This window comes from Lycorma delicatula, chromosome 4 (assembly GCF_047948215.1).
Source record: "Lycorma delicatula isolate Av1 chromosome 4, ASM4794821v1, whole genome shotgun sequence".
Classification (NCBI taxonomy): Eukaryota; Metazoa; Arthropoda; class Insecta; order Hemiptera; family Fulgoridae; genus Lycorma; species Lycorma delicatula.
In genome coordinates this window covers 142,933,266-142,992,685 of record NC_134458.1, presented here as the reverse complement: position 1 = coordinate 142,992,685, position 59,420 = coordinate 142,933,266, and the positions used below count along the sequence as shown (strand labels likewise).

Here is a 59,420-nt window from a genome sequence, read left to right as displayed (position 1 = left end):
ACATGCATAACAAAAATTGTTAGGATGATTTAAACAAACTCTAGACATTTTGTAACTAATGACTAATTAAAAGAAATAAAATTGTAAATATATAATACACAATAATTCAGACACACAAAGCACTCACAATGATGTGTTTACTGGTTCACTACTATTTTACAACTGGTACCATTCTAATAATGTGTGCTACACTAGTTCACATTTGTATATGTCTATACACATCTGAACCTGCATAACAGTAGCAATGCTACTCTTTGAGTTAGCTCATTTGGTAACATAATATTTACAATGTTCTAGGAGCTTTTACTTAACAATGGACAAATGAAAGTAAAAATGTTTTAACATATTTAAAGATTAAAATAACAAAAAAATTGTGGGCGATGGAGAAATTCTGAATACATATTTGAAAACAGGATAAAGAACTGCATTAAGTACATCTATTGGAACTCGTGAGACAAAAATCATGTTGACCAGTGTTATCATTTTACCTTCTTACCATTTCAAATGCTTTTAGTGTCATTATTCCTTTATTTTGAAGTGCAATTAATGAATACATATCTTTTCTACTTGTTGTCTGAGATTCATTCAATTTTTTCACAAAGTTAACAAACAACTGTTTACTTGTGTAGTATTTTTTTAAATAAATAAATATAACTTGTCTTCTTTAACACTTAGGGGTTTTCTTTTTTTATGTTTTATAACAGACTCATAGTAGAAAGAAAAAAAAGGAACAAGGTGTATGAACTTAAATTCCAAGGAATAAAAAATATTAACTTTGAAAAATAAGATTAAAAAAATTAAATAATGAAATACTAAAGAACAATATTGGAAACACAAGTATTAGAATATGTTTACCAGACTTAAACATAATTTAATAACAATGTTTTTTTTTTATTATTTTGATCAGCATTTATGCATTTCATTTAAATTATATACCTCCTCTATGAATTATAGGAGATCTTGCCAATGGTGAGGAGGCATGAGTGAGAGTAGCTGGATCGAAGGTACAATTTTATGGGAGAGGTATCTGTTGAGAGACAGACTAAGGAATGATTCCTGAAAGAGAGCAACAGCTCTTTCAGTAGTTGTTAAGGGTGTAGGTCAGGAAGACTTAAACAGTCATATCAACATCACTCCATCATCTTCTGAGTACTGCACGCTGAAAGCAATGGAAAACTACAGCTGTTTTTATTTTCAAGAAAATGTAGTTCTCTGTATTTTCATGTAACAAAGATGGAAACGCCTTTATTGGTAAAATATTCCGGTGGTAAACTAGTCCCCCATTCGGTTCTCTGGGTGGGGACTGCTAAGGAAGGGATCACCAGAAAATTAAAAAAGACATTTTACTAGTCAAGAGCGTGGAATGTCAGTAGTCTAAAAAAGGTTAGTAGGTTAGAAAATTTAAAGAGGAAAATGGGTAGGTTTAAATGTAGATGTAGTAGGAATTAGTGAGGTTCGGTGAGAAGAGGAAAACCACTTTTGATCAGACGATTTTAGAATAATTAACAATGTGTCAAATAAAGGGCAGGCAGTAGCAAGTTTCATAATGAACAAGAAGATAGGGAAGAGAGTAGAGTATTTCAAAAAGCTTAGCGATAGAATCATTGTAATAAAGATAAAATCAAAACCTAAGTCAATGATTGTTAACATCTATGTGCCTATAAGTGCCCATAATGATGATGAGGTAGACAGTGTATACGAAGAAATTAAACACATAAAAGAGGATGAAAATTTAATTATAGTTGGAGATTGGAATGCAAGCATCAGAAAAGAGAAGGGATGAAATATTGTGGGTGTATACGAGCTGGGCAAAAGAAATGAACTTAAAGAGGGGACCGACTTATTAAGTTTTGCATGAAGTATAATTTAATAACTGCCAACACCCAGTTTAAAAATCATAATAGAATATACATATGGAAAAAGCCAGGCGATACTGCAAGGTATCAGATAGATTATATCATAGTTAAGCAAAGATTTAGAAATCAACTCGACTGCAAAGCATATCCAGGAGCAGACATAAATGGTCACCATAATTTAGTGATAATGAAATGTAGATTGGAATTCAAAAACCTGAAGAAAAGGTATCAGATGAATTGGTGGAATTTAGAGAATCTTGAGAAAGAGGAGGTAAAGACAATTTTTGAGCAGGACATCACAAGAGGTCTGAGTAAAAAAGATAAGGTAGAAAATAAAGAAGAATGGAAGAATGTTAAAAAAAATTCTTAAGCGTAGAAAGTTTAAGAATGCTAGTGATGAAGGTAAAAGGACCTATTGACAATTAAGAAATACTACAAACAGAAAGTGCCAATTAGTGAAAAAGAGTGGATTAGAGAAAAGTATTCAGAAGTGGAAAGAGAAATGATGATTGGTAAAATAGACAGAGCATACAGGGAAGTTAAGGAGAATTTTGTCGTACGTAGTTAAAATCTAATAATGTGTTAAATAAAGATGATACACTGATTTATAATAGAAAGCAAAGGTTGATAGGTGGGATGCAATATAAAGAAGTTATACACAGGAAATGAATTAGAAACTGGTATTATAGAGGAAGAAGAGGAAATCGAAGAGGATAAAAAGGGAGATACAATACTGAGATCTGTATTTAATAGAGCATTAAAGAATTTGAATGGAAGATAAGACTCCTGGGATAGACAGGATACCTACAGAATTACTGCACAATGCAGGTGAGGAAGCGATTGATACATTATACAAACTGGTGTGCAATATTTATGAAAAAGGGGAAGTTCCATCAGTCATCAAAAAGAGTATTATTGCCATGATACCAAAGAAAGCAGGAGCAGATAAATGTGAAGAATACAGAATAATTAGCTTAACTACTCATGCTTCAAAAATTTTAACAAGAATTCTGTACAGAGGAATTGAGAGAAAGTGGAAGAAGTGTTAGAAGACCAACTTGGTTTCAGGGGAAATATAGGGACAAGGGAAGATTAATAAAGTAGAAGGAATATTAAAGAAAAAAAATCAATATACATGGCATTTACAGACTTAGAAAAGGCATTTGCATTTGATAACATAGACTAGAATAAAATGTTTAGCATTTTAAAAAATTTAGGATTAAAGTATAGAGATAGAACAATTGCTAACATTTACAAGAAAACTGCATTGGTAATAACTGAAGAGCATAAGAAAGAAACAGTAATAAAAAAGGGAGTCAGACAAGGATGTTCCCTATTCCCATTACTTTTTATTTTTACATAGAACTAGCAGTTAATGAAGTTAAAGAACAGTTTAAATCCGGAGTAACTGCAAGGTGAAAAGATAAAGATGCTACAATTTGCTGATGATATAGTAATTCTAGCAGAGAGTAAAAAGGATTTAGAAGAAACAATGAATGGCATGGATGAAGTCCTATACAAGAACTACCACATGAAAATAAACAAGAACAAAATGAAAGTAATGAAATGTAGTAGAAATAAAGTAAATGGACCACTGAATATAAAATATATTATAGGACGAGAAAAGACTACGGAGGTAGAAGAATTTTGTTATTTGGGAAGTAGAATTACTAAAGATGGACAAAGCAGAAGCAATATAAAATACCGAATAGCACAGGTGAAACGAGCTTTCAATCAGAAATATAATTTGCTTACAGCAAAAATTAATTTAAACATCAGGAAAACATTTTTGAAAGTATATGTTTGGAGCATAGCTTTATATGGAAGTGATACCTGGATGATCAGAGTACCCGAGAAGAAAAGATTAAAAACTTTTGAAATGTGGTGCTATAGGAGAATGTTAAAAATCAGATGGGTGGAAAACATGTGAAATGAAGAGGTGTTGCAGCACACTGATGAAGAAAGAAGGATTTGGAAAAATCCTTCTTTAAGATGCCATATCTTAAGGCATCCTGGAATAGTCGCTTTGATATTAGAGGGACAGATAGATGAAAAAAATTTTGCAGGCAGGTAACATTTGGAATATGTAAAACAAATTTTAGAGATGTAGGATGAAGGAGTATACCGAAATGAAACGACTGGCAATAGATAAAGAATCTTGGAGAGCTGTTATCACACCAGTCAAATGACTGAAGAAAAAAAAATAATTGTACTGCAAGTCAGTTGTAATACAGTGTTAAACATAACATAAAAAAATTCAAGAAATTTAGTACACTAATTAATAATGCCCCAGTCTCAAGTCATATATGTCTCACCTTACTATAAATTAATGTTGTTAATATTTTTGACTTTAACCTTCAGTTCTGAAGCCTTTAGAAATTTTGTAATAAAATTAGTTACTTATTGCTTTGTGTTTTTTGATCCCCAGGAAAAGCGTAGTCTTTTATATTACATTACAATTAGGTAAGTAAATTTAAAAATTGTACTGATTTGATGTATGGTGATAAAGTATTGATATGATAGAAAGTAATTAATTTTATCACATTCATAAATTGTTATAATTTAGCATTATAAGTGAATCGCCAAATATAGTAACAAAAACTTCTTTTCAATAATCTATATTGCATCAGTAACTGTTTTTTTAATATTCAGAAAATTCTCTCTTGATTCTTGGTCCTATAATCTATTTTACTACAGAAACAATTCTGGGAAAAAGAGAAAAATAGATACCTCAATTACAAAATAAATACTTCCATTAAATCTGTTTCCCCATTAAATAAATGAAACAACAGAGATTACATTCTTATTGAGCTTCAAACTTATTTCAGGAATTGATGGCTTACTAGACAAAATTATTAAAATAGCTCTTCCCTTTCTTATTATTTCCAACTGAAAATATGTGGGATATCTCACTACAGGAAGGACCAACTTCTTGTTTGGTTGTCATCATGCTATTACCCAAAAAATAGGATAAGTTAAACATGAAAAACACAAACCTAATATAATAGTATTTTATTAAGATTTTCAAAAATGTTTGGTAGATTAATGCTTAAGAGAGTCAACTATTGATGATTTTATTTCTGGTGCTTTAAATAGTAGTTACAGAAAATAATAGGTATAGACATTTTCAAAAGGCTTATAATGCTTTTAGTATTTTTACTCCAGATACATGGCGAAATAACTAAGAATGTAATTACTAAGAATGTTAGTTATTCTAAATTTACTCACATCCTCAAAATTAATCATGTTTCCATATTAGTAGATAGTGTAATTTTAGTGTAAAATATAAAAATGGTGTTACAGTTACAATTGATTTAATTCATATTTCACAAACAGACAACAAATTGTTGAAATGATTCCTAAATCCCAATCAGCATTGTATGCAGGTGATAGAAATCAGTTAATTGCTAAAAGCCACAACATAATCTTTTTATAAAATTCAAAATTACCATGTATTAGTGGAAGAAATTAATACTGAATTCTATACAATCAGTACCATACTCTGAAGCTGATTTTATAGTAATAAACTTCAAGAAACTCTTAAAATGTTTTTAGCAAACTCAATGCAATATTATGTGGCAATTTTAATATTAATTCTGCTCTTGAATGAATCAACTGTTAACTCAGTTTAAGTGAGCAGGCTTAAATATACCTTCCACTAAACAATATTAAAATTACCTCTGCCACTTCTACTGATAAAAAAAACAAATTGGCTGAAGTGAAGATTGCAGTTTGGAATACTCTGCAACTCAAAATTACCTGTTTAAGTTGAGAGAATCATACTTACACGAGCAGTATGACCAGCACTTCTGCGTGGATTGGAATGCTGGGCAATATGAAAAGCTGAAGTACAAAAATTGCATATTATGAGATGGGCTGGAATAGTAACAGGTTAGATAGAAGTAAATACAACGGATCTTTCAAATTTGTGCCAATACAAGACACACTTAGACTACTACCTGTGCTGGTATGGCATATTATGTGTTGAGGTGATGTCCATATGATAAGTTCACTTTTTGCAATGGAAGAGGTCAAGGCCATCCCCCTGACAATTTGGACTAAAACCATAGAAAACGTTAGGTGTCAATGTAAAAAAAAATCCTGAAATCGTTAAAGATAGAGCAAAATGACCTAAAAATAACTAGAAGGGCCAACCCCAAATGAAATGGGATAAGGCCAGGGCAAACAATTTTACTAGTTCTGTTGTTTTGGTGCATTATCATACTTTATGTAACTTAAATTATGAACAAAATGCACAACATCAATCAGAACTACAGGAAAAAATATATATCAACATTAATAGGAAAAGAAAAAGTACTCATAAATAAAAACAATTAGAAAGTGTAGGAAGTATGATATATTAATAAAAACACTAAAAATTTATCTTCATATAATATATAACCTAAAATTTTCTCAGCATTATCACTTAAAAGTATTATTTTAATTGCACTAAACTGTACATTGCATACTATAATTTAATATACAACCAAATGAAAATATGAAATTGATTTTCTTTTTTCATATTTAACAATTTCTTTCTTTTTATACAAACACTAATCAAGTACAAATCAATAGCATTACAAACATAAACCTTTTAAACACAATAAGGTGGCAGTGTACATTTCTTCTATTTTACAAAACATATTACTTAAACTATTTAATTTCATTCAAGCACTGTAAACAACAACATTATTTTTATATTATCACAGTCAACATAAACATATATATATATATATATATATATATATATAACAATACATTAGTATGAAACATACAAAAATTTGATAAAATTATACGTTATATTAAAGTGATGGAACACTACCATTACATAGTGCATAACAGCGTATATCATTAGCAAGTCGATGCATATTTTGAATAAATGATGGTAAATCCTGAAACAAAAAATTATTTAATTACAACTTTTTTTTATAAAAATTATTTTCTGTATAGATTACTTAATATTAAGATATTTTTATATAGTTTTTAATAACGTACATTTTTAATTTGTATGTTTGAAATCTTATTATTGTACTCTTTATAGCAAATGAAGATACACTTAATTCTATCAAACACAGCACATAAAAAATCACTACTATTAAAATTGGCTGCTATCTCCGTAGATGTAAAATCAGCTTCTTATATAGTCCTAGATACCAGTTCTATAACATAGACAAAGTTCCAGTTTTCTGTTTAACTCTCTTTGCTTAACCAGTATCCATCAGGCAATATTTATTTTGTTATACATGCCTACATTACAAAACAGGTGTGATTCCTACTGGATAGAAACCTGGATACTAATTTAAGTGAAAATTTTCATTTTTTGATAATTTTAATTTGTTCAATTTGGTTTTTCAACAAAATTAAGTAAATTTTTATTTTTTATTTTAATATAAAATGACAGTAAAGGCATAAATTGTAAACTGTATTAAAAATTAATTAAATACACTTTATTACTATAAAACATATTATCCAGTCATGACTGAAGATGTTCAATGAGCTTCTTATGCAGTATTAGTTAAATTTGGAAGATTTAACTTCTTCCATTCACACCAGTAAAAAACTTAAAAGAACAGAACTATTCCCCTTTATTTCCTCAGCAATCCACTGCCCCTTCTAAAAAAAAACAATCTCATTTCTTCTCATTTTCAAACAACTCTTCTTCCCATGCAACAACATTAGAATTAGTAAAAGTACAAAAGCTTAATTGTATTCTAGCACATAACACTTATTTGTAAGATTTTTGGTAAAATTTTGTTATTTGAATTTTTTTTTGTATTCAGAAAATGAGTTCTCTGAATAATATTAAATGAAATCAATACAAATGGTACGCATAAAACGTTTTTATAAATTATAATTTCCACTTACCAGCAATTATTAATAATGATTATGTACTAGTGCTTTCAAAAAATATTATTCTCATCTTCAGGAACATATGTTAATTAAATATATATTATAAATTCACTTCACATATTAAACTGTGTTAGCTTAAAATAAAATAAAGCTTATATAAAACATAACAATTGATTGTCAAGTAAAGTCAAGTCAAGCCATATGTACATGAGTCTTGTCATTAAAGAATCTCAACTGCTATGTTTATTGTAATGAAATCAATTTGACCAACGTAAGAATCAACAATTATTGTTTAAAATCTGTTTGAATAAAATATCATTATCAAAATTCGTTTATTTGTTTATCAGATTGTTGTTATTTAAATATATATGAAAATTTTCTAAAATATCTGTTTTATAAAGATTATTAGAGTATCTGAGAATATTAATAAAATTGTTTGGGTAATTATGATTCTGTTCTAAAATATGTTTGGCAATATACCATAATATAAAAATGAACTATCTAATTTTGCCAAACATATTTTAAAACAGAAAAATTTCGTATATATTTAAATAACAACAATCTGATAAATGAACAAACAAATTTTGATAATGATATTTTATTCAAACAGATTTTAAACAATAATTGTTGATTCTTATGTTGGCCAAACTGATTTCATTACAATAAACATAACAGCTGAGACTCCTTTAATGACAGATGCATATACGAATGGCTTGATTTTATTTACTTGACGATCAATTGATATGTTTCATATAAATTTTATTTTATTTTAATCTAACTCAGTTTAATATGTGAAGTGAATTTATAATATATAATTAACTAACATATGTTCCTGAAGATGGAAATAATATTTTCTAAAAGCAGTAAAACATAATCACTACTAATAATTGTTGGTAAGCGAAAATTATAATTTATGATAACTTTTTATATATTATATATACAAATGGGCCATGCTAAATAAAATTAATACAGACAGTTGATTTTTATGTACTAGCAAGCATAAAATGCACTGAAAACCTGAAAAAAATAAAGTATGTTGAACAAAGTTAACTTAACTCATTTCTCCCTGATGTCCCAGTCCAATAGCAGTAAATTTAACGTAAAAATTTAATTGTAACTTTCACAAAATCACAGAATATAAATAAGAAATGTCACACAGCACAAGAGAAGTTTTTGACATAGGTAACTTCTGATATTTTAATACCTTTGTTAATGCTCAGAAATATGTTTAATTTTTTTATAATGCCACAACAAAATTTTACAAATATATATTATATACATGTATATTATTTTATACATTATTATGCTATGTAAAATCAAGAGACATAATAATTTATTACAAGAAAGAAAAATTAATTTTTTTTGCACATCCAGTCAATTTCAGGTCAAGTTGCAGATCAAGTTTCCAGCTTCTTCCATTCTTTCAAGTTCTTCATAAAAACTTTTACTCAAATCACATCCCTTTTTAATAAAAGTTACTAACATCTTACATATCCATCTTTTGTTCTAATCAATTTCTCTAGTCATTTCTATAACTGTTACCCTTTCTTTTACCATTCTATTAGATGTCCAAACCATTTCAATCTATTCTATTATATCCTTTTCTGCAGTCTCCATTCTTTCTTTGAAGTCCTCTTACTTTCCTTAAGATACTTCCCAAAACTTTCACCTAACTACCCATTCATTCAGGTGAGTCAATAGATGATAAGAGATATTGGTTAGTGAAGTATTGGTATATTTCATTAACCAAGTATTTGATAATTTGGAAACTTGTGTAAGTACCCTGTGAACTAGTCTTTGAAATACATACATAATCTAATACTTTAAATTACTATTGCTGAGTGGTGTATAAAAAGCAAAAATAAACATAAAAAATAACAAATTTAGTATTTTTCTAATGTATTGTATAACTTTACAAAACACAACTAAGAGATCATCCAAATCTGACATTCTATATACTTACAGTATCAGGTTTAGTTCTTTGATGTAACATTTCTCTTTGATATGAATCTAATCCTGATACTTGTGATAAAAAATGAGGAATGAAACTATTAAAATAAGTATTAAAATCTACAGCAGCCATATTATACACTGCTGTAGCAATTTCATCCCCAAGAAGAGCATGTGATTTTTCAACCAAATTATTCATTAATACAGTTAGAAATTCTCCCAAGAATGCAGATCTGAACAAATCCTGTAAACAGAAATGATTGATAAGTTATTAAATGACAAAGGCAAAAAAATATTTACTATTTATACACTTAAAAAATATTCAAATATTAAGTTTCAATTAAGTGTTACTACTTAGTTCATCTTAGATGAATAACTTTAAAGGTGTTGTCAGGACCAGATTCTGTTCAGGGTGCCATTTTAAATAAATAAAAACGATTTCTGAATTAGATTTTTTCATTTAGAAAAGTTTGTATTAAAACTAAATCATTAATTATAAAAAAATCAGCTTAAAATCGAATTTATAGTACATTTATACATAACTCATCTGTGCTCACAATGAACTCGTGTATATAAGTCTTGCATAAAAAGCCCCATCATAAACTTTTCATCGTAATATAATCTTGGGTCTTTCTTCTTTCTTTTATTTTCTGATTCTACTTAATCTAATACGTCTTTTGCAATTTTTTTTTGTAATCCAAGACTTCACTTTAGTTTGAAAATTATGTTCAAAAGAACAAGGCCTGTTTAAAAAGTATCCAAAATTTTATATATATATATATATATATATATATAAACAATTTATACATACACACATTTATACATACATAAATTTATACATACACACAATTTTTTTTAAGCATTTGAATGTGAGTGGTAAAACTTATTAGAGCACTTCAGGTGATGTTTAAAAGCCACTGTGCATGTAATATAACAGGTACTTGCAATTTTGTTTTGTGTATAATGACAGAATACATTGATAAATGTTCCCGCCAGTTGTTCTGTCACAGGGCACCATCATGTTCAATGCTTTCTGTCATTAAACATCAAACAAAATCGTAACAAGTACTTGTTACACTAACACATAAAATGGTTACTCGAAATGGCATACCTAAAGCAAAACAATTTATAACATTAAGCAAACTTAAACACTTAAACAAAAATAATACAACACTTACAGACATGACACATGAGGTACTCATGTGTCATGAAATAAATGTAACTAAAGATATATATATATGAATTATAAGACAAAAATCAAAATTAGTAAACAGTAAAGGTCACTTAAAATTGCAAACACAGAAACCTCAACTGCTCAAAGTGCTAGTAATGAAAACAGTAAAATTCTTATAACAGTCATTGTATAAAGTTGTAATAAAAAACTAGCAAAAACTCTCATTACCTTGTGATAAAGTTTCCATTTAGTATTAACAGACTCTAAAGCATGAAGATTTTGTGCAAATACTCTAATATCAGTCTGTGTAAGTGACTGACCAAATGTGACTAATATTTGACAAAACCGGTCTTTATGTTCTAATACAGGCTCACATCCTAATAACGATCCAGAATAAAAGTAGTGCCATTTATGCATTAAAATACTGAAACAAGAATCAGAAACAAATATTCAGTGCAAAAACTGAAATAACAATTTATTAATAACAATAATTTATTAATAACAATTAACATATTGGTAACAAAGACTGTATTATTAATGATCAAGTGAAAACCAGGTCTTTATCACTTATACCACAATAAAAGGGTAAATAAAAAAATATGTAAAAAATAATAAAATATTGTCTTTTCTTGGCAAACCAGCATAGTTACAGTTAAGTCTTTTAGTCATTATTTTCTTTTTTTATAACATTTCTAACCCCATTTGGACAATTAGTGACTTTATGTAACTCTTTTATTATGTGTTCATTGAATCTTTAAAGCTGTATTCTTCAGTTGGTTAAATAAGCTCTCAACTTTTAGATTCATGATTTAGAGATGAATTAACACTGCAAATATCATATATCAAGTTCACGTAAATATTTTAACATTAAAATATTTACCACACATGTGGATATATATATATATATATATACATACTTACACTCACATAAAATAAATAAGGGCAAAAAACAGCTGTATACAACGTACCATTTAGGACAAAAAACAAAGAAACACATCCACCACAACACAAACATCCTAGCAATACATTTATTTCTAGAATATATATGCTTTGACAGCACAAAGAACTACAGTGAACAAAGAGGACACAGCTTCAGACAAAGATACAATGAATGCATAAGCAATAAATAACATTTTTAATGTGTGTAGAGCATTCATTGAGATTCATAAGTTATAAGCTGCATTAAACAATACTACATCGGTATTTCTCAAAGCAGAAGAACATTTAGACAAAGCCCAAAACAGAAAAGTGATTATAAAAGGAGGATAATACTTGCACACATTTACTCAACAAAGCAATTTCTCTTAAAAAAAATTAAGTAATCTTTTACCTTTTAAACAATTGAAAGAAGGCAGGTTTAATTTGCGGACTAGAAATGTCGGCTATGTGTGGATAAATCTGATCTAGACATAATTCAATACAATTAGGTATAAACTGTTTGTAAGTATTAGCAGGATGTTCAACAATTAATGTTAATAATTCTAATAATTGTTCAACTCCACAAGAATTCTCTTTTAAATCAGCACTGAAACAATAAAAGATAATTAAAAATCATCAACATCATCTTAATTCATAGTCAAATAGAAACAATAATAAAGTCAGATTAAATAAAATAAGTTCAATAAATAAATAATAAGATAAATTAAGAAATACATCAGTGTCATTCTAGAACATGAAAGTACATAAAAAGTTATAACTTACTGTCACCAGACTAGCAGAAATTTTCATTTATACTATATTTTCATAATTTTGTTGAAAAATTTAATATTACTCAGTTTTTGTTTTTTATTAGTGTTTAGTTTTGACAAATATGGTAAAAACCAGGTTTTTATAATATCAGAAATGGTGACAATAAAAAAACAAACAGTATATAATATATATATATATATATATGTATTATTTTACTGAAATTTATTTTTTAAAGATTCATATTATTCCTCTGTACTGTTAAATTATATTTAAATTCTATTAAATAAACCACCTAGTATGGAATATTGAGATAAGACATATCTTACCTTAATTTTTTAATGAAAGTACTTTTGCAAAATCCTGCATCCTGTCATGATTGAAATAATTCCGTTATTGCATAAAAAGATTTAAAAACAAAACTACTAAAAATGAAAATTGTGTATTAATTTACACAAGTGCTGCTATCTGTTGTAACAGGGCTGGCCCTAGGCGGTAGGCAACTAACTACAGTGGCAAAACCATCTGAACTAGAGCGCAAAAAAAAAAATAAATACAACCTACAAAAATATATTTTGATTACTTGAATCTAGAAAATATTATTTACAATTTATTAGTACAATAATATTATTATTGTAACACATATCTTCCTCATTAGATACAAAGGAAAAGTTTAAAACAGGTCGGCAAAAAATTTATTTTGTAAATGATAAAACACAGTAAAAATAAAAATGGATTCATCTACAAATCTCTGAGTAGCTGCTTCTTTTTTTACCTATTTACAATAGAAATTAGTTATGTTGTTTCCTTTCCATTTCTAGTGACAATCAATTTAACTTCTGAATATTTTAGCATTGATGGAAGAAGGTGTATGTGATTACATACAATTAAAAAAATTAATTTATTAATAACAAATTATATATTTTAAATTTCTTACCTTTGATATGCTGTTAAGAATACAGTTATTGCTCTGAATATAAAATCTACTCCTATAAAATCTTGAAATAACCGAAAAGATTCTAAGAAAAATTTTAATACATCTTCAATAATTTCTGGACAAGTTTCAATAAGTTGTGGAAATTCATTTACAGACTGTTCTAGAACTGGCTGAAATAATAAAAATTACAACATATTGTAAAACAAAAAACATAATGGTTTTGTAACTATAAATTGTTTTCTCTTTAACTCAATATTTCTCCTAATAAAACAGCATGAAAGTGAATTAATAATTTAAAATAATATTAGCTTCTATTCGTTAAATACGTCAACCTGAATATTTTATTTAATTCTATTACCTACCAGGTACAATCTTGTTATTTGGCTCTTTAGCTTTTACAAGTTTATTTTATGCCATTAAATGGATTTTATTTTATTAATGCTGTTATTACAAATAGGATAACAAAATCATGTTATTGTATTAATGTTACAAATTAAATAAAAAAAATAATAAATTTTTTTGATTTCTCTTCTTAATATTGTTTTTATTTATTTATAAGTGTATAATATCAACGTTATAAATATTATATTAATTAAAATAAATATAAATAAAATGCTTATTAAAATAATTCATTTGTACATTTTCAAATGAAGTTTCTGTTATATCCTAAAAAAAACAAGTTAATTACTAAAATTTAGTTTATATATTTAAATAACTCTCAAGTATTCAGGGCTATCGATTTAGTGACTAGTTATGTAAGAAACAAACTGATCAGGTCAGCATAAATAAAATTTACATTATTTTCTGCCAGTCCAATTTGACCAACATGCTAATAAACTAAAAATATCTTTGTTTCAAATCATCTTCTAATATATACAACAAAAAAATTTTTAACTATATGAATACGTAAAATTTAATAAATCAATTAAAAAAAAATACCTGAACAGCCAAAAAAAGTAATCGTCTGGGTTCTTTATTATCAGGCTGACAGTTCTGAAGAAGCCAAATAATCTGCTTTAAATCAGTTATACCACCAGGTGTCATTTGTTTAACAACATGTTTCAAAAGTTCTAAACGATTACTACTTGTAGTATCCCAGTTCCAAAATAACACACATCGTACTAAAGCTAACTGTACTATTTTCCATGTCTATATTTAAACAACAACAAAAAAATTAAAGTAAATAAATCATATTTTTAATTCCAGCATTATAACATTCTGTTATCTAGTATTTAACCTACCTCCTTTCAACTCTTTAACACTGTGAAAGCTATTTAAAGTAAGCCATTTTTTTTCTATGATAAACTTGTATGAAAACTAAGAAACAAACTATACAATTCTAAAATAGTGAACTTAAGATCCTCTAGGAACTTTTATTTTCAATCTTCTAAAACAGTTTATTATATACACTGGTACCTAACCTCAGACCATCTTTACTCATTACATTCTCTCCATTAACTTTGCAAAGCTAACAATGATTTCAACTGTTTTATAATGCTAAGTTAATATTAATTATTATTAATAGCAATTTTTGTGATATTTCTCAATGGTTCTGATTCCAAATTGTAAGACAAAACAATTGATGGCAGTGGATTGACTGCTATCAAGTCAAGGAAGAAGGCGGCAAGAGACTACTATGTCCTGTAAAGTCCTTTTGCTTATTAAGAACCATGGAAAGTCTATGTTGGCCTTATGCAGAGTTATTTGGGGTCGGACTACCAAGTGGTTAAGCCAGGCTGTCCTCGTCTTTTTATTACATGAGGTGGAAGATCTATCTAAGGGTTTTTCTCCAGATCATGATCTATGATAAGAATGCAATCAAAGGGGCTGTTCGTCGAGATCCTCAGTATTGCAATTAGGAAAGGGCGGTTGAGCCATTCAGGGTGTTATACATTGACATCCTTCATTGCTTCCCTGAAGGAAAGTGAATGGTCACAGAAGGAAACAAATTAGTATGATATGACTTACATATTACATGTATATTTGTCACTGGTTAAATTTAAATTTGAGTGGCAGAGTAGTTTTGGGTAAAGATTCTCCAAAGTTTTAGACATCGGGAATTCAATCCCCTAGTCAAACTGATGTTGATGGTAATTTATAGAGCTCCCATAAAAACGTTTTACAAATTTACCAAATTACTATTTTTGATCCTTTTGTTCAAATTACTGCCTTTAGTAATTAGATAGTTGATCACAACTATCATAACACAACAGCATAATTTATTAATCAAAAATATCACTGACAACAATTACTTTTATTCTTGCATTAGGATATTCAATAAAGATTCAATTCAAAATTTGAGAACTTTGTGATACTAAAAACAAATTAAAAAGTAATAACCGAATTATCTTTAATGAAAAATGTAACAATTTTTTAATGCTTTTTAAAAGGCCTTCTTTCAAAATTCCATTTTAATAAAAAAAAAACCTGCACTTATTGTTAAAAAAAAACTTGTAAAATCTGGCGGTAAGCTAACAATGACATGTCTAAATATAGTTTGCTTGATAACTTCCAGAATTACTTGAAAAATTATAAAAAAAAATTTTTGCTCAAATTATTTGTAAAATTAAAAAAATTATAATTTAATAATTAATTCAAACAATAACAATAAAATTATATGGGCAGTTATCAAAAGTGAAAGTGGGTTTGGAAACAACAAAAACAGGTCAGATATTTTCATTAAAAAAATACAAAAAACTCAACTTCTGTTATCTCATTCCTTATTCAGTTAGCAGAGGGGATGATTTAATGATTTCTTTTCCGTGTATATATATGTGTGTGTGTGTTCGTGTGTGTGTGTGTGTGTGTGTGTGAAGGTCATAAAAATAACAATGATTCTGTTGAATTCTGTTTAATTTTTTACCTTTTTAATATCCAGGAAGTTAAAACTTGTACTTTCAGTATAAACAATAAACATTCAGTGAATATTGATAATATTAATCCTACCAGTATTTTTAAAAGAAGTCATATATATTACTATTGTCTCTCTTAAAAATTTTATTAACGAATCTCTTAATGATGGTGTACTTCCCAGCTGCCTTACGATGTCCATTGTTAAGAAAGATTCAGCACTTATTTTATAAAATTATAAGCCAACTTCACTACAGTTAGTTGTATTTTTTAAAGTATTCAAAAACTTTGAAAAAATAAAGATTTCTAGTATTTTTTTAAAAGCAATATGTTTTGAAACTTTCAGCATGGTTTAAGGAAAAAAAATCATTTACTGACACAGCAATTTCCCAGAGGCAAAAACTATTTAGAAATAATGTTGAATATCCCCATTTCTAAATCCTATAAACTTAAAGTTTTGGAATTTTAAATAACTTAACCCCCAAAAAATCAAAATGAAGTCAATAAATAATATGTAAATTAATTTATATGTTAAACTATTAACATATAAATTTAAAGTAATACAATATAAAACCAGATATATATATATATGGTTAAATATCTCCATGAAATTTACTTCCAGTCAGTACAGATGTATTGATCATGAAAAATCTGACGACATAAAAATAACAAATAATTGCTTAGTGAATGTATATAACTTGTAGGTACACATTTAACTGTAAATAAAAACTCATAATTTATCCTTAACAAAAAATTCTGCCACAGTACAATATAATTTCAGTATTATCACATGTGACTCTTTATAAATGGTATTATCTAATTAGAAAAGTATAACACTACATTGTCATTCATGCCATATACAGTATTCAGTAGAGTTTTTTTAGACAATTTAAAATTGTAAAATAATTACTATTAGATTTAGATATTAATACTTATAAATAAGAACTTAATGCTACTACTATGTTTTAAAATTAACAACCTAAGATGAGCCCATTTTCCAGCAAGCAAGTCTACACATTGTTGAGAGCCCATAGGTCTTCCTAAGCACTTCTAATGGAATGTGTTGAATCACAGTCATGATTGATTCTTTTAACTAATGTATACACTGGAGGTTAATTCTCAAAGACTTTATACTCGTACTTTAAGTATCCACATAAGAAGTTACACATAGTGATAATCAAATGAGTATGAAGGACAAGCTATGATGCTATTATGACAGATTTTTTTTTTGAAGGCGAAAAACGCTTTCGCGTTATCGCCTGGATTAATGTGATCGTTAAAAATCTAAAAACAAAACTAAAAAATAAAACTAGATTAAAACTAAAATATAAAAAAACTAAAAACTTAAAAAATAATATCACTAAAAAACTACAACTAATATCAAATACACGGAAAAAATAAAAAGCTAAAACTAAAAAACAATTAAAATATTAAAAAATGGAAAAAAACAACTAAAATTTAAAGCTAACACCACAGATAAGATATCACTAAAACTTAAAACTACTATCATGTAAATCTTACAACTATTACCACAGTCAGAAACTTAATAGTAAAATAAATTAATTTAAAATGAAAAACTAAAATATAAAACAAATTTAACAAAATCTGAAAGGGATGTAAAGGGCCTCTTCCAGGATAACAAAGATTAACATTCTAAAAAAAAAAACTTTCTTTTAAGAATAAAAAATACAAATACTACAACTAGGTAAATATTACATTTTGTTAAACATTTTATAATCCATAGGGATAAAAATACCCGATCTTCTACTTGCTTGTCATTGCCTAGGATACAGCGAATGTTTCTGGATAATTTAAATTTGTGATGTACGGCCGAATAACATATACAATCCAACAGGATGCGGCGCATAGTTAAACGGCAGTCGCATCTTATGCATAGTGGTGACTTTTCTACTCAGGAACCCATTAGTGGCTCTCGTATGACCTATCCACAATCAGCAGAGGACCACTTCCTCTCGGCGAATTTTCCTGTGGGAGGAATCCCATGGCAACACAGTATCTTTGGTATAGCAAAGTTTGTTGTCTGCTGTGGCAATCCTGTTGTCTTGCCACTTTGTACGAAGTGTGAGTTTTAATAAACTTGGATGTAGCAACACAGGTAGTGAAAAGGGGTTGACTAAATGTGTCTTTAGCAGTGGAATCTGCACGTTCATTACCCAGAATCCCTATGTGGCCAGGAATCCAGCAGAAACTCACTAGTATGTTGCGATGATTCAACTCAGCGATTATGTTGTAGATTTAAATGACGATAGGATGTCTGGAATAAAAGTTCTTTAAGGCTTGGAGAGCACTACATGAGTCACTGCAAATAAGGATATGACAGTATAGAGTTAATGATATTCAGAGCCTTATTTATAGCGTATAGTTCAGTAGTAAATACACTCATGATACCAGGTAGACCAAACATATAAGTTCTATCATTGACAACAAATGTGTATGTAACCAATGGTATCATTGTGTTTCGATCCATCAATGTATACTACTGTGTCTGAGCACAGATATGTTGGAAAAATAGAAGGTGTCAACATTTATAAGGTGCAGTAGATGACGGGTACAAACACCTACAGGTGCAGTACAACATGAATGGTTCTCATACCTTTGTAAAATAGGATTCACAACCACTGAGTCAAAAGCTGAGTGATTTGGCTGTCCTTTGAGACGGGCAAAATAAGATGCTAAAAGTGACTGTCTATCCCAAAGTGATGGCTCACTGCAGTCAACAAGTAAGCTGATCTAAAGCTTGATCTAGCTATAAGCTAGATCAAGTCGGGGCTTGATCTAAAGGCACCTGTGGCAAGACAAAGGAAAGCATGATGCACAGCATCCAGGGTTTTAAGCACGGTATGACACACTGAAGAGTAGGCGTGTCATACCGCATGTTTCTCACCTTCAAGGTGAGAAATAGTGTTCTGTAGTAGTCTCTCTGCTGTTGAACGGGACGTAATATATATAGCAAAATCAACAAACAATGAAAATGAAACAGGTGGCTGCACATATTTGGTAATACTGTTGATGGCTATAGAAAATAAGATGGCACTTAAAACATCCTTGAGGTACTCTATTTTCCAAGATAACGTTATCCGATAAAGAATCTCCAACATGGACATGGAAAGTTTGGTCATTTAAGAAATCCCTAATAAATGCAAGCATACGGCCCTTGAATCCCCATTCTTTAAGCGTGTTTAGAATACGACATCGCCAGGCTGTATCATACACCTTTCTGATATCCAAGAAGATAGCGACGAAGCGCTGGCGAAGTAGGAGAGTGTTTTGTATAGCTGTTTCCAATGACACTACATGGTCAATGGAAGATCATCCTTGTCGGAGACCATACTGTTCTGGAGATGAAAGGCCATGTCTTTTCAAATACCATGTAAGTCTGCAGTTCACCATTCTGTTAATTACTTTGCATAAAATGCTTGTCAAGGAGACAGGGCGGTAGCTTAAGGGGCTTGCTTTGTATTTACCAACTTTGTGTCTGACCAGAATGAAGGGAAGACATCAGAGGAGAATATAATCTATTAGCATTCTCATGGACATAAAAGATGAAAGCTGATCAAGGACGTCTGCACCATCATAATGTGTTGGGACGGCTTTATGGTAACCATTCTAATCTGCCTTTTCAACAATCCATCCAAGTAGCCTTTTGTTCACCTTGCGGTCAGCACCAAAAGCAATAATAACTGGCCTGTGATTACTGCTGTTAAAGTTATCACAAACTGACCAATTACAATGAGGAAGTAAACTGTGAGCATACAGAGAGGTTGATGATGGTCAATGATGATAAGGACATGAATGTGTGTGATTCATCATACAGTTGACAAAGGTCTTTCACGCTGTTTATCACATTTCCTTGAGAGCAGAAAGATGATCAAGAAATATGGTGGGCATTGAAGTCTCCTACTATTGACAGCGATGGGATTTGGGAGAGAAAATTTGATTTGAAGGGGATATAGACCTTCACAGCAAGAGCAGGAATAACAGTAGCTAATGGTATCCTTGTATCCAAAACCTCATTCCACATAAAACTAGCTACTTCACCACTCTCTACTGTCTACTAGACAGTCTTATCTCTCACAGAAATAGCCTCTCAGTGTTACTGCATCTTGTTGTAGAAGGTGCGTTTCTTGGAAGCACATGATTAGTGGTTCATGCGCATGCATCAATACTCTTAACACCTTCAATGCGGGACCAAAGACCTCTAACGTTCCACTGAATAATGTTTATAAATAAAGGTAGTTATAGAAACAGAATTGCAGGAAACTATATAAAAAATTTAGTTGTATGTGATCTGGTTTTTCTTTTTTGTATTGTTGATTTTAAAAAACTCTAATGTTCTTGGGACGGGCGGTTCCTCAACCATATCCTCCAGCAAATGAGGTGATGGAGGAAGAGATTTTGAAGGATGGGAAGTTGTAGATGAGACCCCAGAGAGGATGTTTGTGTGGGCTCTCTTAACAGGGAACTTATTAGATGGCTTACTGCCAACTGTTTTTGCTCCTGCCCGTATATGTAAAACTTTGGGGAGAGGAACTTTCAGAGAGTTCCACTGCTGGTTTCAGTAATTTCAAATAATGACTATCTGTTTGTTATAGTCAGCTCTGAAATAGTGTCTGTAAGTGAAGCAACTTGATCAGATAAATCTGAACAAGTTTTTTAGCTCATTGCAGGATCCACACTGCTGATTACCTATATTTATAGGAGCTTGTTTTGATGTAGCGGTGGCAAAAGATACATCTGGTTTAAACAGGTTCCATGAGTTAATTGTCATTTTATATTCTCTGTGTGCACCAGAAAAAATAGATTCTGCTTGGTAGAGATTCTGAGAATTGCCTTTTCTTCTTTAAAAGTTGGGCAATCTCGGGAGCGGGCTGTATGTGAACCACTGCAGTTCACACAATTTTCATCTTCTTGGCAGTTGGTGCCATTGTGGCATTCCTTAGCACATCGAGCACAGATCTCCATTTTTGAGCAAGATGTTGTAGTGTGACCATATCCTTGGCACCTGAAACATCACTGTGGGTTGGGTATGAACGGTCATACCCGAACCGAAATAACCCACTTTAATCTTCTCTGGTGATACTGGGAGACTAAATGTCAGTATAAGAGAAGGTGTTCTTCAATTCCGCTCTGCCATTTCATCATAACGCTTTACTTCTACTTCTTGGAGACGAAGCTCATCAGCTATTTCAATAATTCATATCTACAAGGTCTCGGCAAAAAATTACTCCCCAGCTCGTATTTAGAGTTTTGTGGGATTCTGCACTGATATTTATACCATCCATATTATGGAAACATAAGATCGACTCTGTTAGTCATTAAATGTTTCAATCAGAATCGATCCATCTTGCAATTTTTAATGTACTTCAACTTGAAGTTGTTAAAACCTTGTTTATCAAGAAAGGCAAGACTTTTTGGAGGGAGTCACCTTCTTGATTATTGTGGAGAACAACGAATCAGATGTTTTTATATTTATGATTTAATGCACTATCTTCTGCATGACTATTATCCTCGTCAGATAATGCTGAACGAGGCCTCTTCACAAGACTAGAGTTGGTGCTTTTTTCAGATGGACCACCCACCATCATAGAATTTATGTATGGACCTGAAATTTTGGTCCCACGAGTACCAGCGATATAATGGACGATTCCAACAGAACGCACACGTAATGTAGCTACAGCTAAATAAAACTGGGTTTGCTCTGGTGCCCAGAGAATATCGTTCAAGACTCACTACATACAGCCATTCACCCATCAGCATGATAGTTTCCACCTTGGGTTACGGTTGCATTTTGTAAGATGTCACAACATCACCGAGTGTAAATGTAAGAAGAAACAGTGTAGGATGTTATGTAGTTGTGTAAGGGTATATGTTGTAACTTATGTAGTGTTCTTGGTATAGTGTGTGTATAGTATAAAGTGTTTTGCAGCTCTAGATGTAGTTGGAAGAAAAACTGCAGAGGCTAGGGCCAGGGCCGTGGCCACTGACAAAATTCTTCCTTACTTTCTCTACATTTTTGGGGGTACAAACTGTTTATAAACAGCCAGAATTCTTCTTTGGCAATGGAGAAGCAGTTGCCTCACACTTTTCTATCTGAATTAAAATCATTTAGTGTTTGATTTCTTCACCCATTTTTTTCCTATGTTAAAAGGATGCTTAAACTTATATTAGGTGGGGATCACAATTTTTAAAAATCACTCAAAAGCAAGTACATGATGTTCACTCAACTAGCACTCCATGGTAACTGATGGTTTTGGATTGCTGTACAAACCAACAATAAAAAAAATGTACTACCTACCAGCATATGTTTTTGGAGGCAATCTTAAATCATCAAAATAACTCTGCTACACCTTATATATAAATCAAATTCTTTCAAAGTATATAGAATTCAGACTCACACATCAAAATTAGCTGTTTTAATTAACTAAATATCTACTTAATTATACTATTCTAAGGTAATTAAGTTTCCTTAAAATTTCAATTAAACTTACATTTTTAGCCAAATGAGAAAGCGCAGACACAAAAAGAGGTTCAAGTATAGTTAATAATCTAATAGGACGAGGTAATGCAGTAATACCAGATAGAAGAAATGCAGCAGCTTTTTGTAATAATGGAGCTTGATTGTCAACCTCTAATAAGAGAGGAACACACGCACGAACTGCTTCATCTAAGCCATCTTCAGTCTTACTATTATTTAACCATGATTTAAGAGCATCCAAAAATTGAACATGCCTAAAATAAACATTAAAAATCATTAACCATCTAATAAATATATATTTCAGAATCAAATATGAAACCTTTTTATTTTAGCTGATAACATATTGCCCCTAAACAAAATGATTGCCCCTAAACCTAACTGTAGTTGACAGTAGGTATAATCGAGTAAATCATTCCTGAGAATCAGAAATGTGCTGTGATCATTAAATGTCAAGGACTTCATCAATATATGTAGTGTAATTGTTATAATAAAATTTATACCTGAATTGTGCAACATTACAGAGAAGCTAATAAATCACTCTCCAAAGAGTAAATTTATCAACTCTGATCAAGGTTGAAGGACATAATGTTTTTCATTCTTTCCAATAATCATCTTGCTGAACTGTATGACAGAAGTTCACATCAATGTTTTACTTATTTCACTTCCAAATTTCTATATTGGAATTTAAGTATCTTAAAAAGTAAGAGACAGAATGGCTGAGACTTTTGAGAACTTTCTAACAGTAACTTGAGTCTGAAAACAAGTTACTATTTTGGTTAAGCTAAAGATTATCTCTGTTAAACTAGCTTACAATAAACTTCTTAATTTCTTCTCTGATACATAATTATCTATATCAATTTTTTTTTAATTTTCTTGTAAAATCAAGTCATCCAAAAGAATTACAAACCATTTAGACTCACACCTACTAGAGGGAAACTCTTAAGTAATAACAGTTACACAGAACTGATTTAACACATTCTTATTGGGAAAATAAAAATAAAAATTTAAACATAGATAAAAGAAGAAGAAAATGATTAAACATTGATAAATTATATTGAAATAAATAATTAACTAACAAATTAATAAGCTGAAGATGAATTGCTCTTGTCTGATATTTGGTATGAATGTTTGCTCGTGTTGCTTGAGCTGCAATAGATGCTAAAGATGACAATATTGCAGGTTGTTCATTAGGATGAAAATTTTCATACATAGCACCAAGTGCTCTGGTTGTTCCAGTCAAAGTAAGAACTGTATCAAGTAGACTTACAGGCAATTCATTTGGCAATTCAGCATTGGAACTTAACAGCTGGTAATATGCAGTACATGAAGGATGCCAAACCTCCAACTGAAATTAAAAAGTAACAGTACAAATTAAAACAACAATAATAATTACACACTAAGTACAACTGAAATTATAAATAAGTATAAATTACAATCTATCACAATATGACAGCTATCAGTCGGTGTAGTGATTAGTATGTGTCTACATCTACAGGCTTAGGTTTGATTCTTAAAAAAAGGTCAGGCATTTTTTTTTACTTATTTTATCCATCTCAGCTTCCTTTCTAAAATAAGGGTAGAAATAGTCTTAGGCAACAATAGTAAAAAAAATAAAATGCATTTCTTCCTATAATTCAACAAATTTAAATCATATTTTGCTTTTTATTTTAACAACACAATGAAGTAAATTACAATTAGTGTAATAGAATAGGGTCAATAAAAAAAAAAAAACTTGCATCTGATTAACACCTATTATACAAACACTTTGTATAACTATTCACACAACTTACAAGGGGAAACTAGTTACATTCAAATAGTGACATGGGGAAAACATTATAATCTGATTGAAGTCTGGACTTACAGGAGTATTTTTTAGAAGAGACTGTGTTTTTTTTAACAGGCAGTTATAGCTGTGAAAAACCTAAACTGCTTAAGACAAGTTCACCACTGAACTTGAAAAATGGTGGTATAACTGTGATGTTGTGATCAGGGTTTTCACTTTGGTGGGAAGTGATCTAATAAATCTTAAAAACAATACATATGATTCATTTGTTATATAATGTCAAGAGAAGACAGTAGATTTAAACTTTCAGTTTCAACCATATATTCTATAGGTTCATTCAATGTCCAATAAATTCATAGTCTTTTCCAGGTTCCCACATTCCTAACAAAAATATATCAAAATAATTTTGTACAGTATAAATCTGACAGCTTATAATGACAAATTTTCCAGGCACTGTCAATTTTTACTACCTTAATATATTTTTGGTTATGAGAGCGGATCTACAACCACTAGATAGTTTATAAGGTAGCAATTCAAATTTGGATAACCACTAAATGGAACCAGTTCAAATTTTCTCTACATGCCTTAATTTTTTTTTTCAAATCTTCAGATATTATATGTTATACATAGCTGAATAAAGAGTAGATTCTCATTTACATACATAAAGTTAAATTGATGTGTAGGTATACTTTCTTTTATTTCATTGGAAGCAAAGCAATATATCATTAGAGCTGTGGAAAATGTAAGAATTTAAGTCATACTTTATAGGTGTTAGATTTGATTTGCACATTATAATTATGACAATTTGCTATAACAATTTTTTTAGGCACTGTCAGTAGACTTACTCAAATTATTGTTTTTTATAGTGACTGTTATAGATGTTAGAATTTGAATTGAAGACATTAAAAGGTTTATAATTTTTTCATGTAATACTCCATTTCATTTTAACAAGAAAAAATTTATTATTATACTATTATAATTACACTATATTATACAGAGTGAGCAACATAAAACTAAAACCATACTGAAACTGCTACCCAACACTATTTATAAAAGACTCTCATACAACTAGTGTAACTTTTTCTTTTTCCTGTTTAGCCTCCAGTAACTACTGTTTAGATAATTCTTCAGGGGATGAATGAGGATGATATGTATGAGTGTAAATGAAGTATAGTCTTGTACATTCTCAGTTCGACCATTCCTGAGATGGTGTGGTTAATTGAAAACCCAACCACCAAAGAACACCGGTATCCACGATCTAGTATTCAAATCCGTGTAAAAATAACTAGCTTTACTAGGACTTGAACACTGTTAACTTTCGACTTCCAAATCAGCTGATTTGGGAAGACGCGTTAACCACTAGACCAACCTGGTGGGTTCAACTAGTGTAACTAGCGGATGTATATATTACTACTGACTGTTGCTGCCATTTGACAGGTGGTTATGTGTAAGTGCAGTATATGTTTTGTTGCAGTGCAAAATTGTGAGTGCAGCAATCCAGGAGAAGATAGCTATAGTTGAGGCCTATATTCGTTCTGGGTCGTTTGAAGAATCACGCCATGCATTCATAGGAATATTTCTGAATGCCTGTATCCCTGCGAAGAGTAGTATATACAATTTAGTTTAAAAAATGGCATACAACAGGTTCGATTTGAAATGCAAAACAAAATAAGCAACCTTCCGTTAGGACAACACAGGTCATTGCCGATACTGAAAGGAGAATTACTGCCAGTCCAACAAATTTACTATCCAAGTTATCCCAACAATCTAGTGTTAAATATACATCTTGTCATAAAATTCTTCATGAATTAAAATTTAAACCATACTGCATTACAACTGTGCAACAACTGAAAAAGACAGACAAACCGAAACGACTTGATTATTATAACTGGCTTCTCGAAAACATTATTTACATTTCATTTACCTGGCCATGTTAATTTATAGAACACCAGGTATTAGATGACAAGGAATCCTAATGAGATATTTGAGTGTCTACTTCTCCATGAGAAAATTGGTGTTTGGTGTGCCGTTTCCGGTAATCGTATAGTGGGACCAATATTTTTTGGCCGAACTGTCAATATACAAGTTTACCTTACAATTTTCAAAGAAATCTATGAGCAATTAACTGATAATGGAAAAAAACAGCTTCTTCTAACAAGACAGAGCAATGTGTCACACATCAAACATTTCACTGAACTGCATTCATGCAGCTTTCACAAATGAACAAGCTGTCAGCAGAGGACTGTGGCCTCAATGTTTCCAACAGTTATCAACTTGGGATTTTTTCCTTTGGGGCTACTAAAGGAGAAAGTTTATGCATCAAATCTCCCCAACATTGATGAACATTCAACAAGAAATCAACCCAACTGACAAAGCTTTGTGTCAGATGACTCTCAATTTGATCAGTTGAGCACAAAAGTGCATTGATGCCTAGGGTGGTTATTTTGAACATATTTTGTAACAATAAGGTAAATAAATTCAACACTTAAATTATGCTTTATGTTTTTCTTATTTAATTTATCTGTATCATTCATAAAATTTCATTCCAACATAACCTATCAATTCTGCAGTGGTTACGTTATGGGTTCAGTTTTATGTTGCTCCCTCTATCACTCTGTATTATTATTATTACTATTATTATAATTAGAATTTCATTAAAACTAAGATTGTAAAAGAAAAACAAAATTAAAGCTGTCCACACACACAACACTAGTCAAAAAAATGTAATTGGTTAGTATTCAAATCAATAACTAATTATAAACTGGCTATTGACGTGGTTCTGCATAAGTAGTGCTACTCAGTCATGTCAGAAACTGCATCAGTCAAATGCACGCAATGTGCAAGGCAGTACTTTTTCCAGTGATGAAGATGTTTTATTATTTTAAAAGAAAAAAAGAGAAGATTTTAGATTTATCTGTTTGGCAAAAAAAATTATTGCTCTAAATTTATTGCTTTCTGCCACATGTAGAAACAGTTTTACGATTGGTTGCTCCAGCCACATGATAGCAAAATACAAACAAGAGAGATTGGTAAAACTAGATCACTCAGATAAACTAAACTTTGGATATACTCAGAATACTATCTTTAGTTAAATGCCATGATAAACTTTAGTAAGAGGATTGGTAAAACTGTATCATGAAAACTAATCAGTTTTCAGTAGCTTCATGAGTAGACAGCCTTAAAGATTAATAATGTTGTTATCCAATTAAGTCAAAAGTCAAACTCAAATTATACATCCACTCCTGCAGGTCATACCTGTACATGTAAAGCAGTTTTTTTTTTTGGTGATTTCCACAGAAGCAAAAGAATCTGTTAACTGTGCTGTTGTTTACCCTACCACCTGTTTAGTAATAATAAATACTATCTCTTTCACTCTCCTAGTTGGTAAAGCTTCATGATAAAAAAATCTTAAATCAGGAACTTCTAAGTATTATTTTTTCACTCAGACTGAAATGTGTTCTTACCAATCAAAATTTAAAAAAATATTATTCATTCCAGTTGTTTCAATACATTTAGCATCAGAGACTCAATTGGGTCAACTGAAATCTAAATGGGATTCTCAAATTTCATTCTACCATTCTCTTTTATAAAAGTTACAATCATCCGATGCATTTGTTAGACATGTTATTACAATTATTATCAGCTATTATAGCAACTGTTATTTGATTATGTGTAGAACTATCTTTATTTATATATATATATATATATATATATATATATTTCTTCTGTCCATGTGTATGTGACTGAACTCCTCCTAAACGGCTAGACTGATTTTGATGAAATTTTGTGTGTGTGATTAAGCTGATTCGAGAATGGTTTAGATTCACAATCTGATCAGATAGAAAATGTTTTTTTAATTTATTTATTTATGTGTTGTTGTTGATCTTGGGATGGTTAAGGTTCACAATTGGATCCAGTAGGCAGAGAGCTGCGATCGCATTTTAGACTTTTTTTTTTAATTTTTGGCATATCAGTCAGACTCTGTAGTTGGTGCTGCAATTAGATTCTAGGACTTTTTTTATTGTGTTGCTTTTTCGCATATCAGTTACTTGCGTCGTAGCTTAGTGTTATTATTACATTAAAATTTGTATTTTTAACCAACTACTGTGTTTACAGATTAGTTTGAATTAAATCCGATAGGTGGTGCTGTTCTGACAATTGGATTTATTTACATTCTCATTTTTATGAAGTGAAAGTTTAAATTTTATGAAGTTTTGTAAGTTTCGTAATGTTCAGTATTAATTGTAATGATTTTGCAGACACAACCCTTTCCATTAAAAAATTACTTTCCACCGAATACTGTGATTAGAGAGTGGTGTGAATTAAATCCAATAGGTAGTGCTGTTTTGCCATTTGGATTTATTTACATTCTGCCTTTTATAAAGTGACAGGTTAAATTTTGTGAATTTCCTAATGTTCAGTTTTTTAAGGTTTTATGAAACTTTCAATTGTGTTCAATTAATCTGTATGTATACTCAAATTTAGCAATAGCGAAGCATTGCCGACTCTGCTAGAATTGCGCGCTTATTGAGAATATTATATTATATTATTTATTGAAATAACGTTTTACAAGGTGCAGTATTGAAGTGAGTATTTTACATGATTTTTCATGAATTTTAATGATGTATATATGTGTATTCAATAACAATCAACTTAACCTACAAATTTAAATTGTCAGTTCTCACTTGATTATATGCAACTTATGAAGTATTGAACGGCTCTTTGAAAATAAAAATTTAAGTTTGTAAAATAAATTATAACATTTATAAAATTAAAATATAAGTTACTTATAATAATTATACAAATATATTTAAAAATTGAAGTTATAATTTTTGCAGCTGATTAAATTTATAAAAAATTTTCTACAATTGTCTTAATTTAAAATTACCTAAAATTTGGTAAAATAGATGTTAAAATAAAGAATGAGAAAAATGATAAAAATTTCTACTAAAATTTTAACGTTGCTTTTTTTACAGTGGTTTTTTTATTAACTGATTAATTACGCTATCACATGGTTATGAAAAAATTTATTAATTATACTGATTAATTAATTTTACAATGTTTTGATTTTTTTAATTCAATTTTCATCAGTCATCTCAATATTTAGTGAAAATAAATATTAACCATACTACATATAATTAATCAATAAACCCATTACAATAATACAACAATCACAAACTGAAAATAGTCATACTAATAGTCATATTAATGAGATTTCGTCCACATTCCTGCTAATTTTAACTTAAATAAGTTACTTATTTATGTGTTGTACATTTATTACAGAACAATGCCACGTCAGGATAACGTCTGTTGGGTCCACTAGTTTTTTCATGAAATCTTAACCCACATCTGTAACTCGTGTAAAAAAAATGACTGTTAGGGAGTAGTTACTTTAAACTGAATCTGAATATGCTCTCGTACCAGTATACTACACAGTTCAGTTCAATGGTTGGGTTCAATCAATGGCAATGCCTTATAACTGGTTGGCCTGGGATTGGAAAATTCCAACTGCTGAAATCTAACTGGGTTTATAACATATTATGGGGCAGCATAAATGCAGAGTAAAATTTAAAATTATAAATCAACTTCACTGAAATTATAATGAAATTAATGTAATCAATTTTACAAACTTATATTATTATCGATCTAAAGTAAAAGTTTTTAATTTAATTTAAACATTTCATAAAATTTAATTACCTTGTTTACTTTATCTATGATTAGTAAACAAACTTTAAAAAAATAAAAGCTCTTACAGGACAGACCTTTTACTTACTATTTTATGTGTCTTATGAAACAATATAAAAGCTGGGTATCTATCTACAACTTAATACCATAAAAAAAATTGCTCGCTTACCACCATAGAACAAGTTTTACGAGGCATTATATCAGCAATTTTAGCAATAAGTTCCATACAATGGTTTATAAATTTTTCATACTCTGTGTCATAAGATCCATACTGAAAAAAATAAAAATATATTACATTACATAAAATCAGACAACATACCCTTCACAAAAATACAATTCTTAAATCATAATAGAAACATTAAAAATTTCTGCTAAGTGTAAATCTAACACAGATTGACTGAAAAGTCACTTTACACTAATTGACAGTGAAAACAATTCTGAACATTTGTTTATTAATTGGAATATGATTAAATAGCCCACTTTTTTTCACTGGATTAGGCTGACAGGAATACACTGAACATTTATTGGAGTAAAACAAATAGTTACACAAAAAAACAGCTTGTATTATTGAACATTTTTAATTACAAGTGCACTGATTCATAGATGAAACTGCATTAAATCAAGATAATTGTGTAGTTTAATGAACCAATTTTGATGATTCCTTTTTTTTTATTTTGTGGATGAAGTTTCTCTGATCAAGTTATTTCACATAAATTAGGTGGAAAATTTATAAAATTAAAAAAAGTGTGCTATTTTAATTAACGATTTGAAAAAGATAATCTTTTTTTTTTTCATCAATACTATTGTTATAATGAATTATCATAAATACATAACATCATTTTGTTACTCAACGTATTTTCATAGAAATATCAAAAAATATGGTAGGGAAAAATTAGGAGGAAATAATATTCATTCCTGCACTCCTAAGTCTTATCTTCCTTTGATCGCTTTATATAGTTTCTATTCTTTCCATTTCATATTTTAAGACGCAGTTTTCTACCTTTGTATTTTATGGCAACAGCTTTTTTTCATGCGAGATAAATTTAAATAAAGTGACATCTCAATAAACTCACAAAAAAGAGAAAATAATACTTTCTTAATTAACATTAAATTTTGAATTTTTGAAGTTGATGGCAAATTAGCTTAAGGGTTACGAAGGGTTGATAATATTTTTGTGATTTTTTAAAGTTACTTTTCAATTTTTAAAAGCTTCATTTGCACAATTAGTGTAGTGTAAGCAACTTAATCTATCTTGTATGAATTTGTTCCTAGAGTTTATATGTAACTGAACAAATTTTTATTTTTTATAGAAATACCTTGTCTAACATAATAAGCAGCTTGACTTTCATTGTTAACCCATTACTCCTGAATTTTCTTTTTTTTGTGCTTATAATCATAACCAATGCTGTAAAAACCAGCAGAATCCAAATTTAGATTCAGATATTTGTATCTCATAATTTTAATTTGTAATACAATGCTACTGTTAAAACTGTACTTCATGATGGCTAAATGAGTGATACTGCCTAGAACAAACCTACATGAGAACTTAGTGCATGACTGCAAATTAAATAAAAAATTATCGTGAAGCAGTAAAATTTGAAAAAAAAATCTTTACTTTTTTACTTGGTAATAAAAGACATAAAAAGTACAATTGGTACTTATATATTAGCCCGTCAACCATAACCATAGTGATCCTGTAAATTTGAAAATACTTCAAAGTTACGGGATCATTAACATAATAAAAATATAAATATTATTGCTTATAATCATAGATATAAATTAACCAGACTTAACGTAAGCTCATTAACCTTGACTAGTTAACAGTAATGTTTTGATTATTTAAATAATAAATAATTGCAATAATTAGTGAATTTATTATTTAAATACTCAAAACATTACTGCGTTAATTAGTCAAGGTTAGCGACTGTAGGTTAAGTTTGGTTAAATTATATTTATAAAATAAATAAATATAAATGGTTATAAAAATAGTAATATAATGGTTATATCGGGTGATTTAACAATAACCTAAAAGTTTGCAATTTATTGGTTGACTGGCAAATATGTATGTACTGTAAAAGCTCACCTCTGTTATTGTTTCATCATCTAAATCTTTGACAGTTTGCATTTTCTTTAATATTCCTTGAGCTAAAGTAACAAGTACTTGGTTATACCTGAAAGAACAGTACATTATAAAATTTCTTTACCACTTCAGTGTTTTTGCAATTAATAATGTACGTTAAAAATACAATTAATACAATAAATATGTTAGTAACACAATTCTACTACACAATATCAATATGATGAGTTTATTTATTTATAAAATTTGTTTTCTAGATTAAACTTTTCTTGTTTCAATGAATTGCTTTCTATATGTTTTGAAAGCGGTGTTTAACAGTCACGTGATTGTGAAGTCATGAAAATCAATTGTATTATATCCTTATTCAGCAGTAAATTTTAATTTTACTAATTAAAATATACAGAAAATCAATAATGACAGACACTCATTCATAATACTTCAAACCATCCAAACTTGCATAAACTATTTGTTTTTAATCGTATAATCCACTGATTATTCAACAAACTTGTCATCTGACTAAAACATAGAACACAAGACCAAAAAGTATTTAGCTCACAACAAAAATTATAACAGTTTACTCATTGAACACTCCTACACAAAAGATTAATAAATAATAATAAAATGAACAAAACAAAAACTATTACAGATTGACAAATATATATAGAAAGAGAAAATTGTTTACAAATTAAATAAATTAGACATACTGTAAGCTTTCAGAAAAACAAAACAAAGGTTATTATAACACAACATAATCACCAAAAGCCCCCCTCGAATATATTAACTAAATTGGTCTGAGTGCACAATGTTCTGTGATGGTCAAAATACAGCTTCAAAGCAAGATAAACAATGAACACTTAATAAGCACTAACCAACAACACTCTTTGACAACATTCTAAATACATGTGTTCCTCACACAAGAAAACTGTTAGTAACAACTTCAGCTGAAGCCAGGGTGAGAATTCAACGGGTGGTAACAGCCACTGAAGAAAATCAGAAGAGTGATTGAACATGTTAAGTTTTGAAAAACTATATATATTAAAATAGGTGTGGTCTGATGAATTGGTTTAATAAGCTGATAATATTAACAGTTAACCCTATTTTTAACCATTTAATTTAACAAAGAAAATTGTTAATATTTTTTAATAACTACAAAAGCATACATTTTATAAAATCAGAATCAAGCACAAATAATATAAAAAAAGTTTTACAACAAAAATATACAGCAAGAATAACATCTTAATAAAATTAAAAATTTATGCAAAAGATTAGAATAACATATTCCATTCAGCTCCACTTTATACAAATTCATAATACTACTACAGATTTCATTTGTGACAATTATTTTGCTCTATCTTTTTATGGTAAATGTTTAAAATGCAGGTATTGGTAATCTACTACAATCTCATAATGCTATACAAGATTTTTTTTTGCAATTTTTACGATTTTAGTTTTACTTTTGAAATTTAACATATAAAATATAAAAAAAACAACTCTTTCATTGAAAATTATGAATAAAATTACAACCACAATAAGCAAAATCAAGACCAATGATGTAGATACATACTTACACGTAGATTGGGAGTTTAACATTTTATCCCTCAAAAAACTAGGACAAACATGGCAGTACATAAGCAAAATAACAGTAATGAACCTTCTTTTTCATAATTCAGTAACTAAACAGAAAGCTATGAAGAAAAAATTGTCTAATTTATTTTTATATAATTAAGTTGTAAATAATATAATTACCTTTCAATATGGTGAGCTTCTTTTGAGTGAAGGTAATCTACAAAGCTAAGCCAAGATTCTAAACATTCATAAAACATACTATCAACAGTCATTAAATGGAATGTATATCGAAAGAAATTGCTAAGGAAATCAAAAATAGGGAAATTATGAATTGACGACTCTAATCTGTTCCAATGTTGTGATATTGTTAATCTTACAAATTCAGTTAATTTTAATAAGTAACTGGAACTGCAACAGAAAAAAATAAATAAAAATTAATAGCTATGAGTAATAACTAAATGTAAATATTAATCAATTTAGTCTAAGTCAAACTATATTATTTACAAGATAATATAGATCTCAATTGTCTAAGATTTAGAAATGTAAGTATTGTAGGCAAACTGATAAAAGTCACATATCAACTCTGAAAATGACATAACCATTCCAAAAATAGAATACATTCAATGCAAAACTTACATACTTACATAAATATTTTTATTTTTTTTTTTAATATTTAAATAATTCATTAATACATTGACCACTGTATGAATAAAATGTAATATTATATGAAATATAAACTACCAAAACATAGTAATTGGATAAGTTAAACTTATATTAACTTCCAATAACTGGTATCCCGTATCTTAGGTTGGTATTAAATTCTATAGCTATTACGTTAAAACATACTTTTAATTTGAAACTATGTTTTATAATTTGAAATTTTGAGACAAAAAGCCAATGGCATTTTTAAAATATATTTTGACTATTAATCCTCTAATAAAATATATAAAGAATATCCATATTTACTAAAAATATCTTACTTTTCTTCAAGGTCAAGATCTCTTTTCATTAAAACTGCTTTCAACAATAAATTACCATGGCAACAAATAGAAATAAGTGATGGTAGGAATGAATAAGGAACCCAATTTTTGTAAAGTAACTCATTGATAGTTGATAAAGCTTGGTCCCCTTTTGAATCCTAGAACAAAAAAAATAAATAAAATAAACAACTAACTTAATTTATATTTAATCACAAACATCACTAAATGAATACTAGGAAATAAACTCATAACAATATTTAAAAATTATAACACTAAGTGAATCCATGAAAAGCGAGACTTGATTCCTCATTAGCTGCCATGAGGAATCCTAAATAATGCTTTATTTTTATGAACAAATGCCTTGACACAATTTAATTAAATTTTGCCAACAAACTGCTTTGCTATTTTTAACAAAATATGAGGTGCATCTGGAAAGTAAGTACAATTTCCTTTATCACCACCACAGTGCTGCAATCAAAGCTCTGAGCATGTGGGATGCATTCTTTCATTCATTGGCTTTAGATAGACATTATTACAAGTACAGCAACATTTGTTTACAGCTGATTAAATATCATTTGTAAATATTCATGTCAATTGAGAATGCCAATTGTGAAATTAGGGAGTTATTTGATTTTTACGTGAAAGAAATGTCAAGCTGACTGATATTCATTGGCCAATTAGTTAAGTTTACGATAAAAACAATATGAGTGATGGAATGGTTAAAAAGTGAGTGTAGCAATTAACAAATAAGGAATGTAGTAATGCACATGACAAGCAAAGGATTGGGCGCCCTTCTGACATGAATATTTATTTGGTTGTATAAGTGGATGTAAAAATTAAAGAAAAACCAGTAATTAATGATTTCTTTACGTATTGAGTTCCCTGAAATTTAACGAACAGGTTTGCATAAATCATAACATAAACCCAGACAACCACAAACTCTGCTTTAGTTTGGGTGCCTAAAGAGTCAAGAATTACAAAGGTTGAGGAAAGTGTTTACACGTGTACTCCTGGTGTTTTGTGTTTTATTATGTGCTTTTGTTGTGCGTGTCTCGTAGTTGAAGTATTGTTGAAGAAACACACAAGTTTGGAACATTTTCCTATGAGTAGTTTTTTAAATATTACGGTTTTTTTTCTTTCTTTTTTGTACGTGTGTTTGTATAGACTGACGAAAAGAGAGGTTAATTAGGTCCGCCAGATTTGGTGGGATCTTGACTAATGGGAGTCTGCTAGGTTTGCAGGCAATATTACTACTGTTCCAACCTCTTTTGTTTTGAAGAATTTTTTTCCTAAGTGTTAGAGTAGTGTTTGGAGTGTTAAAACAGTTGTTTTCAGGTACTCTGACCTCCTTTAGGGATTGCGTGCTGCAGCACGCCTTCAGCTCAAGGGAGTCAACTACTAGCAACTTCACTGATGGAGTGGTGTCTGGAGATAAACAAAAAGACTGTAGAATGAGAAGCTGATCAAATAAATAGATTATGATGCTGGCTGAGAAGAAGTCAGTCAAGAAGAAGGTGGGTATCACACAAGAGATGATGAAATACATGAGGGAGCTCATTAGTGTTAGTGCCACATTAACGAAACATGTCGAAAAAAGTCATATGGCCCAAGAGTTGAAGAGGAGGTAAGGAATGACGAACTGACATCTTAGTGAGGGCAAAGTGGGACAGGGAATGGTTCCAGAGTACTGTGGAACTGAAGGACCCTGTCTTTGATGAAAGAGAGAAAGACCTAGCAGTGGTCTTCGATCTGGCCAAGCCCAAGAGCAAATCTTCAGAGGCTGTATCTCAAGAACACATGATTTGTATTCGAAGGGGTTGCTGAAGGTGGGAGAGTTGCTTGCTTATGCGAAGACAACAACTGTCCTATGAGGGGACGATGTGCCAGATTACAACCAGAAGATGTTTACCATTGTTATCGATTCATCAACTGGGGAGGATAACATCACCCACCTCAGGAAGAGAGTGGCTGATATTTTTACAGGTCAAGCAAGACATTGTGTATGGGGTGGAGGAGGGCGACGCGACTTGTGACTAGGAAGATTCTGGAATATGCAGGCCGCCGGAACGACTGTTTGATGGGGATATACATCAGGAGAATGGAGAAGGTCAAACACAAGAGAGACAGGTCTGTAAGCAAGACACTGGCTGATAAAGCCAAAACATTGGTGATTAGGGCGGCGGACAGACAGGACAAAAAAATGTTTGTGGATCTCCTCAGAGGTCAAGGGAGGAGTCCAGGAGGGGGAGCCAGAGATTCACTCTGTCCGTAAGGGACAGGGAGAAGATCTCTTGATTAGGGCAAGGGATGAGGCAGAAGGGCCTGAAATACTGTTAAAAAACTACTGAAATACTGTTAAAGGAGTCAAGGTTTCTATAAAAAAGGGATAAGAAGAATAAATATTAGAGATTTCGATGCGCTTACCAGTAAGGTGATTACGGCAGTCAAGGATATAGCTGGACTAGGATGAACATGAGCAGGCTATTAGGTTGAGGAAGGCCCACTCGGGCTCATTGTTGATGAACAGCAATGAGGTGGAGAAGCTGCTGTAGATGGGATGTCTGTGTGTCGGGATGGTGTCCTGCAGAGTGACTCCAGACACTGAGCAGGAAAGATGTTTCAGATAATGGGACCTTGGCCACAAGGCTTCTAAGTGCCAAGGTCCAGACAGGTCAAGAAAGTTTTTCAACTGCGGAAAGAAAGGTTACTTCAAGGCTGGATGAAGGGAACCACAACATGTAAAACTGTGGCGCAGAGGACCACAAATACAGAGGTTCAATATGCAAATCGCAATGAGGATATTGCAATTGAATGTCAAACTTTCATGGCAATCCCATAATCTTTTGTGGACCATAGCCAAAAAGCCCAGGGCAGAACTCTTTTACTGGTCTCAGAATCAAACTGGAGTGTGGTGAGTGGCAGAGGTTGGCATACAAATGTGGAATTTACATGCGCTGTTGCCATGGTGCCTAGGCAGAATGCGGTTGGTGGTAGAGGTGGCGGAAGAGGATTTGTTTTGATTCAGGTGGATGGTGTAATGTTCTATAGTCGCTATGCTTCCCCCAATATTTCACTAGAAGAATTCTCAGATATGGTGGAGGACCTATCTGCCGATATGAGGACATGAAGAGGGCCACTAGCCATATGTGGAGAATTTTATTGGTTGACTTCTTGCCGAGAGGTGAGACTATAAATACTTTACTTTATGTGATACTCTCAAAAAAAAAATGTAATGTACAATCCAAAAATAAGACAGGTATGCTCAGTCATGGGTTTTGTTACTTCACATGTCCACATGTTGCTGGTGAAACTCAAAATCTGAATAAAACATTTGACTGGGAGCAATTGAAGCATCCACCTTATAGTTGTGACTTGACCTAGAGTGACTCACTTGTTTCTCAACATTAAGTGATCCCTTGCTGGCCAGCTTTATGATGATGCCAATGAGAAAATGCTTATCTTCACTTTGGTGCCATTCTTTGAGGTAGAAATTATGTTGAAAAGTAGTTATGCTAAAAGTTATGCTCTTCCATATAATAAAAATACTATTCTGTTGAAAGTTGTGTATTCTTTAATAACAAATCTTTCTGGATGTACCTTGTACCTACATAAACAATGTAATATTTCTAATCGACTTTTCAAAGAAAAGTACTGTATTACTTTCAGAATCATGGTTTGGGAGGGTGGGAGGTGAAAAATAAATTTCTCTATACAAGATAAACCTACATATAGACCTACAAGATTAACCTATATATATATATATATATATATATATATATATATATACATATAAGTAAATTCTTTAATTTACTTTGTAATTCTGTGTTTGGGTTGTTCAAGTTGGTTTTTGATTAAAAAAATACAATATATAGGTACAGGGAAATATGGGTCTTATAAGTATTGACTTATAAAAAAAACTTAAAAAAAAAAAATATATATATATATAGATTTACTTTTTATATATAGGCCTATATATAACATTTTGTGGGTTGAAAATATTCATACTACTAGATCAATTTGACTGAATTTAGATATCTGAAATTGTGCATGTGAAAATTTGATGAAGATTGAGTCGTTCTTGAGTTATGCTCAATTTACAGTAAAAAAAAAAAAAAAAAATAGAGGTTTTGTTCATTGTGTAGTGGTGTATTTTTTATACACATTCATTTATGCAATGAATCACGGTGTTGAGTGAGATGAAACTTTATATTTTTTTTATTGTAGTGTTTTTTAAACTGTAACTATTTTATATGGATCAAATATTTTTTTTATTTACATAATATGAATTGAAAGCTCCTCCTCTGGAATTTTACTGTACTATGATGCTATGGAACCAAAAATTTACTTTAATTGCTCAATTGTAATTCCAGTTATTTTTATTATAAAACACGTTCAGGCCATTTGGAACATTGTGGAAGGTGACTGCCACATAACCATCACTGAAATTGCATCAGAGGTGGGTAAAAGTGTTGGGAGTGTGCATACAATGTTGTCAGACACTCTTGCATACAGCAAAGTGTCAGCAAGGTGGAATTTACATATTCTCACTGAGGCATAGGGAAGTATCTGGAAAGACATCTATTAATGGCTTCTGAATTGCTATGAGGAAGGAGAGTAATGTTTAGACTGTAGTGTGACCTGCAATGAAACGTGGACCCACCACTACACTTCAGAACGCAAGAGAACAAGTATGGTATGGAGGAAAAGTGGAGAGCAAGCACCGATCAAGGCCATGAAACACTTGTCAGCCAGAAAATTTTTGGCAATTGTGTTTTGGGACTCAAAAGGTGTGCTGCTAATTGATTTTGTGCATTTTGATTTCCTCCTTACAAAGGAAGGTAAATGCAGCATACTATTACCAGTTATTGGATGACATCAGGATTGTTTTTTATAACAAATGACGCCAGCAACTGATTCATAATGTCTTCATTTTCCATGACAATGCACAGCTCAATTAAATTTAAAAATAAAAATTTCAAATTTAATTCTAAATTTAATAAAAGTACTGAAATGTAATAAGTGTGAAATGAGATTACATAATTGCAAAATATAATAAAAATACAGGTTTTAAATTCTTTAAAACTATTTTTCTTCAAAATGATCATTTTTTTTATTAGAAAGTTATTAAAATTCACAAAGAATAAATCATTAAACTATATTTTTGAAAACATTTTTATAAAAACTTAGTATAAGACAAAAAAATAATGCCAGGAGAGTTATAAGTTCTAAAATGGACAACAAAAGGTTCCAAATTATCATATTTTATACATTATTAAATTTGACAACAGGTACATGATTCATTATGTGATGTGGTACAATTTTAAATAAATAATTAAGTCTAACCAATATAAGAAAATATCATGTATAATATAAAATTATATTTACACTAATATACAAATAAAAAATTACATTCAAAAATAACTAAATCCACATCATACCATTTTAGTAGCAATGTCGCAAATTAAATTTAGAAGATTTGGAGAATTGATGTTTTCTAAAGACATCCAAGAGAATAAGTGACATATAGCATGTAATCCAGTTAAAATAATCTCTTCCCCAACATTTGTCATTCCTCGTAACCTCTGAAGCAAATCTAAAAAAAAAAAATCATTTATAATTTTTAATAAAATAACAGAAGTGCCAACTTGTAAATCATGTATTTTAATTCTCTTTAATTTTCTAAAAATCATTTAGTTATAAAGCCATTTCAACTTTTCTAAATAACTATGTTTCAGATAACAATAGATTGTATTTAAACAAAAAAAAAATATATATATATATATATATATATATATATATATATATATATATATATATATATATATAATATATTAGTAAATTAAATATATGATCAATAAAAAAAAAAAATTATGAATATTTCTATTGCAATGTTGGTTCAATATATTATTGGGAGTACAGAAAAGACTTATTGCCGTAAACTTCTATTTATTTTCCGTCCATTTTTCCTTTACAATCAATAAGTGTTAAAGTTCAAATTAATAATTTTCTAATGAAAGTTATGAAATATTATAAAACTTATATACATCAACAAAGCCAACTAACTGCAAGTAGAACCTAATACAAGAGAACCAACAATCCATTGACTTATGACACCTGTAACTTAAGTTTATATACACATGGGCTGATTCCGTTACGTCACAGGTCTACAAGTATAAAAATAGTATCAAAATTTTCCTGTTTTGCATGAATTATCATTATAAATTAAGAGAATTCATAAGCTACATTATTTGTAACTAAAACACTACTAATTATATGACCCAATTTTTTTTTATTCCTATTCCAAAAAACTTAAAATAATTTGCAATTATTTGTCCTTGAATGTTTTGAATTTAATAACATGAAAGTTAACTAGAAAAAGCTAGGATAGCTTTTTCATTAAAAAAATAGCTCTTTAAAAGCTTTTTTTATACAAAAAATAAATCTGCTGGTAACAAATATAGATTTATGAATTGGTAAGAAATTTTAAATAATATATATATAATATTTATATGTAATTCAGGGCTTCGTTGTGGGATCACATGTATAATAGGAAAGTCAGTAATAAAAATACACAAATTCTAATTTGATATTTCAAAGAACGTTGAATATTACTTAAGCTAATATAGAATAAGATGAAGTTTTAAGGACAAGCTGAAGATGAAATAAGTTTGTGATGGTAACTTAACAAAGAAGAACAAGATGAACCATATATTATGATATCAATAGTTTTAATAGTTTAATAGTTTAATTTTTTTTATAGATGTGCATAGGATAAAAATAGTAAAGAAATGAAAGGTTATAATATATGAAATAAGTGAGTATGAAGGATGTAGAAATTACTGTCACTAAGAAACTGGTAAGTAATAGAGAAGTGCATCAAAACAATCCAGCAATGACACAAAAAGAAGTAAAATGACAAGAAAAATTTTAATTTAAGTACACAACTAAGTTTAAAAAAGTAAAGACATTGTAATTTGTATATGCATTTAGTGAAATACCATATGACTAAACAATTTTACTTTAGTTAGGATTTTATATATAATGATCAGTTTGATTGATTAACATAAAGAAAAAGAAGTAAATAAGCTTCATTGATAAAAATCTACCAAACCTTCCATTTAACATATTTGGAATTTTGAAAAAAAAAAACAATATTAATTATCAAAATATAATAAATAGTGACAGTGACTAATGCCAAAAAGTATTTAAAAGTAAAAACTTTTGAAGTGACAAACAAAATCTAAAATGTTGGTCACATAAAAGGTTTATAGTTTTTAATAATTTTCATTGCAGAGTGTCATAGACAAAAAAACAAAGCAAAAATACCAATAAGCAAGTTGAAAATCTGTGGAATGTAAGCAAGAAGAAGGCACTTGAGTTCATCTTTTCTAGCAACATTAATATCTTCTCTAGGGCAAATAAGCTCTTCTGATGTGGTTTGTAGGAATAACAATCCTAAGATAACAGTTTTTTCATTTTGTGACTGTATCAACTGAAAAACAAAGAACAAATACAAAATTATTTCAGTAAAATACTTATTGTTATTATATAGGAAAATTACTAAAACAATTTTTTTTTGTTCATGCTAATATTCGTAAAAAATAAAAATAGCTAGTAATACTTACAGATATGATATTTGTTAAAAAATTTGGATAGAAGTGCGGCCAATCATATCGAGCAATATCGACTACAAGTTTTAGCAGTTTATTGCGTATAAATGGAGGGACCTTATCATGCTTATCAAGGCAGCATTCATATAAAAGTGAAGTCATTTGCGATTTCTCTTCGGCCATTAACGTTAACCATTTTTTTGTAATTATTGTCTGAAAAAAAAACTTACATGTTTATCCAATAAAAAAAATTCTAATTGTTAATTAAAACAAATATTTTTTAGGAAAACCTGAAATACATTTCAAAATTGCCTATCTTACTCAAGAAAATTAAAACCTGAATTATCCATAATGAGCTATAAAAGATTTAAAATGTAATATGCAAGTACTCACATCTTCTCTTTGTACAAGATACACCATATTTGTACAATAAAACAATACAAATCTTGTAAAATTTTGTTTATATTATTTGAACAAACAACAAAATCGGTTCTACAGTGTATAAAATTTCCAGTTTCAATTTAACATAAATGTTACTTTTTCTTTTATAACAGGAAGCAATAGAGTATGGAGCAGCCTACAAATATTTCAAACTGAAAGGAGAGCAGCCATCATAATTTTATTTGTAAGAAATTTGACACAACTCAAACCATTTAAACATACAAACTTAACCCACATTAATCTACCATAAATTATATACGTTTCTCTGAAAAAAAAAAAAAAAACAATTAAAATTTAGGTTACATGAACCACAAGGGCAGAAATAGATCTGTGGTATTATGCCAGGGAGTGAGAAGAGATTATTAGGCAACCAAAGCAAAATTATTAATCAGTAATATGTTTCCAACTCGAGAAAATATTTCACAATCATTGCTTAGAATTCATTGAAGTTATCTTCCAGGTAGGAGTGTGTCTTTCTTTTTCCTGTTTAGCCTCCGGTAATTACTTTTCAGATAATACTTCAGAGGATGATATGTATGAGTGTAAATGAAGTGTAGTCTTGTACAGTCTCAGTTCGACCATTCCTGAGATGTGTGGTTAATTGAAACCCAACCACCAAAGAACACCGGTATCCACGATCTAGTATTCAAATCTGTGTAAAAATAACTGACTTTACTAGGACCTGAATGCTGGAACTCTCAACTTTCAAATCAGCTGATTTGGGAAGATGCGTTCACCATTAGACCAAGCCAATGGGTTAAGTAGGAGTGTCTGTCTGTCTTCTATATTACCAGGTATTTCCATTATCACTTTCCATTTACAATTATTTTTACATTTGTAATCAAATAAAATAAGTTATTTAGCTTTAGTTTTCATCTCATTCCAATTAATAATTATGCAGGCAACCAGTACTGAATACTATTCAATACTGGAAAACAGAAAAAACATCAGTTGGAAACAGCAAGTAAACATTAATTTTACATATTTCATTTATTTTATTGCATATATAATTAGTATTCACCGAACATTTATGGAAAATTCTACATTAAAACTTAAGCGAGAGAAAACCTTCTACAGCCAATCTCATTTCATTTATATGAAATGTTAATCAGTTAATGGAAAGGGAGGTCAAACAGTTTCAGCAACAGATGATTCCAAATGAGCAGTCAATTATTCCCTTAATAAGTGTACAGAAAGAACTGCTACTTCTTGTGAAGTTTCATCCAGGGCAGCTAAAAACTATCAGTAAAGAAAAGAACAGAATGTCAGCAGGCAAAAGTTCATTTCACATCAAAAAATATAAAGAGGAAAGTACGCTTTATACTCAAGACGGGTTCAGTAAGTGTCTAATACGATAAATTGTTTACAATTTCTGATTAAAAAAAAAGGTGCTTCCTAGATATCATTAACCATTTGTATGATAACCTTAAAACAAGCCTATTAATTTACAAGATGATGATAGTCAAATTTTTAGCTGTTTAGAATTATGATAGATAAAAACCAATGGAAATTACCTCATAAAAAAAAAAATACAAGAACAAAGGATAGTTTATTTAGGTTCTGTAAATTACTACAAAGCGGACTACCCCATTGTATATTTAGATTAAACTAACATTCTATTTTCTCATGTCTAAAATAAAATGTGATTTGACAAATCTGAAAAGTACATACATCATACTGTATCAAAAGCCATAATCATGGTGGCGAGATTGAGCTCATACAGAATGCAATGCTCATTAGAAAATATAATGGCAAATCAAGTGAGGTTATTGTAATATAAATTTTGAAAATGTTACATATTGGGTGAAAAATTAACTCTTTACAAGCCTACCAATAAAACTAGAAAAAGTACAATGATATCTTGGTTGCAGAAGCAGCACTTACCATTTGATCCTAAGATACTTAGACCTGAACTTTACAAAATAATAAATAGAAAGAAACAAAGACATAAGGCATTAATTTTGAACTGCCTTCCCCAAGATCATGGTAACACAGCCATCCAATCAACTGCTACAATAGTGTCCAACTTAAACCCCATTGAAATGATGTGGGTAAACATAAAGGATATGTGGCCCAATGAAATGTCAACGTCACATTAAACAATACAATTCATTTGTGATGAAAGATTTTCTAATATAAGAGAGTGAGAATGGTTACCAATTTTTGAAAACATGAGAAAATAAATACTTTAACAAAGAACACATAGTTGTAGGATTTGCTATCAATTTACAAGAAAATAACAATGATTTGTCCACAAGCAAAATATATTTTGATGATAAAGCTACAACTACTTCAAACAATTGTTTTCTTTTTTAGATGACTGGCATCAAGTGATTTGGTTATTTTTCCCTATGAGAATGGAGATTTGTGGCATATGAATAGTGGCATGCCTGACTGATTTGAACTCAAGACCTCTGGATGAAAGGCTGACACTACTACTCTGCTACAGAGATCAGCAACTGTTTCATTAAGATTAACTGAGAATAGAAATTTTTATGTTATAAATATGATCCAAAAGTAGAATAAAATTGAATGTGAAATAAAAATAAAATAAATAATAAAAGTTTTGCATATGTTTTTGCATGAGCAGTAAACTAGATACAATAGTTCCCTACAGGAATCTTTAGACTAGTTTATTACAAGAAGTCTGAAATGAAACTTAAAATTCAAACTTCTGTAGACATCAGGAAAATACTTATAATACATCAGTCAATCAATAGTTAAAATAAAAAATCACACGATTCAAATTTGTAACATTAATTTTTAAGTAGGAAATAACTGAAATCAATTCAACAGCACAATAAATGAGTAATGAGTTCTAAATGTTTACCTCTAATGTCGCCAAGCAGAACATTGAAACATATTGATTTGATGAATTGTTCATAAATTGTAAACACTGTTTCCAAGCACCCTGTTGTTTAGTAAATGATGCTAACGTTAACTCAATGGTTTGCTTCTTTTCATTACTAGTACAGTCATCAAAAAACTGTTCTAAAAGACTTTCTAAAGTCCTCAATGATTCTTCATTAACATCCTGCAACAAAAATGTTTTACTCATCAATTATTGATAATGGGTAAAACAAGACACAGTAAATGTCTTGTCTTTAGCCAACGTTGTGTTAGTGTGTGCTATTCTGGCTTTCATTGAATGTAAATTAGCATAGATATTCAAAGAAGAAGAAGATAGGCTTGTCTTTAGCCAATAAGCTCTTCAACTGTAAATTTGATTTTTATGTAATACCATGTAGGTAGTCACCAGCTGCCACCGTCCTTAGTAGTCACCATAATTAACAGCTGCCATACTGACTACTAAAAACTCTCAGTAAAATGCTACAGATCAAGCAATAGTAGCAGCTGACATGATTCAATGTTGTTATTTAATGAAGAAGGAAAACAGAGGATCAATCCATGTACAGATTACCACTGGAATAGTTTATTATTAAGCACAAGACTACTGGATTTAAGAATGTCTTCAGCAATTATCAAAGAGCAGGCAAGCTAGTTTTATTATTTAAATTTTTAATTGAATAATAAGAGCTTCATCAGCTTCATTTGCTGGAATAGCAAAGGCTGAAATACAATTAAATATGACTAGGAGTCTACTATATTTAAATACAGATTGCCTGCAAAATAAGATTGTAAGATTTGAACATAAGTTGAAGTAAACAGATTTATAGCTAAAATTTCAAAGATACTAGTATCAGATAGATAGAGACTTATGTAGAAGGATTTGCAGAACCACTTGTCTTTTGTGTTCAGCATTCTTAGAAGTCCAAAGAGTTGGTGATAAAACAACAAAACTATCTCATGCACTATTGGTAGTTTGGAACTCTTTTATATTGCTTAAAAAATGATTTGTGAAGCAATTTATCCATGTTAAGACACATTAAATATCTTACATGATCTTTGAATATCTATGCTAATTTACATTCAATGAAAGCCAAAATAGCACACACTAACACAACGTTGGACTGACAAAATTTCTTCAATCTGACCACTGATAGGTAAACTCCGAGGGTCATAAGAGTATGCTGGATCATATTTTCCCATTGCCAACTACTCCCACTAAAGATTCATATTCTTGTCCATGTCCACTAGTTTTAACACTATATCAATGTAAAATGAAATTTCTTTTACGTTTTAAGATTAAATAATTATGTAAAAACAATCTGTTTTTGTAAAAATAAAAAGTTTGATTTTATAGATTAAATTAAGTAATCAGGTGGCCTGAAAATGGAAATGTCATGGAAAATTCATTTGGAAGGATCACCTACAGTAAAAGAGTTCATTATTTCTTTTTTTATCTTTTATCTTAACCTTAAAGATTGCTATTAAGCTGGAATTCTAATTCTTCACTCATTTTTGATTATTCTAAATGTTAATTATGTTTTTAATCTTTCTGCAATATCAGAATGAGTTATAAGTTTAGTTAAAAAAAAAAAAAAATTTCTGCTAAACTTTGATCTGTTTTGTTTTAAATAAATTTTGACTAAATAAAACTTTTACTTGTTTTCATTTGACTACTCATTTAACTTTATACAAATTAAATTCTGTATAAATTAAAAGAAGAAATGTTTTTACGGGAGATTACAGACGATTCAGTTCAAATCAATTTTTTTTACATAAAATAACTAGTTTTGGCTCATAATTTATGTCTCACTAATTTAACAGCATTATTTTATTGTGAGCACATCAAGGAAAAATGCTTGGGTAGATGTAACTAAAAAAGTCATTCCAAGATATTAACTTTTCTGTTTATTTTCAATGTAAGATACCCTAAAATTATTTCTTTTTTTAAGAGATATTGACATATACAATTATATTATACCTAAAAATTAAGTCATAAAAAATAACCTGATATGTTTAATAATATCATCAATCCCTTGAAAAAGAAAATTTGCATACTACTTGTGCAGAAATGCACTGATTACTTGTGTAGAAGTATTTTTACACTGCTGTGTATAAATGTGTGTACAGTAGCGAACAAATTAATCTGAACACAGTATTTTTAACACAAAATTTTATTTTTAAAAGAAAAAAATGTTTAATAATCAAACTTATTCAAATTTAATAGTTTGTGTCCTTTGTTCTTGATTATCTCATTAATCTTCTTTGGCATTGATTCCACTAAGGTAGAACAATGATTTTTGATTTCTTCATCTTGAAACCAAACCTGTATCACTAAAATAATAAGGTCAGTTTTTGTGCTACAATTCAATTTCCCAAGTCTTCTTTTTATTATGGCCCATAAATTTTCAATAAGATTCAGGTGAGAGGAGTACCCTGGCCATGAGAGCACTCAAATGTTTTGGTTTTTGAAGAACTCTTCTGCTTTCTTTGACATGTAACATGGTGCAAGGTCCTGTTGGAAAATGAGTTCTGGGTTCTTCTGCATAAGTGGGACTATTTTTCTTTGGCGTATGCTAATATATATAGGTCCGATTTCATCATCTCATCCATAGGCATAAGTGCTCCTGGCTCTTCATGTGTAAAACATCCCCAAAACATCTTTTTAGCTGGGTGTTGTGGGAGCTTGTTGCAGGTGTGCTTGCGTAGTAGTTTTCTCATCTACTGACATACGAATGTAGGCTACTGTCTTCCCTTGACAAAGAAATTAGTCTGGTATGAAAAAGTAACTTTCTTCCACACCTCAAAAGTCCATTCTTTACGTTCCTTTGTCCATTGAAGTCTTTTTGTCTTCATAACCTGTGTCAGTAACTGCTTCTTTTTAGGTTTCCAAGCAATCCTTCCCACTGCCAACAATCTTCTATGAACTGTCATATCAGAAACATTAGTCCCACTGGCTCTCAAGTCTCTATTAAGGTAAACAGCTGAAAATTTTGCTTTTTCTTATTAGTAATCGATCCTATTAGGCATGGTTTTCTTTTTTCGTCCACAATTTCCTTTTCTCTTTGGAGAGACAGAACCTGTTTCCTTAAACCTTTTCATGATTTCAATTACAGTACCTTTTCTTTCTTTTTTCCTGTTTAGCCTCCGGTAACTACCGTTTAGATAATTCTTCAGAGGATGAATGAGGATGATATGTATGAGCAATTACAGTACCTAACCCCACACTACATTCACTGGCAATCTGTCTTTGAATCATTCGTGTGTGCCAGGACAGAAAAACAATTTTTGATTGCTTTCGTGGGGTTATATCCATTGTATTAACTAGAAACGAATAACAAACTTATAACAGAAACTCACAAGCTCACCAAAACCTGAAAATGAATTATAAAAGGACAAAAAAACCACTAATTCTGTTTGAACTAACAACACAACACGAAACAGCAGTCTGTCACAGAATGAAAATTCCCTACAACAAAACAAAAATCCCCTTTGTTCGGATTAATTTGTTCGCTACTGTATGTCTGTCGAGATGAATATAAAATTAATGTTTGCCTTTTGGTATTTATTACACCAATTCTTTTTTGAGTTGTTCTTTAACTATCCGTTTGTTGTTAGGGTGTTAGTTTTCCTTTACTTTGCGGCAAGGGTAGTATAGTATACTAATACCACTGCTCTTTCAACAACCAGGTTTATTTATTCATGCAAGGAATATATTTGTTTGTGGCAGATATGTATGAATATAAGAGTAAATTTAGTGATCATATTTTATAAAACAGTTCATTACCAACCACGTAAAAGCAAGAACACTTTTCACAAAAAAATATTGTGACTGAGAATCACTCATAAAAATTTTATTTTAATAAACTACACAGATGTTATAATAAAGTTTTTTGAAAACTACATGTGTTCTAAAAGTCAAATATTATTTGTTTTTTTTATTATAAGTGCATTTTAAGTCATTGTGCTTGCATAATGTACATGCTTCTAAGCACAAAAATGTGTTATATTTCAATGTAGGGGTATTCCATTTTAATTCCACAAATTTTCAAAATTTTTATTGCATCACTATTTTTGATTTTGATTTTTGGTATATGATAACTACCCATCTTTTGGTGATCAAAAAATATTTTTTTATATAAAAAAAAACTTTTTTTTTGAGTAATGGACTATTTTCTAACTTGCCAACAGGTAAAAACAGCCATTTTTATCACTTTTTCCATGAGCTGTACCATTCTTATTTTACATCACAAAGAGGTCAAAAAGGGCTTTTTGGAAAGAGTAAAGATGCAACTTCATCTTAGTGTACTCAAAATTAATTTTGTTACATAAACAAATCTTGTAATGTTTACTGAAGTTATGTTTACAAAAATGTTTTTTCAAATATTTTGGCCCAAAATAAATAATGAAGGGCTTAGGCTAACAGGCCTATTTTTTACCTTTTAACTCTTAGGTACTAGTAATACTTACAAAAAACATTTTACTGTTACTTAGTGTCCTTCATTAAAAAAAATGGTCGCCAAATTGTAAGATTTTGAAACATCTCATTTTTTGGGCGCAAAAATCACATTTGGGACAGGTGGAAAAAAATCTGAAATTTTTACAGCAATAGTTTTATGTACTTTAAAACGATGTAAAATTTATTTTGTTACTCAAAGGGCTTGATGAATAATGAAGCCATCAAAACTGCTAAAAACACCATTCCTTCTAACCATGAACAATATATCCAAAAAATTCACAGCATGTATTTTTTCAGATAATAATGTAGGACTATTATATAAAATATTCTGATGTCTACAATGAGATAGCTTATATTCTAGATGGTTTGTTACTTAAAGTATGACTCATACACACATACTCATGTTTAAACATGAAAGTGAATATACGTGCATGGACATGAATGTTTGCGTAATCCTACATGTAAACATTGTAGAAGGTTGTTACTGTTTTGATTTCAGTGTGATATGTTGTATTTTTGTTAGTGTTAATACTGTGGTTAGGTAATGTACACTTGTTTAAAGTAATTTTATTAGCAGTGAACTCTTATGTGATATCTGTTATTTTTAATTTTATTAATCAGAGAAATTTTTATTTTAGCTGTAGAGAAACTATGATAAGACGAAGTGAGGTGCAATTGGTAGTTTTATAATTTATACTAACTGTATTGTTATTGTAAGAATCCTTGCATTTTATAAAAATGCAGGGGCACTAAGTTATGTTAGTTAAGTTTTTTATCAAAATGTCAAGATTTATTCATAACTTCCATTAGTAGGAATAAAATAAGGTAAAAGTGAATTGAACAACTTGTTAATGTATTTGAATTTTTGGTACTTGCGTATTAACGCCACCGCTTTATTTAAAGCTAAGTATTTTATACAGCTTTATTTAAAAACAAAGTAGTCAATTGGATTTCGGTGGAAAATGGGCCGAAAAAGATTCAAAACAGTATATAAATGGTTATTTATATTTATTTATTTTATAAATATAATTTAACCAAACTTAACCTACACTCGCTAACCAACTTATTAACACCGTAATTTTTTGAGTATTTATTAAATAAATTCAGTAATTAATTGCAATTTGATTCTTTAAATAATAAATAATTGTAATTATTGAATTTATTAAATAAATACTCAAAAAATTACGGTGTTAATTAATCAAGGTTATCGAGCGAAGGTGAAGTTTGGTTAAATTATATTTATAAAATAAATATTTATTTATTTATGTTAAACTCTATATCGGACTATTTCCCACCGAAATCCGATTGACTACCTTGTTTTTAAATAAAGCTGTAGCTGCGGTGGCATTAATACATAAGTACCAAATTTTTTATCATTTTGTAATTATCATTCTGTATTTATCATTTTTTAATTGACTATTTATTCATTCTAATGAGTTTAGTTGTAATTTTTATAATCTGAAAAAATATATCCTGTGAATTTTTTTGATACATTGTTCATGGTTAGAAGGAATGGTGTTTTTAGCGGTTTTGATGGCTTCATTATTCATCAAGCCCTTTGAGTAACAAAATAAATTTTACATCACTTTAAAGTACATAAAACTACTGCTGTAAAAATTTCAGATTTTTCCACCTGTCCCACATGTGATTTTTGCACCCCAAAAATGAGATGTTTTCAAAATCTTACGATTTGGAGGCCATTTTTTTTAATGAAGGACACTCAGTAACAATCAAATTACTAGTACCTAAGAGTTAAAAGGTACAAAGTAGGCCTGTTACCCTAAGTCCTTCATTACTTATTTTGGGCCCAAAATTTGAAAGAACAATTTGTAAACATAACTTTCTAAAATTTTACTCTTTCCAAAAAGCCCTTTTTGACCTCTGCTACAACTCATGGAAAAAGCGACGAAAATGGCAGTTTTTACCTGTTTGCGAGTTAGAAAATAGTCTATTACTCAAGAAAAATTTTTTTTTAAATATAAAAAAATATTTTTTTGGCCACTACAAGGTGGGTAGTATATCATAAAAATAAAAAATAGTGATGCACTGTGATCATTTGTTGAATTAAAATGGAATATCCCTGATAATAAAATGGATATAATGATGAACTCTCTGCTTAATAATAGCTTTAAAGTTTTTATCAATTACGGTCAGCAAGGAAAATTATAAAAGCAATACACTTCTGAAAATGTATTTAGTTTGCAATACTTTTTCCAATTCAAAAATAATATAAATATCACCAAAAATTAAAATAATCTATTTAGGCTAGTTGGGTCGTGGTCAAAGTTAAAGTGCTTGTTTTCCTATAAAATGTATTATCTCTGGAAGGATTACTTCGCAGTAATCTTTATTAATACAAAATAAAGATGACTTATCTGAAAATAACAAACGAAAGATTAAGAAACACACTGGTTATGAACTGGAATGTTTGATAATTTACTCTTACTAAACGTTATTTAACTGGAGCAACAATATTTTAGAATGAAGAAACTTATCACTAAGCATCATCTGCAGTTCTATGCATAAAGTTGAATTCTGCGCTTATGAAATTTCCTAATTTCCAAATTTAATCGCTTTTCAAAACTAACAAGCAATTACTAAAATATCCAAAAATTCAAGTCCTTAAATATCAAACCAATCCATTCAGTAAATTAAAAACGAATGGCAACATCGATTGTTTTCAACAACTGATTTAATTATTGGTAGCGTTAACAAACATTTTAATTATTGGCCGTTATGATGTACATCAACATAATTAAATACTATATTGCTTACATATACGTACCATTTTACTATTTACAAGTTTCTCTTAACAAAAAGCAATTAATAAATAATCAACTAGTTCCTACATCTTAGAATGAAATCGCATAAAATTATGAATTTAAGACATAATAAAAAACTAAGAGTGTATAAAAAACACACTTCAAATACAAAACATATCTCTATGAACTATATTTATAATACCCAAACAATAAAACTCCTAACCAAACCCAGCTGACTTTACCACGGCCACTTGAATTAGAATCATACTACCCGTGATTCAAAATTTCTTTTATTCATTAAAAAAAGTAACTTCAATATAATTAATTTTATAACTGCTAAATAAATGTTCTTGCGAAAGTTTTTTCACAATTTCTATAATAAAAAAATAAAAAAATAAATATGAAATAGCGAAAACTATAATTGCTTGTATTTTAATTTAACATTTATTCTTGGTGTAGTGGTGGAAGCGTTTTAACAATTGTAAGCTGTAAAAAATAAATTATTCTGAACTGTTACTGATCGAAGTTAAATATTTAATAATGTTAACAAGTTTAATGATATATTAGTGCACCAGAGCAAAACAGTACGATTGGATTTTGTTGTAAATAAAAATCAGTTTTGTTATTCTAAATGAATTTCGCTTTATGAGCAACAGAAATACTATATATTTATGATTAAGTGGTTTTATCCGTATCTAATGTTAGTAGTTACACTCCATATAGTGAATAATATTTTGAACCGCTATTGTAGTTTTATTTCTTTTTTAAATAATTATCTTCAAATATAGATACAGTTGTGTTATTTGAGAAGTTTGTAATAATGAATGGTTCAAGATGTTTAGGCACATCATTAATAAACAATTTTGCCACTTTAGTTTTATACTATTTTGTAAATTATAAATTATTTAAGAATAATAAATTGTATTTATAAGAAATTTTTGTGTGCCATCTCTCAATATCCTTGTCAAACCCCAAACATGCAACAATAAAAATAAATTTTATGTATAAAAAAGCATGTAAACATCTAATTTCATAAAAATCAGTTAAACAACATTGTTCAGTTAAATAACTATGTTATATATACATTACTGCATATGTTGTATAGTTTATCATGAATAAAAAGTACTAAATTCCAAATATACACATATTTGAAAGTAGATAATGTTTCTTGTAAAGAAATATTAATAATATGTATCAATGAAACTATGAGGCTCTGTTCACTTAGACACTTTGTAACATTAGATCAAAATATTGGATCAAAAGGAAAAACTATTTATTTGTAATTCTACTGGTGAATTGGAGGAGAAGCAAAAAAGAGGTTGGGATTTTTACGTAGTTACTAAAAGGGAATTCCTTGTTGATAATATTTAATAGTTTAATTTTTTTTAAAAATAACATTCAGTTAGGCAATTCTATTCAGATGAATGTAATAGTAATTTTAAATTAGTTGTTGATTTACTATACAAAGATAACAAAAGTACATACAAGATGCCTAACTTAAACTTTATTTGATCTGCAGTCAACATTATTTTAACTCTGAAGATGTTGGGCCAAATCTAATGACTGCAGAAAATAATAAAGTAAAGAAGGTAAAGCAAGCAGATATATAAATTTAATTTTTATGAGAAGTAAAATATTTGAAACTGGGTTAGTATCTCTGTTAAAATCATGAAGTGATTTATACCAGCAAACAGTAATATATGCCAATGAGTAAATTTTTATGTTACACAGAGTTATGTGGTAGCACATTAATATTGCTCAAAAGTTATTTAAAAACGGTATATCTTGTATAATTCTTAAAATTTTTATTAAGTTTAAACAACTGAGTATTGCTCAGAAAAAAATTGCAAATAATATGCATATTGTTATATGACACCAACATCATAGTGTTCTCAATTCAAATGAAAATACTGTATTTATTGTTTTATTATAAACAGGTTTACAATAAATACATATATGTTTATTGTTAAAATACAAAGGTAATTTTTTACAATATTTTTTATCACTGAGGTCTTCATAATTCTAGAATTATCATTTGAACGTAAATCTTGAGTAGAGAATTCAGGAAAAATCTTTTGATGTATGAATCCTCTTAAATTACTTTCACAAGGATATGCCTGTCTCAAAAGACATCCCTAGCAACTACTTTTTTAAATGCGCTGCCTTTTTGTTATTTAAATTAGTATTTCTCATGAAGGACATGCAATAAATAATTTCAATTTATCCTACATTAAGGTTGTTTTTAATGCAATGTTTATTTCTGTTATGCAAAAGCTGGCGTGAAAGGGTTAAATAAAACCCATCTGTTCAATTCCCAATTGAATTCATTGGTTCAATTAATCTTCTGTATACAGACCTGTAAAGATGACCACATAGTCGCATATCAATACTCAAAGAAATATTTTTTTTACTGTTTTTTAGGTGTGTGGTAGTTGATAAACTGGCATCTGATTTTGTCAAGTTGTAATTTATCTCAAGTTTTCAAAGTTGTTTAAAATATATAAAAATAAATTTTGAAGAATGTTTTGGTGCTAAGCAAAGAAAAAAATCTGGTGATATAAGAATTAAACTATAATTAAATGTTCTAATTCTGTTTAAAAAAAATTATACATAATAGGCTAACAATTATACAAATGTCTTCGTCATTGAGGCAAAACAATTAGCATATTTTATTATGGCAAGTATGTTTTAGATCTTACTAATAGATGATAGGCAGTGTATTAATTAAAATGGAAATAGGGACTCAATCACTTGTGTATTAATATTGAAGTAACTCTAATCTTTAAACTGAGTATTATACTAATCATCTCCCTGAAACATAATACTAAGTATGAAGTGTGTCACAGTTTGCACTTTAATTTTAGACCTTCAGAACATCCAAAAAGTTCCTATATCCTTCTCTGAAATTAACATGCTGCTGCTATTTTGCAAGTTGCATGGTAATTGGTTCCTAAGAAACATTTTTTTAGCACAGTCTGTATTCCAGCTCTCAAAGTCACACATGATTCTAACTTGTTTCAATCACAAAGACATAAATAATTAATTGGGGACATTTACAGCATTGAGGAGCAGTTGGTAGCAATTGTTTGGGTGCACAAATGACAAATGGGATAATCAATATCATAAATAATGGTTTCAAGGACTCAATTCGTAAATCAGTAATGCTTGATTGACAGAAATGTGTATTTGCTTCTGGCAGCATTAAAGACACGCTGCTTAGTGGATGAAAGAAAGCATGAGTGCAAACATATGTTGCCATCTCCAATTCGAATTAGAAGTATAATCAAACCTATTTGTAAATGAATGACGAAACTTAATATATTCAGTTAACAATGCATGGTCAAATTAAAAAAGACTTTAATATATAACCATTTCAACCATCGTTAATGAATAAATTATTGAATGGAGACATGTGTCAGCATATTGGAGCCTGCTGTGCTTTATTGATATGATTTCTAAATGTAGTGTCCCACACATGTTGTTTTATGATGAATTTACAATTTATTACAGTCCATGAGTTAGGAATGTGGTTTTTGGGCTAAGGCATCTCCTCATTATGAACATGAGTTGGAAAGAAATCCACAATATCACAACAAGATTGTGATAACATCATGATACCATATTTTTAAAGAGTATGTGAATAGTAATTTTTATTTGCAAATTTTAGAAAGATGGTTGGTTAATACCTCAGCTTCAAGAAAAGTGTATCATGGAACATGTCTAGACACAGTTCCAGCAGATTTTGGTTTCAAGTATTCTAAATGATAATTTCCAGACTTCTGGATTAGCTATGGTTCATAAGCATTAACAGCTATCACAAAGGGCCCACGTTACCATTATAAGAAATAATCAAGGCTTATTTATCCCAAATGTCTATATGCAACAAATGAATGACTTGTAACAGTGTAGAGGAAGCCTTTCAAATCGTAACTCTGGAGATGCTTCATAACATATCAAGGAAGACACATAGTTCACAATTTTACACAACAGATTCACTAGATAAATAATTTTTGGGCTGCAGCGAAACTGCGGCCGCCACCGCACAGGCTGGTGATGGTGGTCCATCACAGCCTGCGACTGTCAGGTAGGAAAAACTCCCATCGATAATGCTGGACTGCCGGAAAGAATGGCCAGCATTGTCCCGTGAACTCAAGTCAAGGATAAGGGGGGCGCCTGGCTGCCAAAAGCACTGGGCTGTCCATAAGACTGCAGGGAGGCAGACTACCGCGCGGTGCAGAGTTTTCTGCACTCGAAGGGTGCAGAAAATCTTTCATTTGTGGCCTTCCATTCGTTTCAGCTCTTGGAAGGACACGGAGCTGAAAGTTGTCATATGGGGCCACCCTGGAGGAAATATGGGAGGAACTGACCTCCCTTGGCTTTGAGGTGGCTTCCGTTAAGAAGCTCCTCACTAGGGATGGTCGGGAAACCCCAACATGCCTAGTGGCTCTTAAACGGACCCCAACATCTACGACCTTAGCAGTATTTTTTACTGCAAGGTTACAGTGACTGCTTTTGTGTCACAAGGGGGGCCGCCCCAGTGCCACAGATGTCAGAAGTTTGGGCACTCTTCTAATTATTGCCGGAGAGCCCAGCAATGTGTTATGTGTGGTGGTGACCACGACACTGACACATGCGTTAAGCCGCGTGAGGAGCCAGCCTCATGCGTGAACTGTAAGGGGCCACACCCGGCGAATTACAGGGGCTGCCCCTACTACAAGGAGCAGGTCAACCGGATCAAGGGCGTTAAAAAGCCTGCGACGGTTGACGGCCGCAGCTGGGCGCGTGTAGCCGATGGGGGTCAATCAATGCCCAAACTGGAGGTACCTGCACCTGGGGCGAAGGCGGCAGTGGAAAAAGGGGACGTACCCTCCCCAACACCCGCTAAGCCAAAACCGGCGGCTACCACCAAAAAGGTGGTAAAACAACAGCCAAAAAAGGCTGCGGCTCAGCCTGCTCAAGCGGGGAAGGCCAAGAAGGCTGGTAAAAAACCCGAGGCCCCGCAACCCATCAAAAGGGCGGCAGCAACAAATGGCGCCTTCAGCGGCAAATCGAAACCGGTCGTTACCCTGGAGGAGAGTCGACGACACTGTCGAGCGCGTGACATCGTCAATGACCGAGGCCTTGTCAGGCAGCACTAGGAGGAGATATCGAATAATCCTGTCCCCCGATGATAAACGGGATTTTTATAATCAAACGGACAGGATGAAACAACTGCTGACAAGACACCGAGAGGATTCGTGGAACGAATACCTTGCCTCGGTCTCTGACGATATCTCCTCAGTGTTCAGGCTGAACAGAAGACTACAGGAAGGGAAGAAGCCTCGCCACCTGGTTGTGGGGCAGCGAGGTTTCCTGGCATATTCGGAGGCGGAGAGGGCTGAGGTTTTCGCCGACACCCTGGAGGAGCAATTTACTTCAAACCCCCTCCCACCCCGAACGACGAGCACACAACCGAGGTGGAGTCTTTCTTGTAGATTGTTTCTCACAGGTGGAGGACGCCCCACTAGACATATACCAAGTCACTGAAGCGGAAGTCTCCGCAGCTATTAAGGCCACAAGCACCGACAAGTCTCCGGGATCAGCGCCCGCGCATTCCGGAACATACCGTCCTCCGTAATTACAACTATTTCGGTGATATTCACGTCGATTATGTGCGTTGGATATTTCCCGAATTGTTGGAAAACGGCAAAGGTCGTATGTCTACCCAAACCTGGGAAAGGTTTACTCTTTCCCCGGAATTATAGGCCAATCTCCTTGTTACCGGTATTGTCTAAGGTGTTCGAGAGAATGTTCCTCGAAAAACTGAGGCGATAAATGTGGATTACGCGGTCCAGAGGCTCCAAAGGCAATTGGACTTAGTGGAGCCGTGGCTCGAAATGTGGAGAATCAGGGTCAACGGTGAAAAATCGGTGGCCGTGATGTTCACATACAAGAAACGCGCACCGGCCAGGCAGCTGGAAATCTCAGGGGAGAAAATCCCTTTCGAGAAAACAGTTAAGTACCTGGGAGTAGTCTTGGACAGGCGGCTTACCTTCGGGGAACATGTTAACTATGTGACCCGGAGGGCTAAGGCTGCCAGAGCCTCACTATACCCAGTACTAAACAATGCCAGCCAATTCCCACTGGCAACTAGATTACTCATTTTTCGCCTGTACGTATTGCCGATTCTGACATATGCTTACCCGGCATGGGGGGCATTGTTGAGCTCTACGCTTCAAAAGAAGATTGAGGCGGTCCAAAATGTAGCATTGCGGACGATATCTGAAGCTCCGTGGTTCGTCAGAAACGCCACTCTCCGATCCGACGCGAGATTTCAAACAGTGTCCGAAGCGGTGGTAGCGCAGGGGCGCATACTGTTCGGGAGAGCGGCTTTGTCCGAACACAGTCATCTTCGGGACATCTGCCGAGAGG

General features: G+C 30.6%; 1 protein-coding gene across 1 annotated transcript; it reads right to left on the bottom strand.

Moving 5' to 3' along the window:
- Positions 1-6,201: 6,201 nt before the first annotated feature.
- Positions 6,202-53,247, bottom strand: ebo (exportin ellipsoid body open). Its single transcript, XM_075364300.1, has 17 exons — positions 53,033-53,247; positions 45,772-45,975; positions 42,516-42,713; positions 42,217-42,382; positions 40,329-40,483; positions 34,891-35,048; positions 34,091-34,318; positions 32,351-32,438; positions 30,437-30,538; positions 23,876-24,144; positions 22,813-23,053; positions 14,393-14,602; positions 13,454-13,623; positions 12,161-12,355; positions 11,059-11,254; positions 9,670-9,900; positions 6,202-6,748 (listed from the first exon to the last, which is right to left on the bottom strand). The coding sequence occupies exons 1-17, from the start codon at positions 53,033-53,035 to the stop codon at positions 6,659-6,661; spliced, it is 2,904 nt and encodes a 967-aa protein (XP_075220415.1). The 5' UTR covers positions 53,036-53,247; the 3' UTR covers positions 6,202-6,658.
- Between the last annotated feature and the right edge of the window lie 6,173 nt (positions 53,248-59,420).

What these genes read in the sequence shown, in the direction of transcription:
- ebo (XM_075364300.1), bottom strand. An exon ending in GCGACATTGCTACTAAAATG is followed by an intron (nt 35,049 to 40,328) that starts GTATGATGTGGA and finishes TTTTTGTTCTAG; the next exon opens with GATTCAAAAGGGGACCAAGC. An exon ending in CATCTTCAGCTTATTAATTT is followed by an intron (nt 23,054 to 23,875) that starts GTTAGTTAATTA and finishes TGTTTATTTTAG; the next exon opens with GCATGTTCAATTTTTGGATG.